The sequence below is a fragment of the Sander lucioperca genome, chromosome 2 (assembly GCF_008315115.2).
Source record: "Sander lucioperca isolate FBNREF2018 chromosome 2, SLUC_FBN_1.2, whole genome shotgun sequence".
Lineage (NCBI taxonomy): Eukaryota > Metazoa > Chordata > Actinopteri > Perciformes > Percidae > Sander > Sander lucioperca.
Window position 1 is genome coordinate 1,085,955 of NC_050174.1, and position 72,089 is coordinate 1,158,043.

Sequence of the window (72,089 nt, forward strand, 5' to 3'; positions counted from 1 at the left end):
CTAACAAGGCTCAAAATGGCGCCACACTTCCACGGTAGCATAATGAGGGTCCCTACATGTTAACCGAAGAATTGAGAACTTTGTAAGCGTACAGACAGTTTATTAAAAAGATAGATTATAAAGACAGTACCGTTCACGTATACAGGCAGGCGCATTCTTGGGAAAACAGTCACGACCAGTTCAGCTGCAGCTACGGTTGCACGCCGTTCGTCGTTAATGAACCGTCTGTACACTTACAAAGTTCTCAACTTTATCGAACACAGGAGATCAATTAGGAGACGTTTTACCCTGCCCGTTGAAAAATAACGCCAAGGGTACAGATCCAGCGCGTAAAAAGAGTGACGCCAAGAGTCCCGACCGAGCGCGTAGAAAAATGATGCCAAAGGGATACCCAGAGCGTCAAACATTGCAGCAGATGGGATTACATTAGAAAGCCCACTGCGTCTGACAGAGACGCTAAAGGAGACGTTTTGCGTCAGTAACTAACGCCAAGAGCCGCAGACCAAGCGTCGTCGGTTTGTGACACGCTGGGAGAGAGAACGCGTCGACTAAATCCACCCAGAGCACAGCAAACATCTGATTTTTTTTTTTTAAATATTCACTTCAACCACAGTGAGATCAGAATTAAAACATGGGTTGAAATTCACACAAATCAATCACATAAAAAAGGAAAAAGTTCAGTCTGCCGGTAAAAAAAAGGCAAAAACAAGGCAAAGGATTATACTGTAGCTGGTACCGCTATCTTTGATTTTTTTTTTTAATTCTCTCTCCTGAAATGTACAGGAGCGTTTGCTACAAGTGACAACAAAATCATACCTGAAATAGAAGTGAAGTCACTTTGTAAGGAATGTGGACCAGAAGTGCTATTTAATACTCACAACAAAACTGAATTTAAGACTTAACAAAAGGCCAATATTGTACTGCATCACATTTATAGGAAAAGAGATGGATATTTGGGGGGAGTGGGAGGGAGTATTGGTCCGACTACGGGTCTTCACAAATCCCTAAATTATACCATCAGTTGCTCACAACAACAATTTAATAGAACTGCCTTTTTGAATAGAGGAGAGATTTTGAAAGCGTCTGGCCCACAATTACCATCCGTTGATTGGTCCATGCTGTGGAGGATCGTTCGCTCCGTTTCAGCCCGATCGGCTCACTTATGTGCGAGGATTAATTTTGGGAAAGGGGGGGGGGGGAAGGTGTAGATGGGCTAGATAAGCTCGACGTAATTGGCTGGGAACATTCCAAAATGGCCGTCTGGGCTGAAGCCCCGCCACCAGCCCTCGTCTATCATCTCGATCCCGGTGATCATATCGTCGGGATCGAACGAGATCTCCGTGTCATCAGCTGAAGGAGAAGAAGCAGTGTCTCATGAATGTCAGCAGAGTTACAGCGTGAAATGCAGTTTCAAACATTACTCAACAACTCAATGCCTATTTTTTTCCCCTGGCATTTTAGGCCTTTATATGACAGATATTTTATACATGCATGCAAATGTTCTCTGAAAATGCAGGACTCAGTGTACCATGCAGGCAGCACTAAGATTTGTAACTAATTCTGGTTTTCGTACTCATCCCTGTAGCTCGTATGAGAGCGTTGGTTGACCTTCTTTGCACAATCGCAGGTTGGAGCATTCGTATATTTTTCTTTATTTTTTATCTTTTATCATTTCTTATGTTCTCTCCCGACTCCTAAAGTCACCACCAGTAAATCTAATCTTCGATCATACGGGCAAATTATGTATGACCGTGGATTACCACAGGATGCAGAACGTCTGCGAACCAGCTCCGCTGCGGAACGGCTGCGTGCTCCGCCGTCCGTCAATACCCACCAGGTCCGGATTTGTTGCGTAACGGCTGCGGCCAGCCGACCACGAGATCTCGCGAATTGACGTATGTTCGCGCGATATAACAGGATGTAGTTTCTATAAACAGAACCACAAAACCAACAACAGTTTGTTTCCATCCAGAGGAGTAGAGGGGGAACTACTCTGAGCTGTGTTTTCAAGGTGTAGTGCAGGGAAATATGACCTGCCGTGAGCACGGTGTATTTTATTTTGAAAATTACCCGGATGTTTTATTTTGTTTCTGTGCTCGACTTCCTATCCCGCACAATCTGAATTGTGCTGAATTGCTGCGGAGCTCTCCGGCGTCCGTCGTCTGCTCCGGAGGGCTGGGACTGACGGAGCTGGGACGGAGTCGGGACGCAGACGTTCTGCAGCCAGTGGAAATACACACATTGACTTTAATGGAAACCTAATGACTCCGTCGACGTTCCGGAGACGTTCCGCATCCAGTGGAAATTGCCGGTGACATTCCCCGAACGCAAACTGTCTTCGGTGAAAGTGCCTTTATTGTTTTTGCACCGTCATCCTGGTATAAATTGCAGAATCATCTTGATTAGACTACCTATCAACAATGACACAGTTTAAAATTAAGACAGAGGACTATTTGAGTACTAAATGCACATGTGCTGTTACTGAGTGCTGTTGAGATGATGTTAAATTGCCAACTGTCTTTTTCTATTTTCTGTTGGAACTATTATACTGCTGTCTTGGCCAGGACTCCACTGAAAAAGAGATTCTGATCTCAATGGGATTATTTCCTGGTAAAATAAAGGTTAATAGGGGGAGGAACAACATGCGGCAAAGGGCCGCAGGTTGAAACCGAACCCGCGGCCGCTGCTGCAAGGACTGAGCCTCTGTACATGGGGCGCACGCTCTACCAGCCGAGTTACCCAGGCGCCCAACTCAATGCCCATTTAAAAAACAAAAGTTCATCAGCCTATAATTCCTACTCTGCAAACCAAACAACCCTACATATACCTTTTTGGAGTTAACATAATATACGTGCAGTCCCTTGATTACACTCTCGTTATCTCCGCCAGGCGTTCGGTTGTGTGTGTGTCTGTCTCAAATACTACAGGACCCATTAGCCTCCTGTTTTGTGCACATCTATGACTGTTGCGTAAGGAGCTCTCGTGGTTGCAGTGATTCGGCGGCGCTAAGCCCCGAGAGCAGAGATAACAAGAGGGGAGGAACATCTGACGCACAATGTCAGGCTTTATCACAGCAATGTACAGCCGCTGAGGCTTTTTTTTACCGTCATTGACTGCTGACTCCTCTTCACCGGCCGGTTGGGCCACAAGTCATCAACAAGTTATCATTTACGGCAATAAAAACAAGCCTGACCTCGTCTGTGGCAGGCCACATTTTGGCCTATGTCGCGGCTTAAAAACGGACATCCATAGAAAAGTTTGCTCTCATTCTTGAACTGGAGCTTCTGCAGATTCATCCCATACCTGATATACTATAATGCACTAAAGTTAGGCACTATCTATCTTGACTGTACGGGAGCCAGGAGGGACAGTTAAGTGAGATTCAACTCTTCTTTGTTTGGGAGGAGAGAGCGAGACACACCTGGCGGAGATCTACACCTGGCGGAGATCTGCTCTCCACTGAGAGCACTTTTCTAGTTTGATTTCTTTCTTTTTTTTTACTCTAGCTGTTAAAAATGAACAGACCCTGGGGGCTCACACCTGAGCCACTAAAAACCTTATCCTAGCACCATAACTATTTAGAGGAGAGCTGCCGTTAACGGGTGCGGCTGGTATTTCTAACTGACCAAAAGGACTATTGGGTTGGTTGCTATATCAGAGGACGCAGGGTAGACGCTCGGAAGTAGGCTTGACACAGATCTGACACAGGCTAAAGTTTATTGTAACATACATTATTTGCCTAAAAGCTATTCTGTCCTCTTGACCTCCCAAAACTCTGTGAAAAATCTGCAGTAGTAGAGCATGAGTCTGCTTTTTATATGTGAAGGGGGCACGTCCAAGCTAAAACAGGGGGTTAAGTTGCTCTTTAATATTAGTGACATTTACTTTGCCTATTTACTGTTACGGTGTAGTTGTGTAGTAGAGTTTAGATTCTCTGCCCGAGCCCGAACTTGACCGATATTTTCCGCCGGGCCCTTTTTACGTTTCTTCATTCGGATCCATTTGCGATCCGTTCCAGTCTGAATAAACTAACAACGCAGTTTACATGTTTCGTCCTTGTTGCATTATTCATTAAGATAATTCTAAACAGATTTCTGTAGTTCAAATAACTCGGAAATGTAGTTGAGAACGTCAGTTATAACTTTTTTTTAATAATTTTTCGAGTTTAAATCGGGCTCGGGCTCATAATTACAGTTAATGTGTCGGGCTGGGCTCGGACACAACATGCACGGGCTTGGGTAGGGTCGCGCTTGATTTTTTCTAAGCTCTATTGTGTAGTGATAGAAAACTCACCAGCCTGGTAGTCATACAAGGCTCTGGCACAGGTGCCTCTGTCTGGTGTCTCGTCAGGTGTCACCTCGTACAAGTTGTTCTCCTCCACGGGGGGCTGGAATAAAGAGAAGTTGTGGTCCGGAATTATTTATATGACGGAAAAAAACAGTCAAAGCATTTCCTGCAAAAGGTAAATAAACGATCACCTGAGCGGGCTTTTCATAAGCCGTCTCCTGGACGTAGGAGTTGGCAGCCGGTGCCTCCTCTGAAAAGAGAGATTACCATCAGTGAGATGTGTCTGAGCAAGGCTTTCTACCTGCCAGCAGGTGGCAGCAACAGCAGCTGATCACGACAGCACAGTGTGGCTGGAGGGAATAATATGTGCTTATAACAAAAAAGAATTTTTAAAAGAAGCAGATGGGAGGGTTGGAAAGCTGACGCTTATCACTGAGGCTACATCTACACTACTATGTTTTCACTTTTTAAGCGGCGATTTGAGACAAAAACGATCTCCGTCCACACAAGAGTTTTAGCTCCAGTAGCAGAACTAATCTCCGTCCATCTTGACACGTCAGACATCATATATCACATGACCGTTCACACACACACACTGGGCATGTGCGCGCCGGTGTAAACAGGAAGCAGATTGTCTGACGTTACTCTGCGGTTGGAAATCATGGATGTAGAAGTTAAAAAATACACACAAACACTTTAGAGAAAGAACAACAACGGTGAAAAGTAAGAGCAGGGATTTATTATCTTGGAGCGAGGACGAGGTGGAACTGTTACTGAAAGGTCTGTAAACTACCTAACAGATAAGACTGACTGACGTGCGTCGTCGTTTCCAAAGGTCTCCGTTTGTGTCCGTCCAGACTACAAAGCAACCCCGGAGTTTACAAACCAAAACGGGAACAGCAGTGTTTCCAAATGTCTCCGTTTTAGGGGCTCGGAAACGCCGCAGTAGTGTGGACGCGAGGCGTAAACGTAGCAAAAGATACTGGTTTTTAAACCAAAACGTAGCAGTGTAGATGTAGCCCGAGGCTGGTGTTGTGTAATGTGAAAATGGGCCCCCACCTTCAAACTGCTCCTGGGGGGTCACCTCCTGCTCATCATACTCACAGCGGGATTGTCCATCATCCACATCAGGCTCTTTTCACCCAAAACACAAGCACAGACACGCATGTACACAGGGGAACACATTCACAAGTCCACACAGGCTGGAAACCACCAACCTCAGACATAAGGGGAATGTTGGCACGGCTCACTTGAGGAATAACAAAAACAATAATCTGGAAGTTTCTTAGGAAACAGAAAAAAAGGACATTGAATGGAAGCATGACTCATGATGAAATGTGTGTTTATAAGGAAGATGAAGATGATCGCACACAGAAACAACAATGAGAAATGAAGCATGGAGCTTTTAGTTAAGTATGAGACTGTCACCCAATACGTGTGTATGCATTCTTTGTGTGTGTGTGTGTGTGTGTGTGTGTGTGTGTGTGTGTGTGTGTGTGTGTGTTTGAGCTCACACCTGTGGCACGGACAGGAGAGGCAGAGCCTGCTGGCACAGGAGAAGCTTGGCGCTGAGGGGAGCTGGCTCGCTCACTTTCGTACACTGGCTTAGACAGAAAGGGGCTTTGCAGACGGCCTGAGCAGAGACACACATGGAACCCCCGAAACAAAAATGTAGAAAGGGACGAGAGGGAACACAAAGTGCAGACCAGTTGAGCAGAAGAAGAAAAGACACCATGATGGAGACACAGTGTTACGTACAGTATGACTGGGAGACAACAAGGCAGTCTGATGGAAGGTTAAAGCGCCGAAAAATACAGCGTTGGGAGGCAATCTCCTTTAGAAAAAACACCAGTTTGTACAAAGCTGAGAGAGAAGCTAAGAGAGCTTTGCAGTAATGCCGGAGGGGTTGTGACATTTAAAGGGTAACTTTTATTTTCAACCTCCCATGTTTCTGTGTCTAAGCGACTAATGGGAACAACAATTTGAGCAAGACCTCTGCAGTCGGCACCTGCGATACAAGCTGAAATGTAACCACTCCGGGCATTTGTGCACCGTCAATTTCCGTCCACTAAAAGTGCCGTTTTTGCCGCTGACAGACTCCGATTATTATTAAAGTGTCTGACAACATTAAGTAGAGTAAGATCCTTTTTAGTTTAACCAGAAACAGCTCTGAAATCACCATTGGCAACCTCACCAGACTCCATGTAAATAATCAGTACTTTTAGCGTGTATAGAGCCAGCATATTTCCACATGTAAATGGGTGAATTAAGGGTTAATTTCAACCAAACCAGAGTGGTGATTGTTGGAACAGTGGAAAGACGAACCAAGACGGCTTTTAATAGTTTTATTTTGATTCTGTCCACTTTGAATGAAGTGTGTTTTACGATGATAACAGTACTGTTTATTTAAATGGAGTCTGGTGGGTTTGGTGATGGGGATTTCGGGGCAACAAGAAGGTCTATCCCTGTAGGGATCCTTTCCATATTGTTGTCAGACACTTAGAATAATAATCTGAGCATGTGAGTGAAAGATTAAAAAGTGCGCAATTGCTCATTAACGTTACATTGCAGCTTGTTTTCTTGCTTAATACTGGACCGATTTCAAAAACCGTCAGTCACTTAGACACAAAAACATGTGAAAATAGGGTTCAGGTTGAAAAATACCAAAGTTACCATTTAAAGCAAACAGATTTACACGTGGAGGTCAGGGTATACGCAGGGCCGATACCTGGCTGGGGGCTGGCAGGGGCCGCAGAGGGGACGTCTGAGTCACTGGGAGTTATTCCCCTCTCTCTCTGCTTGAACATCTCTCTGGGGTTCACAGCACGCTGAGAGATGAGAGAAGCTGCCTCCTAGAAAAAAGGAAATGAATAACGCATACAATAAACATTAGATAGCCACGGGTTAATAATGCAGAGGGAAGTGCTGCTGAGAGAAGAACGACAGAACAGACAGATGTCTGATTTCCGTTAATGATCACAGAGAAAGGAGACACCGTGCAGTCAAGGCTGGAAGACGGATGGGTTACGTTAAGCTTAAAAATGGTGTACATTTGGTTAGAAAGACACAAACGCTTGTTTTCGAGATAGGCATGAAAAAAGGAAGTTTGGCCAGAGGAGAGCACTTTCGGGAAGGGGAACTCACGTTGACCTTTTCCACAGATTCACCTCTCTTGACTGCTTTCTTCTCGGCTGCCTGGTTCTCCTCCTGCTGCTCCTGATGGTGTCGATATTAATGTTGGAACTGCTGACATTAGCTACCTTCCTGACTTAAAATGTGTGCAATATCCAAACTTATTTAACTATCAACATAATTGTAGAAAAGTGGCTAACACTCAGTTAGTTCCACACCAATACACACTCATTTCAACATCTGACTCCTCGATAGGGCTGAACGATTTTTGAAAATAATCTAATTGCGATTTTTTTCCCAAATATTGCGATTCGATTATTTTTTTAAGCTCTTTGTCTTCTGTATTATTCAACAAAGACAAACAATAAATCATTTTATAGTATGAACAACACACAATTACACACTAGACAGTTAAAAAAGTAAAAATATAGTATATATACACACACGTGTATTTTTTTTACAGTGCACAGAGAGGAGCTGCCTCCAGCCCCTCCCCCTCGTGAAGTTACGTGCTGCCGTGTGTTCTTGTTCAGAGAGGCTATCGTTACGTTAGCTAGTTGCTGGTGTTCTTGTTCAGAGAGGCTATCGTTACGTTAGCTAGCTGCTGGTGTTCTTGCCGTGGGATTAACTGTACTAATAAAACTGTTGAAACACCGCGGCCGCGCTGCTGTGAAAGCTCCCCGAACGTCATTTATCAGAGTCTGGTTGTTACCCCTCTCAGTGGCAGCTCCTCCACTCATATCTTTATAACGGAGCTAACCGCTAACCGGAGCTAACCGCTAATCAGAGCTAATCGTTGCCAACCGAGCCTTCAGGTCTGCGTGTCTGTATCCATTAACTTCACGTATGGACTCGAACCAGAATAAAACCCTTCATTTTATTAAAATGGCTGTAAAAGTTTTAAACTATAACTCAGAGTTGTTTGAATGACAGAAATCAGCTCAAGGTACGGCGTAGCGTTAGCGTGCTAAGTTGATGCTTTCTCTGCGGAGTGCAGACTGATTTGCTCTCGCGAGTCATGTGACCAAATCGCAGCCTTTGCGATTAGGAAATCGCGTTTTAACATATCGCGATATTATCGCAAATGCAATTAATCGTTCAGCCCTACTCCTCGAGTCTCAGTTTACTTCCCAAACCCTTTAATTCAAAGTGTAATGTCACACTCACCACGCGTGGTTTCTCCTGGTCTTTACTCTCAGTGTCCTGCTGCTGCTGGTACTTCCTGTTCAACAAATGACCATTTAGAAGACAAGAGGAGGAAATGCAGTATAAACCCAGTGTTTCCTTTAGGATTTTTTTTAGCAGTGGGGGCAGATCTGTCGAACCCCCCCCCCCCCAGTCCCGCCGCCAAATGTTTTACGTATTGAACGGAACTGAGACTTCGCTGCAACACAAACAAATATATTTATTCACCTCTATTCACACACAATGAGGCATATCTTCATTTTGTTTTGATTGAACTGTATTTTTGAGGAACTGTAGGTCTACAAAATTAATTTTACAAGAAATTCTTCATAGGGAAACCAAAATCCAAAGTAGGCTATAGTATGAAACCATTCATAATGAAACTAATTGCATATTTGCCTCAGTGGCAAAGTTGGCAGCCTTGCTGTGTGCATTTGATTTTTCTTGGCTTTTGGAAAAATAACTCCCAGGCTTGGTTATTGCCATGCAGAGTCCATCAGGGATGGTCACAGCGTAAACATGGAGGGTATGGCATGGAGGGGGGTGTACCTGGGACGCTAGGTACACTGTTGAGCCCTCTGGAGACGTTGTGGGCTTCAATCAACGAAACGTCGATGAAGCAGGGTGCCCACCTGATGACCCCAATGACATACCTCACCCTCCTTTTCACCACTCCACACCGACTGCTACGGTCAAGAGTTTCCTACTAAAGGCATTGAAACATCTAGTTCTATTAGCTTTACTATAGGGGAATTCAGAAAGAGGTGGCCCATTAATGCTGAGTAGCATACATGCTGTAGATCAGGGGTGGCTAACCAGTCCAGCATAAAGAGCCAAAAAAAAAAAAACGCACCATAGTAAAGAGCCACACAACACATGCACGCCCGCACTACAACAGCGGCTTGCAGATCTAATGACAGTCATAATACAAAGCAGAACAGTTTTATAGGTTTCTTTCTTACCTAGACTGACTCAGTGGGAAACTTGGCAGTCTTTGTTATCCACAAGCCTTTTCAGGTCTGGCTTGTACTCAGTTGTGGCCACTCGAAGCAACTCTTTCACGTGTGTGTCGGTAAGAACAGAACGATGTTTTGACTTTACTTGTTTCAGTGTAGAAAACACTGATTCACAGACATAAGTTGCTGCAAACATTGACATTAGCTTGAGTGCAGCCTGTTTAACATTGGGATATCTGTCTGTGGGCACTGTTTTCCAGAACTCTGTGGTTCCTTCTCTCAACACAGATTTCAGTCTGTCATCCTCACAAAGTTCAATCATCTCCAACTGGGACGCTGCTTCATTTGTCACTAAAGGGGCTTTCAAACAGTCAGATTCAGCAGTGAAAGGGTTAATGAGGAAGGTGATCTGTGGCCGTTTTTCCCTCAGGTTGCAGAATCTGTCCTCAAAACTCTGCTGCAGATTTTCAACCAGTGTTGCATAGCGTGCAGTGCTCCTTTGTAAGACCTCAGCTGCTCCTCCACTTGCCTTCAACAAGGAGGGGAAATGTGTGAGCTCTCGCTTTTGAAGATGGGTCTGGAATAGCTTGAGCTTGCTGACAAATGTGAAAACACTTTGCACCAGGTCAGGCAGCATTTTTAACTTTCCTTGCAGATCTACATTCAGTTTGTTCAGATGATGCAGCATGTCGACCAGAAACCCCAAATCTGAAATCCACTGGGGGTCATGTAGCTGAGGATATTCCTTATGTTTCTCTCCCAGAAACAGCTTCACTGGGTTCAACATTTCAAAAAAGCGGGAAAGCATGTTACCTCTTGAAAGCCATCTCACAGTGCAGTGGAAAAGCAGATCACTGGGAAGATCCTCATCAAGTTCAGCTATAAGGTTTTTGAACTGTCTGTGATTGAGAGCATGAGTGCGAATAAAATTCACAATTTCTAGCACTGGTTTCATGACGTGGTCCAAGTTCAGCTTCTTAGACACCAGATGCTCTTGATGGATAATGCAGTGAAATGTCCAAAAATCCGGGAAACGGTCATCCGCTTTACACAGCCCAACAAGGCCATTTGCAGCTCCTAACATAGCTGGCGCACCGTCTGTGGCTATTGCTGTCAGTTTTGACAACTGCAAATGTGCCTTCTCAGCAACAGTCATGAGTGTCTCTTTCAAGTCAATGCCACGGGTCCTGTCTTTTAACGGCACAATGTCAAGCAGCTCTTCCTTAATTGTGCAGTCTTCTGACACAGACCGTACAAATATTGCCAACTGAGGCTTATCTTGAATGTCACAACTCTCATCCAAAGCAATGCTGAAATACAGGCATTTCTCAAGGTCCGTATGTAACTGTGTTTCAATGGAGTTGTTAATATCCGATATTCTCTGTTCAATTGTGTGCCGTGACAGCTGCAGGTCGGACACAGACCGCTTTAAATTGTCATTTTCAGGCGCGAGGATAGCAATGACATCTTTGAGACATGTCTTCACAAAGTCCCCTTCACTGTATGGCTTTTTGGCACGAGCAATGTTCCATGCTACCTGATATGATGCTAACGTGACAGTCTCTGAGTGCTTCCCGAATTTTCGAAAAAGCTGAGTCTGCTTCTCTGACTGCCGTTTCAACGTGTTTACCTTGTGCTTGCGAAGTTCACTGCCTTTGGGGAAATCCCGGGCGATGTTAGCATGGATTGAGGTGAAATGGCGCTCCAGGTTTGATGCGATACGACCGACGCGATACGAAACGCGAAAGGTTTAATATATATAAATATATACACAGTATTTTTATTTTTTTCCTTTTATTTTTTTAACCCAGAGCCCAGCCGCTCAGTTAGAGCCTCACAGGAGCAGGCAAAGAGCCGCATGCGGCTCACGAGCCGCAGGTTCGCCACCCCTGCTGTAGCTGGTCCCCCTGCGGCCTGTTCCTTAACACTACAACGGCCAGGACGGTGACCGTTTTGAAATTGATATGTATAATAACTTTGCTAAATAAAAAAATAGAATCATGCTGGTACCTGACTTTTCCTAAAATAGTCTGTATTTTAAATCTAAAATTGTTTGTATATACATTACACAAAAGGCAAAGAAAATACAATCACTTTTCCCTATTTTGGCCATACGCGGTCATATTGACCGCTCGGATTTTCGCGGTTTTGTTTTTAATCTTTTGCGTGGTTGAAGATGCATCTTGGCTGCTTAGTAATAGGCCTAATCATAGTCTCTGTCACAGCAACGTAACTAGCGGCCTCAAGTAACAAGTGTGGGCATCACCGATGGGCCGAAGGCAAAGCCAGAGTCGGTAACGTAGGCTACTACAGCGTGGAGGCACTCTGTTCTGAATCAGAAGAAAAGCACCGGGCGCTCGCTCTGTGAAAGGCGCGGTACACGTAGATGGCCGGTAGCTGTCTACGTGTTCATATAATTTTATACATGCTACAACTGGCTGGAATCATTGCACACATCCTCTCCAAGGAGTGCACCAGCTGTAAAATGTCCCGGAGGAAGTTCATGCAGCAACTGGCAAAGTAGCTGAGAGTTTATGGAGGAGAAAAGGGCAGCGGCGCACGGTCCGAACAGCGCCGCGCACCACAGCTGACACCAAAACGGAGGCAGTGCCAGGTTAGGTTAGGTTATAAATGTTCAAATAACATACTTTTAAATTGTTATTTGGCTGTGAATTACGTTGAATGAATTTCCCCCAATATGTTTCGGGACATGAATGGAGGGGAGAGCAAGAAAATAGTGGGGGAATCGCCGATCCTGCTTTTGATAGTGGAAATGAAAAGCGATTTAAAATCTAAATGGTAACAACCCTAGTGCTATTGCAAACTACTCTTAACAGTGTGCATTTCCTTCAGTGTCTACCTACTTTTGTTGGTCGATTTGGGTGGCCCTCTCCTTGTCCCTTTTGTCCCTCTGCATTGCCTCCTTGGCCTCTCTGTCTTTCCTCTCTTTCTCCATCTTCTGTCGCTCCTCGTCTGCCTTGTGCCGCTCCTCCTGCCGACGTTTCTCCTCTTCTTTCTAAAAGCCAAACAGACCGACGAGGTCAGCGTTAGATTTGGCAATTTTGCAAATGCTACGTTTTTAAAAAGCTTGCTTTTTCACAATAGTTTATCCAAGAAAACTGCAAGGCAATTAGCACCACTTTCTGGGTGTATCTGTGACAGGTATGGTGAAGAGCCAAAACTGCCGACAAAGGACAAAGTTACAACAATGCTTTCGCTGACTACGGTTACGTTGCTGATGGATAAGAAACTGCCCGTCTTGTGTTTTTAATATAGGCTTTTAAGAGAAATGGAAATGTGTGTCAAGTGTTTCAAAAAGTGCAAACTTGTGCAATATTTTGTGGAGTTCTTGCAATTTCAATGAGTCACAAACACCTTACGTAAAAATAAAAAATTTCTAGTGGGAGACATTTTTAAGCGATAATGAAGCTACTCATGACACTGTCTCAGAGGTGAATGGCATGATTTTTTGGGATCTCCATTAGCTATTCTTCCTGGAGTCAACCCAAAGCTTGTGCATCTATACATGAAAGGGATGTCATGAGAACCCGAACTATGGTACCAAAATTCTGGAAACGTGACGGTACTCGTTTTTCTACAGTACCGTAGGTACCGGGGGATGCCATTTTTCCGGACCTGACGGGGGTAGTATATGGCGTCAAGTGTTCTAGTCTGCCGCTAAATGCTGGAGAAGAAGAAAGCTGACCGACGCAGGAAAACAGAATAGCGCATCATCTCCATGCACTGCTTTACCGTATATTTACAGCAACGGCTTTCACGACAGACAACATGACATCATGACTTTGCGTAATGTGTATGTATATTATCTGTATGCATTTTGAGCTATCCGCGTGTATGTCTACTGCAACGTCACAGCGTAAACATACACGCCACTTTTTTAAACCTGATTATTGGCTAATTTCATTACACATCTGGAAGCCTGTGTGCAGGATTAAGGGGGATCTATTGGCATACATGGATTATAATATTCATAATTATGTTATCATTAGTGTATAATCACCTGAAACTGAGAATCATTGTGTTTTCAGTGTGTCCTCTTCCATGGAGCCCGCCATGTTACACTGCCATGTTTCTACAGTAGTCCAGAACAGACCAAGCAAACTCGCTTTTTTATATGTATCCTGAAGTAGAGGTGTGAATCTTCGCTGATCTTTCGATTCGATTACGATTATCAGGTCTTCGATTCGATATCTCAATGCATCACGATGCATCACGATGCGTCAAATACATTTTTCTATTAAAGCCATATAGGATATTTAATTCATAGCTTTTCAAGCTTCAAAAACAAAACGTGGCGTGTTATCTCGAGGCTACGGTTGGGTTTAGGAAACGTCACACGCGGGTTGGGTTTAGGAAAAGAATAAACGTGGAAAGTAAACGTCACACGCTGGACACGATCCCCGGTCTCCTGGGTGAAAGTCCTGTGTTTGACCCATCCTCCCCCCCAACCAACCTTCCTACGCGAATTTTTGCCCTTTCATACTACTCGCTATGGCGTCAATTGACACGCAATCGCAAGGTAATGTAAGTCAATGGACGCCAAACGGCGCTGATAAACATGCTAAAAAGCGAGTATGCGTCTTGATAACACGCCAATAATGGCATACGAATTGGCGTGTCATACATACGCCACTTCATGAGATCAGTCTGCGACAGACTACATTTTTTATTTCTATGTTTAACTTTTTAAGTTTAATTGTTTAGAGCGTTTAAACAACATATGTATCGTGACAACCCTACATACTAAAGGACCCACCATTCCTGGAGTCTACCCAAAACTTGTGCATCTATACATTGCAGTGCATACATACATTAAACAACGATCACCAAATAAAACAACATTCGATCCATCACAGAGAACAATGACAAGAAAAATAATAGAGACATAACATTCAACTCAATACAGGACCTAGTTTACATTATTCACAGACTGTAGAGATAAGAACATTAGTGCCATTAACCAACGCTGGTCGGACCAAACAAAAACACACATAATGAACTTAAAATGTTCAGGAGCCTACCTCTGCCTGAGCCCAGAAGTTGTCTTTGTTGGTCTTTTTGATTTCGGACATCGCGTTGGTCTTCTGGTAGACTGAGCCCTACGTGAAGGAAAAGTGAAGAAAAGACTATTTAATATCATTGTGTGAACATTTTACATTATAATAAAGAAAGAAAAACACAGTGGGACCCAACTACTAGAAGTGATTGTTAGCAAAAATGTCCCTAAACCTAATCCATCTCTTTGAATTCATAAGTCATTTTCATGTGCGAGGGTGTGAGTGTGTTTGAGCAGAGGGAATGGAAACGGTGTTCTTTTATGAGACAGAAAAATGTAATTGTATGTGAAGATGCAATGATAATAAAGGCATTCATGCATTCTTTCATTAGGGATGTTAATTAAAAAGGAAATTAAAAGTTGTTAACCGATCATTATCCGTTAAAAGACGAGCAGGAGCTCGGAATTACTTTCCGCAGCCTATTTTTCTTTTATCATGCCAAAAGGTTTTTAATAACACTTTTGTTTTAATAACATTGTGTCTAACTTGTTTAACTGATAATATTAAATCGATCAAAATTCTTACTGTCAGTTTAACGGTTAATTATTAACATCGCTAGTCATTCATTAACTGGATACAATTTTACATTGATCTCTCAACAGATATTCGGTTAAATTATTAACATGATGTGCCCGATTTATGTGTGCGAGTTGTTGTAAACAACTATTTAGTCTCGCTTTGCCAGTCCTTCCTTCACAGCGCTGCGGAGGAGGGTCTTTCTAATCCACACAGCATTCTGGGATGGGAGAAAAACGTGCTCTGGTTTATTGGCATTTCTTTAAACCAATCACAATCCTCTTGGCGCTAAGCTCCGGACAGAGCCACGGTGCCGCTGCAAAATAGTCTCTGGAAGGGACTTGTTTTAGTGGAACGGGTTTACGTACAAAAGTTGTTTTAGTCGTGCAACAGAAAACTCAGATTGGACAGATAGTCTAGCTAGCTGTCTGGATTTACACTAAATGAACCGTCGTCAATATAGACTAACAACTATTAGATATAAATCAAGTTAAAGTATACATTTTGTTGTTGTTGTAAAGCCTTTCTAGTAGGCCAGCATTTTCAGATTCTTCTCCTTTTGGAGAGTTTGTTTTTCAGTGGTAGAGCTGGCTTAGTGTGAATGGAAGGCTGTAACAAAAACAAACATTTCAAATGTATCCAGATTAAGGAGCCTAGTTCAGATCTAGCCCTCTTGCTTATCTTTCTAGCATTAAACATAAGCAAACAGGAGGGCATGAGGCAGGAAGTGCATGCGCTGCATACCACGGGACCCTGAGGACCGCTGTCCTGGAAGCGGCTGGGAGCTTCTTTGTGGAAGCTGTAGTTCGCCCCCGATGCTTTGGCCACCTTCTGCATGATCGCCTCGGGCTCCACGTCCTCGTCTCCTCTGGCGTTTATTGTGACATGGGCACCCTAAAACATGAAATGAAAGTTCATTTTAATACTCACACAAATAGACAAACACCGACAGTTGTTATCTTAGTCTATGAATGCACCACCCAATAGTTTTTGTGCGACACTAATCCAACAAAGCGGTTATTCCAACAATGCCTGCAGCTAGCTTTTTTCTAGCGTTTTATTTTAATTTTAGGCCCAGATCAAAGCCATCATTAACTTGCCATTTAGCACACAAATAAGGCTACATCTACACTACTACGATTTTTCAGATTTTACTACGATCTTTTGCTACGTTTACGCCTCGCGTCCACACTACTCCGGCGTTTCCGAGTCCCTAAAACGGAGACATTTGGAAACACCGCTGCCCCCCGTTTTGGTTTGTAAACTCCGGGGTTGCTTTGTAGTCTGGACGGACACAAACGGAGACTTTTGGAAACGACGACGCACGTCAGTCAGTCTTATCTGTTAGGTAGCTTACGGACCTTTCAGTAACAGTTCCACCTCGTCCTCGCTCCAAGATAATAAATCCCTGCTCTTACTTTTCACCATTGTTGTTCTTTCTCAAAAGTATTTTCAGATTTTTTAACTTCTACATCCATGATTTTTAACCGCAGAGTAACGTCAGACAATCTGCCTCCTGTTTACACCGGCACGCACATGCCCAGTGTGTGTGAACGGTCATGTGATACGTGATGTCAGATGTGTTAATATGGACGGAGATTAGTTCTGCTACTGGAGCTAAAACTCTTGTGTGGACGGAAATCGTTTTTGTCTCAAAACGCCGCTTAAAAAGTGAAAACAGTAGTGTAGATGTAGTCTGAACCTACTCTCTAAAGTTAACTTAGCTCTGGGGAGCTTATTCCCTGGAGTCCTTATGTTTTTTTCACCCAGCAGTTTTCCTCGGATTAGGGTGGCACCTAAATCATGGTTGCAGCTGTCGCCGTGGTCCTGCTCCCTGCCCTGCTACGTCCTGCAGTACCCTGCTACGTCCTGCTACGTCCTGCAGTGCCCTGCTACGTCCTGCAGTACCCTGCTACGTCCTGCTACGTCCTGCAGTACCCTGCTACGTCCTACTACGTCCTGCAGTACCCTGCTACGTCCTACTACGTCCTGCTAAGTCCTGCTAAGTCCTGCTACACCATGAACTACTACAACTACTATTTCTAGTCATAGTTCCATTATCTTTATTGTGACTATTATCGCCACTGTTCATCACACCCCCAACCGGCAACGTCAGACACCGCCTATCAGGGTCTGTCTGAGGTTTCTTCCTAAAAGGGAGTTTTTCCTCGCCACTGTCGCTCTAAATGCTTGCTCTTGGGGGGAATTACTGGAATTGTTGGGTCTTTGTAAATTACAGAGTGTGGTCTAGATCTACTCTATCTGTAAAGTGTCTTGAGATAACTATTGTTATGATTTGATACTATAAATAAAATTGAATTTAATTAAACATAAACACACTGTAATAGAAACTGAAAATGCATATCGTCACCTTCCTAAAATAATGGCCCAAGTCATTTCTTCAGGTTTTTCAGAAAACACAAAAAACTGAATATATATTAATTAATAATTTCACTCAAAAATGTTATGACAATAGATGACTACTGACATACTAATAACACTGTCTGTCAATTATGCAACATAAGAAGAATAAATGCCTTTGTGACTAAGGCAATTTTAAACCTTCAACTCTGTCAACAGTTAGTGTGTTGACATGCACAGAAACCTCATCACTTACCAATTGGGGACGAGCCCTGAATCACGGAAACAACTTCAGTGAGAGAGGGTGACCTCGAACTAGCTTAACCTTCTATGCGTCAGTGACAGTCCATTGAACCACTTCCTCAATGACTGCACACTGCTTCCTTTGCAACATGGACAAATATAACTTTAACTTCTGATATTCTATAATCATGTCTACAATAATAGAAATATCTCTTCAAGTGGTAGATTTTTGTTCTTCTTGAAGCGGCTGCCATTTTGAAAAGCCTGACTAAGGCAAAATAAAACGGCCTAAGTCACACTCTTGACATAGGCCATTATACTAAAAGGTGTAGAATCAAGTGACCTGCTCAACTGAGGATGTAGGCAATTTTACCAGCGGTGGCCAGCACCATGAGGAGATGATTTAGACAAGAAAATCATGTTTGTCAAAAAATGACATAGGCCATTATACTAAAAGGTGTAGAATCAAGTGACCTGCTCAACTGAGGATGTAGACAATTTTACCAGCGGTGGCCAGCACCATTAGGAGATGATTTAGACAAGAAAATCTTGTCAAAAAATGATTTAGGCCATTATTTTAGGAAGGGGACGATATTTAAACTAGACTCAAAAATGACTGCAGTGTTACCTTAAGAAAATTGGCCATGGAGCTGACGTGATTTGCACATATTCCTTTCCTGGCGTCCTTCACTCCCTCTCCAGTCTGAAACACAAAGAATTACTCGTCGAGTTCAAAGACGGCCACTTCAGAAAGGGGACAAACAAATGTACGATAGTTAAGTGCAGCACAAACCCAGTTGATGAGGACATATTTTGGCAGGCCAGAGTTTGGATCCTGCACCCGGCAGAAAGCGTACATCACTTTTCCACTGTTCAATTCCTCAACCAACTCCTCCAGTCCTCCGTCTGGCACATAAACATTGTGGGAAAGTCAAATGGTTACTGTGGCTGGTTGTGTAACTGCAGACATTTTTCCCCTCTTACAAATGATGGGGGCGAGAAAGCCGAGGCAAGCACTGCCTTTGTGCAAGCATTCCAGGACTGCAGCCGTATGCTGACAATGAAATCCCTGCACACATTTGATATTATATTCGTGTTGAGATTATAAAAACGTCATAACAATATCGAGTCGGTTACTCACCCCCCTTTTCTGCCAGGCGGATATCATTACTGTTTCCCTCGTAGGTGAACAAGGCCCTGTGGAAAACAACAGGATTATGGGATATTAAAATACCAGCGAAAACACATCACACAGGCAAACAGAAAAGAGTTCTGTGGGCACCAATTTTAAGCAACCATCACCCTTAAAGCCCTATTCCAACAGGACCCATTTTACAGAAGGGTACGAGATGGGGAAGGCACATTCTATCGATTTGATATATCCTGATGCCTCACCTCCTCAATATTATTATATATTGCTACAAATGTTTTTTTATCAACAAATTGCAGCAGTCAGATATATATGCACTCCCCTTTTTATTGTATCTGCTGTTAAAAAAGACCCTTCCTGAACATAGTGGAGTCTGGACGCAGCAGACAAAAGGCAGAAACAAAAGAAAGCAGTGACCCGAAAATAAACAAGTAACATCAGTAGGCAATAATCTATTATGGTCTGTCCCTGCATCGATGCAGAATCGGCCACGTCCGCATCGCGATGCTTCGATGCAATGATTAATTTCAACCCCCCTTATAGATAAGCATTGTTTTTTGGTTGGTGAGTGAAGTAAATCTACCAGCCACTTGCATATTCAAAGCTTTAGTGCGTAACTTTTTGATATTAATGAACGTCCGTTACATTCACGCCGTTGCCAAATGAGTTGCTACAAAGCTAATTAAGACCATCAGCTCCACACAACTCTCTCTGGATTTCTCAGTAGGACTATGTTCAGAAGATTGTGGCGTCCGGTTAGCCTAGAAATCTAGACGCACCCTAGCGGCAGCGAATGTAATTTGCACCCAGGGGGGGTCTAAGCAACTCTCGGTTGGCTTGCGAGCTGGAAAAACCAAACTCTAGTCAGGCCAATCACATCGTGTATAGAGTCGGTGGGCGGGCTTATGGCTGCTGCTGCTGCTGCTGCTGCTGCTGGGAACAGCGGTCTTCTGGAAGACTTGGAGTTCAGCTTTTCTTTGAGAAAAGAACAAAGAACGGCACTGAAGTCATTCTTAAAAAAGGAAGATGTGTTCAGAGTTTTGCCGACTGGTTGCTCTGGTTGGTTGGAGCTAGGGCTCTGCTCGATTGAAGAAATTCTTAATCGACTAACACTCATTCAATTGTATCTTTTAATCGATTAGTTGATTTAATCGTCAGATCTGTAAATCTGAGTTTCTCTGCAAAGAGTCATGCAAAAGCCCCACTTTAATTCTTGTGTTTACCAGAGATGTGCTCATACGTTTCTTGGAAATAAGTCATTCGGCATGAAAAAAGCATAAAACATGACTAATCGACTAAAGAATTCTTAGTTGACTAAGACCAAAACGACCGATTAGTCGACTAATCGAGTAAGAGGGAGCAGCCCTAGTTGGAGCGCTATCCTATTGCGTGCAGAGGGAATTTGAAAGACAACCGTTTATCCCGCCCCTCGAATTGAGCCCAGCCAATGGTGAAAGACAGAAAACTGTAAAATTATTTATTATAAATGAATTAATTTAAAATAAAAACTGTCAATTATTTTTTAGTGGTGCCTTTTATATTCAATTCAATGTTCAATTTGTTCAATAAAAGAAAGTTGGGAATTATTTGTTCGTTTTAAATTCAACAAGCAATTTGTTGTATTGGGGGGAGGATGCGTGGGATTTCCCCCTTTCTGGTTTACTCCCCCTCGGTCAAAGTGATCAATGCTACTTCACCAGGATACCATTATACAGGTATACCTAAAATAGAAGTCTTTTCAACTGTAGTAAAGTAAAGCGCTTTAACGTGAACGATAAAATCCAAGCGGCAGAGCTCCGGGAGCGGCTACCAGCGGCAGTTGTTCAGCCGCCACTAGGCGACTGTGAGCCGGGTACAGACACTGCCGGAGGACGGCCCTTTGAGGGGCCGTGGAACTCGAGTTAAGCCAGAAAAAAATGAGCCATCATGCGGCACTGACAGTTAAATTCAGGCACCAAAACAAGTCGAGTTGAGGAAAAAGATCGGATTTGGATTAAAACACTCCAGAGGAACAAACGAGCCAGGTTTCCCGGTTGAAGGTATTTTGTTTTCGCCGCATATAGTGAACGCCTCTCCGCTGGGCGGGTGGCTCTATATCCATGGTATTGAAAGGGGGATTTAATTATTGGATGTTGTGTTTTGTTGTGCATGATCCCCTCTGCTTTTTTCACAAATTGACAGCCTGGTTATACCCGTTTAGTTATTGCAAGTAATATTGTTATTGCATATACAGCCCGATTTTACCATCATGAGATCTGCTGAAAGAAAAAAATCACTGGACTTCTCGTGCCCCCACTGGACGACATCTTTAAGATCCGCTGCCTCCACAGAGCGCACGATATTGTGCAGGATGAGACACAGCCCTCAAACCATCTGCTTCCACCTGGCAGGCGGTATCGAGCTTTTAGAGCACACACCTCCAGGCTGCACACCAGTTTTATCCCCAGGGCCATCACAGAATTCAACAATCATGCCCCCCCCACCCCTCAGCCAGCACAGTTGCACTTTCTAGAAAGGGATTCTATGCAATGGGACTCACTGCAATATTGGGTGCCTTGATAATGGTTCTTTTATATTTCTCTTATTTTATTTATTGTGTGAGTGGAAGAGAGTATTGTTTTAGAGGCTGCACAAGCAAATTTCGTTGTATAATTCTACTGCACAATGACAATTAAAGTCTATTTTATTCTAGATGGTGCTAATTTTGAACCCTGCAAGAGAGCCATTTTCAGACTAAATATGAGGCCCGCATTGCTCCCTGGGGGATTACTCCTTGGGATTAATTAATTCGGGTCATCATTAAACACTGCAGCTTTCATCAACAGGTTTCAGCCTCAAGGCACACGCACACAGTCCTGTAACGTTAGGTAACAGTAAGAGGAAGTTCCTGGATTTTACTTACACTCTCACATATTGGCCATATTTCAACTTTAGATATCTTATCAGGAAGTGGGTGAGGTAGCTTTTTTTTTTTTTTTAATAATTTTATTCAAACTCAGTATGCATTACAGGTATTATTTTTTAAGTAACTTTTATTATTAAAGTATACAGAATTACACATAAGAGCAAAACAATTTTTTTTACAAAAAAAAGTAACAAATATGCCAGGGGTCGGCAAAAAAAACTGAAAATAAATTAATAAATTAAGTGAAAACATTAAATAGGAAGCACAAGCTTAGAGTTTTAATGGCTTTCTTTGTTTTTTGATAACGTAATTATCTTACTATATAGCACCTTTTCTCTCTTGAAAACATTAAAGTGTGGTTTAAAGTGAGTTTTATATATTGCCCATATCTTTAACTTCTGATATCTCACCAGGAAGTGGATGTTGATGTAGCTATTACACCTATTCATTCAATGTCGTGACACACAGGCTTATAGAAAGATGCTGAAAGATGATTAAAAACATGCAAATCATAGTTAGATATTGTCGCTAATGTTAAGTGCGTAGCCTGTTGGTTAGTCAGTGTAACGTTACCTAACGTTAGCTAATTAACAATGTCACTAGCTATTCAGTTAATACACGTCAGACAATACATTTAAGAAATCTAAACGGCCATGAAGCTGACTTTAGCTTAAGCTAGCTACATTATCGCTAAGTTTAATAAGTAGAAGGTCTGCTGTGGTTAACATTAAGTCCCAGGTTAAGTTTATCTAACGTTAGGTTACCGTTAACTTACTTGACTGGCTTAATGCTAGCCATCACTGAAGCTAACATAACGCCTCCTACGTAGGGCTAATACGGGCTTTTAAAAATGCGGCTTCTTACCAGTTGGTATTGGATTTTTCATCTACCACTTCTTTAAATGCAGCCGTTAATGCAGGGCCATTTTTGCTGAGGTTAACTGCCATCGTTACGCTGAGTACAGCTAGCCAGCTAGCTATCCGGGATGCGCCCTTCCTATTGGGAGGAGTGGCGACGATGCTGACTTTTAGCTGGGCTAGTTTAGCTACTGGCTACTTCTCACTTCTCAGCCACGGCGTCTTGCACATGATATACCGTGACAGTCCGGAAGCGCGGAGCTAGTTTGCGGGGTGTTTGTTATCACTCTAAACTCGGCTATGAATATTTGCAATACGATTTCCAAATAATTATTAAGAAGCATTAAATCACTTTAGGAAAGCAAGATACAATTAATAGATCGCTCCACGCGGAAATTGTGTTGTCTGCACCGCACAAGCCGCGCATGAGATTTTGTTGAATCAAACGCACCCTAGAGCAATGTTCACAGGTATGACGGTGGCGCTATTTATTAATGCTGTGTTCATGTTGTATCGGATTTATCGGAAAGATGAGTTGCCGACTGGTAAAATTCACATGAATGCCCTTAACAACTCGGAAAGTCGGCGAAATGTTTGCTACACGACTTGCCGAGTTGTCGAGCTGCCGAGAGTCATATAAAGCAGTCACATGGCGGACGAAAAGTAAATGTTAGGTCAGTGATAAGCAACTGATAAAACAAAAAAAAATAAAACTTTTAATTATTTCAAGTATTGCATATACGATGTTTACTCGCATGTCATTTGTAATATATTAGGTTGTAACCATTGCTGCACAAATGGTGACCTACATTAGTTAGAAAAGTTATTGATTAGCCTTTACCCTGACAAGTCATTTAAAGCAATATTTTAGTGGTTTTAGGAAATGTAGGCTACTGGTGTGCAGCAACAAGTCTGGGACAAAATCACTAACATACAGCTTCAAACTGGAAAAAAATACTGGAAACAGCTATCGACATCTTCATCTATCTCAAACCATAGACTGTATATTAAATATTAACAGTCTGGCTCAAACACGTCGAAATCGGAAGAACGACTTCCCAACTCGGTAAATGGGACTATCCGAGGATCACGTGAATGCAGCTTAAGAGAAACGTTTTACGGTAGTCGTTTACCTTACGGGGGAAACTAATTCTGCTGCAGTACATGTACAATATTTACACAACCTTATCTTCTGATTTAGAAGAGTACATCTGGCTATTTATTTTAAAAGCATCCGCTCATTTAATACCAACAACGCACAGCTGTTACATCATAATTAAAGACACAAAAAAATGGACTACAGACAACAGTAAACCAAGATGAGCTTTATTCATATGTTATGAGAAGGTCAATAGTTATCTTGTGTAGGCTATGTGAGGACAAGTGGACAAGTTCATGGTGGCATTTCAAGCACATATATTCCAAATTTTAAGACGCACGAAGGCTGGTCCTGCATTCAGAGAAAGCCAGGCTGAAGATTTAACAAATAAAACTGAAAAATATTGGTGCCGTTCAAGCAGGTTTCCATGTCTACGGATGAAATGGATCACCCATTTAGGGGGATACAGCCCTGATAGCAAATTTACAGTTCATGACAATGCTCTCTCTCTCTCTCTCTCTATATATATATATATATATATATATACAAAATGAGGGTTAAGGCTAAAATTTTAGTCAGAGGTGTTAGGCAGATGAATTGTAACGAAATCCCTGATATCTGGCAAATGGCTGTGAGAAGGTTCTCCAGAGTGCAAAGCATGCCAAGCTGCCTATCTAAATAAACTCTATTGAGCACAATGGACAAAGGAAGTCAACGCCGCACCACTCACATGACGAATTGAGGCTGCATTCAAATCGTACATTTGGAAGAAAACTGCTTTCAAAATAAATAAATAGCTAGATGAACAAACAAAATGCACACAAAGTGCTACAGCACACAAGCCTTTTTCAGTCGGGTGTGGCAGCAAACAGACTTTCACTGCATTTTAGAGGATATATTTTCAAAACATATTAGTGTATACTTTTTCATGACCTCCTGTTTTGATCATTTTCTCTACAGCAGCTAAAGAAAATCTATATTTAGTGCCTAAACTGTGGTGTTAATTCTACAATCGAAGCCTCTAAATACGTTCATGCTTTAGTATGGACCTTTCTGGATGAATCCACTCTATTATATGCCTCAAAGGCTAATTTATTCCCCCTTTCATAATACCAAATTATTCCCTTTGTATTGGCAGCATCAGCACATTATGAGCCATGACTGAAAGAAAAAATAATATATATTCAAAGCATTTCTCAACTACTTTATCCAACAGTCACAATGGATTATATTAAACTCAATATTACACATCACAATCTTGTTCAATGTTCAATCTGGTGACATGAGTGAAAACAAAAAGAAATTGCCCATCACCGAAGCTTTCAAAGACACGATACAAAAAGGTCACAAAATGGATCACCGAGACAAACGCTTTCACTGTCAGCGTGGATTATTAATCCCCAAACAAAAACGCACACTTTCACAGACCCGAATAATAAGATGAAGATGAAGAAATGCAGACAAACAAACGTCACATCAATTGGACGTTTAAAGCAGATTAAAATTGTCACGGCGTCTGTATTTATTCACCTCAAGTAACAGAGACGCGCGTGACTTTAAATTAAATAGGTTCTGAAAAACCGTCATGTCAGTTTAAGTTCCCATTTTGAGCACGAGTGACGAGGCCATTTCATTTTTTAGAATAACAGCAGCGTGTCCACGTTTAACAGCGTCGTTTAAACGCTGTTCACGTCCAGGTTTGCTCAAAAATAAATGGAGATGCTGATATAAAGAACTTGAGGGATATTCATTTAAAAAAACTAACTCTTAGTGATAAAATGACAGCATATGTTTTGTGCAACACAGACCGTCCGGGCCTATACGCATAAAGGACTTCAGGAGTGCTGATCTGTCTTTGATCATTTTTGCCTCTTCAGGAAGCGGGAGTGTTTTCTCAAACCCGTTAACTTAAATCAGAACTTTTTTTTTTTTAGAAGCCTGATGATATGGGGGGGACCTGGTGGGTTTCCCTCACCGTGGGGCCACTGCATGTGAAGGCTGATGATTTTGGTTAGATACCTGAGTAACTGTACTGAGGAGATGGCACACAGCTCAGCTATATGCCAAAGAAAAGAGTAGCTACGTTCATAGCTACACGACGAGAAATAAGTCAAAGAACAGCAGGATTTTGTGCAGTATGGACACCAGCCGTGGGGAGTTACTTATACAGGATAGAAGGGCAATAATAACAGCATGTGTGAGGAAAAATGGAAGTTGACATTCAACCTATAGGGCCCCAAAACAGTGACGAAGTTTACATGCACATAATATTCCAGTTTTTGCCCTTATTCCGAAAAAGACTATATTCAGACTTAGCTGTTTACACGGCTAACGAAAGGGAATATTCCACTAATCTTCCCGTTTTTTTCCAAGTTTCCTACCAGTGGCGGACTTGTGAACACAGCCTCCCTCTTTCTTTCCTTCAACCACCTTCCTGAAACCTGTTGATATCCAAGTCTTTGATGATGTTTAAAAGTAGCTGCGTTTCTCCTTCTTTTCTTTTGGCCATGCATCTTTACCAACCATTTTGTGTCCAACAACCGTAGCAACGTAGTCTAGAAATCTAGACCACCCTAGCGGCAGCAAATGTAATTTGCAGCCAGGGTTGTCTAGCAACTCTCCGTTGGCTTGCGAGCTGGAAAAAAAAACTCTAGTCAGGCCAATCACATCGTGTGTAGAGTCGGTGGGCGGGGCTTAACATAATGACGGCAGAGTTGTGACGGTTCCGCGTGAAGATGGCTGCTGCTGCTGGTGAACAGCGGTCTTTGGAATCAGCTTTTGGCCGCGACTCTGGAAGACTTGGAGTTAAGATTTTCTTTGAGAAAAGAACAAAGAACGGCCCTGAAGTCATTCTTAAAAAAGGAAGATGTGTTCAGAGTTTTGCCGACTGGTTGTAGAGCTATCCTATTGCGTGCAGAGGGAATTTGAAAGACAACCGTTTATCCCGCCCCTCGGATTGAGCCCTGCCAATGGTGAGTTCCCAGACCCAACATCTGGATGTGGGTCTGGCTTGTCAGGCTAGTAGCAACGCACAGAGCTGACCGTAGGCCGTAAACAGGCAAGAAGCCGTTAAGTGTCACAAACTGCGGGAATACCTGATTGAGACGCAGATTCTAAATGCGCTGTATGTCCAAAGAATGCTTCTAAAACCCAGATTATACCGGAAAATCACACGTCCTAATGGAAAAATGCTTTATTCTGATAAAGGTCTTATTCAAAATATCCAAAAGGAATATGCTGTTTGCATGACCCGTATCACATTCAGAATATTGTCATATTCGGAATAAAAGTGGAAAAATAGTGTGCATGTGAACATATTCAATGAGGCAAGGCTCAGCTAGCTCTTAACAGCAGCTCTCCCCTGCCCTAGAAAACCACTAAATACTGTCGCAATTTAGAAAAACGCAGGAGGTTGATAAGAGAGACCGATTCCTTCTTTACATCTTTCACATTGTTTCGGGGTGTAGAGAGACAGCGTGCGCCAACCGATCAGCTGCTGGTAATGGCACTGCACCATTTTGTGTTGAGCAGGGAACATTCTGCCTCGATTGCACATATACCGAGAAAATCAAAAATACAGAAAGGCCACTAAATAACATGGAAAATACAATAATAATAATAATAATAATAATAACAACAACAACAAGACATCCAGTGGGACACAGACAGTACCTCTGAAAATAAAAAGGGGAGAGCCAAATCTCCTAAAATCAAAATGCTATACCGCTAGGACTCATCGACAGTGAAAATGATGCGTTATGAATAGCGATGATAGTGATTCACCAAAGCAGGAGTAACAGCTTAAAGTCTGAGTGTGAAGAGTTTCCGGTATTCCATATGGGAGTGCTTTAAGGAGCCCGTGAGGTCCTGCTCAGCAGATCCATACGAGTCATGAAGGACAGCACATGGTAGCAGCTCAGCACATGGAAAGCCAGGTGGCACCGTACCTCATCGTATCGCTTCCTCCTCCAAAAAAAAGATGGGCTGTTGTCTAGTTTTTGTTGCTGTTGTCTTCTTCCTCTGTTGCTCATTTGCCTTTTTAAGTTACAAATCAAACGCGTTTCTTTTTTGTTCTCATTTGTAATTTTCATCTCCCTGGCTCTCTCTCTCTCACATCGCATACTTGTGTGTCCATTCTCTTGCTGATTTGTTGTACCTGTAAAAATAAAAGAGAAGAAAATACACATGCAAAGATTTGCAGAAAAAAAGTTTCAGGTGACTGTGAAAACAAGGAACAAAATAAGTCCGTAAGTCAGGGCTGCGTAATATATCTTTTTTATCATACTCAGAGATTTATTGTGTTAGTTGAAAGAAAATATCAGCAGAAAACTGCACTTTAAAATGTAACTGTCATTCTTTTTTTATGTTTTTAGGTACTTGTTTTATAACTAGAGGGGATTGATCATTTCAAGCAGTGACACTTAAGCTTCCTTTATGCTTCTGCGGTAAATCTACGCCGTGGCTACGTACGTAGGTACTAGAGATGTTCCGATACCAGTATCGGTATCGGCTCCGATACTGCCTAAAACTCTGGCATCGGGAAGTACTGGAGTTCATGCACCGATCCGATACCACGTAATAAAGCCCTAAAGAAAATCTACATTAAAGTAGTTTATTTATGTTCTGTTTCCGTTATAACTGACTGTCAAACTGGAGAATAAAAGAAAGTTCTGCGTTCATTGTTTGTGTTTGTTCATGTTTCACAAAGAGTTTAACCTGAGCCAGACTGACAACAAAGATAGAAGTAATATCACATCCATACAGAGATAGTAGTATACAGCTGTTATACATCATATCATCCATACAGGGATAGTAGTATACAGCTGTTATACATCATATCATCCATACAGAGATAGTAGTATACAGCTGTTATACATCATATCATCCATACAGAGATAGTAGTATACAGCTGTTATACATCATATCATCCATACAGGGATAGTAGTATACAGCTGTTATACATCATATCATCCATACAGGGATAGTAGTATACAGCTGTTATACATCATATCATCCATACAGAGATAGTAGTATACAGCTGTTATACATCATATCATCCATACAGGGATAGTAGTATACAGCTGTTAAAACACAATCAAATATATGACACACCAGTATCGGATCAGTACTCTGTATCGGCTGATACCCAAGTTCAGGTATCAGAATCGGTATCGGGAAGCAAAAAATGGTATCGGACCATCTCTAGTAGGTACGTGGAGACACGGACCTTACGCCTCTCGAAAAATGTAACTACACGTCGCTCGGCCGTGGCTTGGTAGCGTTGCATTTCCCCCCAGACTCATTTCCTGGTTCTCCTTCTCCGTAAACAACATGAAATCAAGGAGAGGGTTAACTTCTCCTGCTCCAGATTTCCCACCGTGGTCAGAAAGAACAGGGGAGACACTTTGTTTCTCTCACTGTGACTCTAGAGTCGGCATTCTAGAGTAGCGACTCCAGAGCCTTAGTCACTATTCGCTCCAAAGATAATCACCGTCACTCTCTCACTCGCTCTAACACACACACACGCACGCACACACGCAGAAATCACGCACGCAGAAATCACACTTTAGGCAGTTGAATGCACTGCCCCTCTCTTTACGTTGTTCAAATTTAGTTGATTATTTTCAAAAAGACTTTGTTATTCACACAGGCTTTTAGTTAGACAAGGGATTTTATGGCTGTCTGATTATGTGTTCTTGTTTTCCGTTGCATTCTTATGTCTTTTATTTATTGTGTTTCACATTATTGTGAAGCACTTTGTAATTTTTATCTGTGAAAAGTGCTATATAAATAAACGTTACTTACTCAATTTTCAACTTGTGCCATAAAAGAAGGTTGGGAATGATTTCCTTTCATTTGTTGTAATGCAGAACTGAGTACACTTTAATATCGCAAGTAACATCGTCGTCGCAACATTAAGCAACGTCATCGCGTATCGCATATTTTCCTCATATCGAGCAGCGCTAATAGAGAGCGAAGCTGAGAGACGCTGTAATCTCCCTCGTGTTTTACACTCACCTTTCCCTGTCAGCCTTGTATGTGTGGGCGATCTCTGGAACCAGCGGGTCGTCCGGGTTCGGGTCACAGAGAAGGGAGCAGATAGACAATAATACTGTGGAGGAATGAATCAACAGAGTATTTAGATTACACAAACAGAAAGTCACTGAGGATTTTTACATGCACACTAATATTCCACTTTTTTCCCCCCGGAATATGACAAAATCTGAATTTGATACGGGTCATGTAAACAGCATATTCTGTTTGGATTTTCAGAATAAAGGTTTTTTATTCAGAATATAGCATTTTTCTGATCAAGACGCGTGTGACTTGCCGGTATAATTCTGGTTTTAGAAGCATTCTTTGGACATGTGTACAGCTCATTCAGAATCTGCGTCTCGATCAGGGTTTTTACGGCAGTTTGTGACAGTTTTCGGCCTCTTGCCCGTTTACGGTCAGCTCTGTGCGGCTGCTACGGTTACTGTACACAAACCAACCAGCCGGGCGGCGGTAGAGATGCACGGCCGAAAGAAAAGAAGGAGAAACACAGCTACTTTTAAACATTAACAAAGACTTGGGTATCAACAGGTTTCTGGATATGAGCAGACCTTTTCAAGAAGCTGGTTGAAGGAATGAAAGAGGGACGCTGTGGTCACACGCTCCAACAAGTCCTCCACAAAAATCCTATTTTGCACGGCTGCATGTAAACGGGAATATTGGTGGAGTATTAAAGCTATAGTGCGTAGTTTCTGTCTCCCCATGAGAAACTCTAAGTAATGACAAGAACACTGTTTGTTGATTTGCACTAGCAAGCTAACCATATCTAAGTTAGTGAGCTATTATTGACATCATTTGCGGCCGCTGATTCCTTGTAACCCTGATTATCTCTTACCTTTTGATACTGTAAGTGCAGGTGACCATTGTGATCTCAGTATATCCAGACAAATACTTCCATTGCTGTTGATATTAGGGTGGTAAATTTTTGTTGTGAATGCAACCTGTTGAGAAAAAAAAAATAAATTACAGGAAATGAATGTTTGTAATTGTAAAATGCCTGTGAAGTAGGACTGCACAATATTTTGTTTCACCGTCTACATCGCGATGTGCGCACGCGCGATAATCACATCGCAGGACGTTGTGATATTGACACTAAAACTTCATTGCTGCTTGATAGAAAAGTAAACTTTCACCGTTCACCTTTTACATGATAGTGATTGTTACCGGCCGACCCTTCCCCTTAAAGACAGGTGGTCATGTGACGTAACGTTAGTCCCACAAGGTTTGTTACGGGAAGCGAGGCTCTCCGTGTGTTGAAAAGTACCATAAGCGGCAGCTGCCGCTGACACAGTGATGCACATGCTTTCTCTGGGTAGTGAAGCTACAGTAGTCAGTGTTTAATGTTTGCTGCAAAGACAAACTAAATCAGCTGATTAATGCAACGTTATCACGACATCTCCCGGCCATTTTTCACCGCAGAAAGCTGCTACCAGCCTGGCTAAAGCTAACATAGTTAGCCTAAAGCAGGGGTCTCAAACGCAATTTATCTGGGGGCCGTTCGAGGTAGAGTGTGGGTCAGGCTGGGCCACGTCAAGTATTCAACAAAAGTATTCTTTGTTTGCTTTCTTAACTAAATCTTGTTGCCTCAATAGATATTTTTTAAGACCCGGTTCTTTCTCTCATCTCCCTGGTATGTTGTATACTCCTCAGCATGTCTAGTTGAGTAATGACGTCTGATGTCATATTCCTTGTACACCGCAACTTTCTCTGTGCACATGAGACATGTAGGGGTGCCCCTGTGCTCGATAGAAAAAATATTCCGTCTCCAACTTTCACTGAAATTGCCTGAGCTCGTCGCCAACCTTTCTCTTCACGGCACGTTTTGAGAGAGACATGACTGGAACTGGGTGAAGGCAGATATTTTCCGTCACTCTGGAACACGTTTCAACCAAGTGACTAACGTTGATCCTCCCCCAGGTACTTCACGGTTGGCTAGCTTGACAACCGTTGACAACAAACGCCACAGTCACGAGACTAGCTATGGTAGCCCGTAAGTGCTAAACAAATAAAATAAAAGCGTGGCAAGCGCTGCACACGCAACGACTCAGCAAAAAGGTGCGTTTCAGAACAACGCGCGGGCTGCACTGACACTAAACTTTGATGTCAAGTAGGGGGGCCACAAAATACCAGCCCGCGGGCCTCAATTGGCCCCCGGGCAGCAAGTTTGAGACCCCTGGCCTAAAGAAACAAGGCGTCTGTCCCAATTAACGTTATGGTTCGGAGCTGTGACGCTGGAAACGTAACACTAATCTACAACAGCAGTCTGTGTCTAATATTACATCATTTACACTGATTGAGTGTTCTTGGATACAGTTGCTAGTGTGTGACATGCAGGCTCTGCATGCACAGCCAACCACCAATCACAATCAATGTTGATCAATTTATCAAACAACCAAAGCTAGGCCCCGCTAGTCGACCACAACCTGAAATTTAGAGGAAGCAACATGCATGCATTATTAATATCATTCACTTTAGCCTGGATTGATATTATATGAATACAATGGTGTCTATTCTGTCAACCAGTGTATTTCTACCTAATTTCCCTCTCCAAAATCACTTCAGAAGAGTCGTCACAGGCTAGCACTTGTGGCGTTTTTCCATCACATGGTACCTGCTTGACTCGCCTCGACTCTACTCGCCTTTTTTGGTTTTCCATTATGATAAAAAGTCCCTGCTACCTGCTAACAGGTACTTTTTTAGTATCACCTCCGTCGAGGTTCCAAGCGAGCTGAGGCGATACCAAAAGGTGACGTGAAATCCTGCAGACTCCTGATTGGTCGGAGAGAATCGTCACTAATCACTGCGTCATCATTGCTATAGCGACAGACGGGGGTGTCCTGAACAAACCCGCCATTTTTAAACAGTTTAGCCAGCGGCGTTTTTTTTTTTTTTTTTTTTTGCTGCCTCCAGCTTCTTTAGAAACTAAATGTGTCTTCTGGCAAACAGCCACATGCCGAGAATCAACAACACACACCTTCCACGTTCTGCGTGTGTGTCGCGTGAGGTCACGGCAGTTTCCTGCGGCGGCGCTATGACGACCAGCCACGCTCGCCTCACGCATGAGGCGGTACTAAATCTGCGATGGAAAATGGAGGACGGGGCACCGCGGCCGAGCCGAGCTGCTACTAAGCAGTGAGTAAGCGCCATTACTTGGTGTTTGTAAAGCATTACAGTTGAACAATGTTTACATGTTCAACAGTGGGTAGAGCAGGCACACATTTACATAGAGGTTTATGCCTCAACGCAGAAGGTCCAGGGTTCGAGTCCGACCTGTGACGATTTCCTGCATGTCTTCCCCCCTCTCTGTCCCCTTTCTCACCTAGCTGTCCTGTCCATTAAAGGCGGAAAACCCCTAAAAATCTGAAAAATAATCTAAAAAAATAAATAAAAAATGGTTCACATTAGAAAAGTTCCTTTTTCATTTTTCATTTCTATGTAGATGCACTCCCCTACAAAATCACCCCACTAGTCGAGAATGATGTATTATTTCCAAATAGAGCTATTTATGTCATCTTGTAAAAATGTGTCTTTTTTCATATTTATACACACTACCGGTCAAAGGTTTGGGATCACTTAGAAATTTCCGTTCCACTCCATTATAGTCAGAATACCAGCTGATCTGAGTGGGTGGCTGATCTTTAATACAATATCTACATTGCCCATTATCAGCAACCATTCATCCAATGTCTCAAAGGCCCATTCTGTTTACTAATCTGATGTCATTTTAAAAGGCTAACTGAGAAAACATTGGAGAACCCTTTTGCAATTATGTAAGCACATAATGTAATCTGAAAACTGCTGCCCTGGTTAAAAAAGCAATGCAACTGATCTCAGCTGGTATTCTGTCTATAATGGAGTGGAATGGAAATTTCTAAGTGACCCCAAACTTTTGACCGGTAGAGTGTGCGTGTGTGTATAGCAGGATTTTTTTTCTCTCGCAATGTCAGTTTTTTCCAATATCGTGCAGGCCTACTGTGAAGCCAATTACCTTTGCTGCAGTAAAAAATAATGAGAAGTGTGTTGTTGTACATGGTCCTCAATATGTGATGCACAACATGGACCTTTTACTCACTTTGGGAGGTTTGAAGGGGTAATCTGTCGGGAAGTGGATGGTGAGGAAAAACACTCCGCTCTGATAAGGGCTGTCACTCTATTGGGATAAAAATAGAAACAAGATAAGTTAAGACGACAGCAACTTCACTGCTTTTCGCTTCATATTTCAAATTGGGTTAAGATACAGTTTCACTTACCGGACCCATTATTGTCGCCTGCCAATGAAACACTGGGAAGAAGATTAATAAAAGATTCAAAAAATTAGAAAAGAAATGTACTGGAAGGAAGGAACTATCCCAAGCTGTAAGGGAGGTTATACATATTAATATCCCACAAGATCAAAGAATCTTCCTGCTAGGAATGATACCGGAAGGAAAAAAACTAAAATATTTACTTTGATTACATTAGCTGTAAAATGTATTAAATGTAAATTTAATACACTCCTGACAATTTATGGTAGGAAGTATTGACGGCAAAATAGGCTACAGAATATTTCGTTGTGTATTGACAGGTGCAATATTTGAAAATCAATAATTATTTATTATTTTATTATTATTTTAAATTACATTTATATCTGCATTTATGTCAAAACCTCGAGACTTTCAAACATCAACATGTCATTTATTAAATGTATTTGTGTCAAAATGACATATAAACATCTTTTCCTATTCTATTTTGCCTGGAAACGCTTGCGCGTCGTGTCCTATTTCAAGCATCCACGCGTTTTCGGCATGTTACGCAGGCAGTGTGTAAGCTCTAACCTGTTAACATGGGAGCCGAAATACAAACAGACACGCCACGCAGCTGACACGCTCACGCCACGCAGCTGACACGCTTACGCCACGCAGCTGACACGCTCACGCCACGCAGGCAGTGTGTAGCCGGCCTAAGATTTCACTTGTTTGACTTCAGACGTCACTACGTCTTCTTAGTTTATTTATTTGAAGAGATTTTCTTTCTATTTATATAGTTATTTTGATTTGGGATTTGTTTTAAATATCTATAACATCTGTTGTTTTGCACAGTTAATTTAAATAAAGGAATATTTTATATTGTCATTTGTCTGCAGCTCATTCTGTAAAAAACAAAAGAAAATCCTGAGAAAAATCGTATCATGAACTTAAAATCCTAAAACAGGTTGTGAGTTGAGTGTATCCTTATTAATAACGCATTAAGCATACACATTTGCAAACCCCTGACGCACAATGACATACTCTACTGATATAATCCTTAAAAGGTGATTTATGGGCACCTGGGTAGCTCATCTGAGGCAAGAGGCTTAAGGCCCTGACACACCAACCTGATAATCAGCCATCGGACAGTCTGGCGAGGTCAGTGACTCGAGTCTGTTCGGTGTGTTCTGTGCCGTCGTCAGTCTGAGGAGCCGCCGGCCTTCATTTGGGCCGATATGACTTGTTGAATCGGAAGGCGGGCAGTCGGACTCAATGGCCAATCTGATTGGTGGAGCGCTAACCCGGAAATGACTAACGTCTCTCAAAATCTGACGAAAATCTTTCAAACTGACCTTTGTCGATCTGAAATGAAGACAGATTCAGCAACTGCACGGCCTATTTCTCTCTTAAAATGTTTTCAGAAACACGTTTCGGTGAACTATCTTCATAAAATATGAGATCATATTCCGAACGAGCCGCCATTATGCTCCATTGTAAAATCCGGGAGCAGCCAGACCCACGTGAAGGCATCCAATCAGCTGCCGGTTTTCATTTTTTGGGTGACAATACAGATTAGCGCCACCTACTGTTATGGAGATGTATTATGTCTTGCGCACGCACAGAACGTACGCTCAAGTCGGCGTCGCTTCTGGGTGTTCCGAGGCACTTTTTGGACCAACACGGGGAGGCAGACTGCCTTTTCTGCCGAAGGTCGGCCGTCGGGTTGGTGTGTCAGAGCCTTTAGTCCTCAGCGCATCGGCTCAGGGTCTTGTCATGTCTTCCCCTTCTCTCTCCCCCCTTTCCTGTCTATTAAAGGCTAAATAAATGGCCACAAAATAAAATAAAAAAGAAGCTGATTTATACAACGCAATATGGTATTAATACGTTCAGGTATTGGCGATTTTAGACCCTTTTAGGGGGGCTGAAATCAATTTTAGTGCTTCAAGTCTCTGTTAGTGACAAGAGACAAACAATTACATGTTCAAAAGGGCTTGAAACAGGTTTAATATCCTGTGTCGCTGTCGCCATAACCCCGTCAAGGAAAGGGTTAACAGAAACATAGTGTTGGCCAATCAGAGGAGGTTGTGCCAGACTCCCGCCTTTGGCTGAGTCTCTATCTGATCTGTCAGAGGGAGAGCTACACTGTATCAGGGTCACATTCTCATTAGGGGCTGAGCCCCCTAAAGGTCTGATCCTAGAATCGCCCCTGCGTTCATACATATTTCCTAACTACTTACAATCTTCTCCGACTGGTCCGGCGGAGCACTGAGCAGGCGGGTCCCTCTGCAGGTCTGACAGCTCCTAAAGGAAAAACAATCACAAACAAATGAATGTTATTTACTGTAAACATTCAGCCATCCAGCGTTCGAAGAAGTATTCAGATCCTTTACAAAAAGCAAAAGTACTAATACCACATTGTAAAAATACTGTGTTACAAGTAAAAGTCCTACAGTGAAAATGTTAGTTAAGTAAAAGTCTGTAAGTATCATCAGGAAAATGTACTTAAAGTATTAAAAGTAAAAGTCCTCCCATTGTAGAAAGTGTAAAGGATCCAACCAGTTGTGTGTTTAATGGTCTGATCATGTCAGCTGGACTTGTAGGCCGTTATATTGTTGGCTAGTTTACTTTAGAATAAAACATATTTTATAGTTTTGTGTGCAGAAATCTTAATTTGTAAAGTAACTAAAGCTGTCAGATTAGTAGAATGTAGCTGGAAAAGGAAAGGCTCAAGTAACGTACAAGTCTCAAATGTGTACAGTACTTGAGTACATTTACTTAGTTACATCCCACCACTGGTTTGGTGCATACAATACACATATAAAAAAGGGAATAAACAATACATCAAAGTACTGCAACAATCAAAAACATATATATTAGGGTTGGGTACCGACACGCGGTGCCAATAGGCCACCGGTTCCGACGTAAACGGTAATAACGAGACCAAATAAGAACGAAAATTTCGGTTCCTCATTTCGGTGCCTGACTTTTTTATTTTTAAGAAGCATCGCTGCACAGGAGGCTACGTTACCGTTAGCTAGTAGCTGGATTAAACCCAATGGTTGAAATGCTGACAGCTAACGTTAAGCGGTGTAAAGTGTGACTGTATTTCCCTGTAGAGGATTCGAACAGCGGGACGTAACAGTCTGACTGCAGCTGCCGTTGTCGGAAAAACAACACAGACGGTGCGTTCAATGAAACTCACCAGCCTCGTGGTGCATTCAAAGTTATTGTAAAATACCCTTTTCCCATCTGGTGCTTGTTTTTGTCGTTTACCAGCAATTTACTGGTGAAATAAGTCATTGTTATAAGTTATTGTTATTACATTATTAATCAATCATTTAATTTGGACCATATGGCCTTAGCAATACACAAGCCGTTCTTTAATGTCGCCAACTGTCGTTTTGTGCTCCTTTTTTATATTTTATATTATACACATTATAAATATATTTCGGTTCAGGCACCAGTTCAGGCTCTGGTACCGTTTTAAAAGTATCGATTTAGTACCGGTAATGGAAAAAACCGACACGATACCCTAACCCTAATAAATATAGAAGACACTATAACAAACTGTCACTGTTTTAGAAAGGAAAACAAGGCTGCACGGTTTAGTACCGGGTGTGCAAAGCTATTAATCAGGGGATATACAAAACGTTCCCACATGGTTCAACAGAAATTAAGCCCGTTATTTAATATCTTTTGAAAAGGAAGCCTATCTATTCTGTTATATAAATACACACCGTGGCCTGCTTCGGTGGCCCATTTGCCTTTCCATATATGGCAACGCTGACACTAGAGTTCAATTTTGGCAACAACAGAGCAGCTGTCATTCAGCGACTAAACCGGTCTTATAATACATCCGTGGACTAAACACATCATCAGCAATACTCTTAGTGACCACCCACAATGATTCAGACAAAAATATTAAACACAAACACAACGTAGCTGTCAAAATAACGGCGCTGTTTAAGTTGTTGTCGATAGCTAACGATACCGTAGCAATGCACCAACAGGGCCAACAGTGGTTCGGTTAGCTCGTCTTTGTCTCTATATTGTTTTAAAAAGGAGCCAAAAACAAAGCAGGTAACACTACGGAAATAATACACACAAGGCAAACACATTGGTATGAGCTTCACAGACGGTACCATACTCAGAATACAATATAAGATAGCTAATGTTAGGATATGAAAGAAATCATTCACCCACCTTCTGAATTCTTTTCAACGCCATTGCATCAATGGCTATGCTATGTAGCCTGTCAGCTAACGTTAACAGTTAGCACTTCACTCATACAATTTGGCTTCTGTGGCCGCGTTCTTTCAAATCTCACTTTACGTATAATCAGGATATCGCGTCTGACATACAGCAGGCTTTGGGTTTATGGATTCAAGATCAATCTAAGCGTCAAAGTGTGTGTTAAATCTTGATCTTTCGTTCGCTTGCAACAGAACAACTGAGATATTTTTTGCTGTCTCTCCTCTCGTCTCTCTTGGTTCCAGGCAAACAGGTTTTGGTAATATCGCGAGACCGTTCGAACAAATCGTGTATTGACAATTGCAACATGATTACAACATCCATGCCAGTAGCTAGAAATAGCCTACATTTTTATTTTGTTGACAGTTTTGGCACGATCCACTTCACAACATCAAAGTTTATTATTAGTTTATTAGGGCAGATACTTGAACATTGAGATACAATGAATATTTCTACAAAACAACTGCTACTTTTTGATCAAAATTAAATGTTAGCACTTTGTTCACGTTGTTTTGAACCAAAACTCCAGAGTCGTCTCTGACATTTGCAGATTCCTATCTATTTTCTAGCTGTAGCTACCAACTCTGTCTCTTCAAGTTTGCCCCTTTAGTTTTTTAAAATTTTTTATTTAGGCTATATTTAAAGATATCAATGCATCATCCTTAACCTCAACTCTACAGCACTGACATTTGATATAGGAATGCAGTGCTGTAACAAAAGGGTAATACATGGCCTCAAACATATTCAGTATATGATTTCAACATAAAAAAAATGAGCCCAGGTGTCCACAAGATGTCACTATTTGAAAAGAGCAAAAACACACAGAGGAAAGGCATGGCTAGAATTATGTACAGCTTTGACTGCCCGGAAAACCTTTTATGCAAGATCAACAGTGTCATTTACCAAGTGAAATGCTCAAAAGTAAATTAATTCATTTACATTTTCGTTTTTGAATTCATTTGCTCAAGCTCAAAAGGGCATGACAATGGAGCAGCAGAGTACAATGGCGCCAAACACGTGTATTATTCACGCGTACATATAGGAATAAAGAAAAAGACTATGGAATTGTTCATTCAATACCAATCATTGTAAAGGCATATTCATCTGAGTCAGCTGCATGCTCCGGTTTCTGCACAGCCTTGTCTTGCAAAGCCTCATGAGCTTCCTTTTATATGTCTTAAACAAGAGTGAAAAAAGAGCTGTCATTATTTTAGTGAGTACGTATGAATGGGTCGCAGTGTTCATTCTTCTTAAATGGCTGATTCAGTGTCAGGTTGAGGATCCTATCGTCAATGTGACACTGAGAGGGACCATTTTCCTTTGGAAAGCTGAAGATTCCTTCAGATAATATCTTATTGTTTGCTCATCTATGTGCTCTCAATGACCTGCCTGTCCTCGGGGCCTGTCTGTAATCAGATTCGGCCAGCAGCAGCGGCAGAGGTAGCAGTTTTGGGTCTTGTGCAGCAGCGGCCTTGTGTTCTGAGTTTGTCTATTTGGAGAGGACATTAATCAGCATGAGGTTTTCAGACACGGTCAAGCCCACACTTTGTTGGCTTGAAGCCTCGGCTCACAAAGCCTCCCACAGTCACCACTACTGTAGCTTCCCCTGAAATCTCAAATCACATTGGTTTGCTTTCTACTGTGTACTTTAAAACCTGCAGGGTTCATAGTGGACCTTCAGTCTGGGTAGGAGCGAGGGGGCTGGCTTCTGGGGCCCCTAATGTTTTCTCCAAAGCCCGGAATCTTTTAAGTTTTTAAATACTACTGTCACGACACAATCGTTTTCCTATTGGCCGCCAGGCTGAGGTGGTTGTGTGGCTTAGGAATTAGGACAACCTCGCAGTACCTCGAGTTCAAAATCCAAAATGGCTACCCCGCGCGTCAACAGTTGTGAAAGCTGTAATTAACATGCAGTAAATAGCACTTCTGTCTTATTTGTGTCTCACTAAATCAGTCGTACACACATCCTGTCCAACTTCTATCTGTGTACATGTTGTTACTCTGTTTGTATGCACAAAAACAACATAATGCGTTGTTTACTACTGATATTGGGTGGGTGGTGATGGCGCAGTGGATATGTAACATGCCTTTGGTGTGGGAGGTCTGGGTTCAAGCAAGACACTTAACCCCTAGTTGCTCCAGAGGCGTGCGACCTCTGACATATATAGCAATTGTAAGTCGCTTTGGATGAAAGTGTCAGCTAAATGACATGTAATGTAATGGTATTGCTAACAATGGCTAACCTAGCTAGAGCTAATGAAAACAATGACAAATCTGACTTGTAAATGGAACGCGTTCATCTCGGGCGTGACGTCATTCCCAGCTCCAGAGTACAAACAGAACGCACTATTACAAAGCGGAGGTGAAGCAGACTAAGACTGAGTCGGGGGAGAAGGGGCTGGTGTTGCTGAGTTGTCAAGTATTTTTCCGGTTTCCCCATCAAGTTGTGTTAATGTTAGTCTCTCGACCCTCCCCCAAAGCGCTTTGGAGGAGGGTCTGGCTACTCCACATAGCATTCTGGGATGGGAGGAAAACGTGCTCTGGTTTATTGGCATTTCTTTAAACCAATCACAATCGTCTTGCCGCTGCAAAATAGCCTCGGAAGGAACTTGTTTTGGTGGAACATGTGTACATTTAAAAGTAGTTTTAGTCGTGCAACAGAACACTCAGATTGGACAGATAGTCTAGCTAGCTGTCTGGATTTACCCTGCAGAGATCTGAAAAAAGGTTAGCCGTAGTCCTCATAAACCGACCGAAATGTAACACAAAGGAAGCCCAAGGCAATGGATATCCGGCCTAAATTAACACTAAACGAGTCCTGTTTATTTATTAATGCTTTACAATGTCAGTTTGTGCTTAGTTTGTTAATGCTGTTCTAAAAGAAAATAATGTTAATTGTAGTAATGAAGGTCACATTAGCGGCTACATTGAAGCGATGCCAATTCAACACTACGATATCTACCACTACCCCACTACCAATCCCGGAAGTGGAACGTCAAAGATATAGACTATGTTAATGTTAATGTCCGCGTCTTGAAAGGTCTACAAATGAACTGTCAGCATTCTAAACATAACTAAGTAGTTTTTGTGCCTAAACAAACTGTGACCATTTCACAACTTTCAAGTTGAAAACCGCAATCTGTGCGTTCAAAACCATGACGGGCTTTCTCTGGTTTAGATATGGGGACAGAAAATGCTCCTGTGGGTCGCATTACAGGGTACACAAACAAATGAGAGAAGCATAACCGTGGACCCCCCTAGGTTTGGGCTGAACCCCGAATGTTTACTCCGCCCCTGCCTTTCAGTTACGGCGTGATGCTACCTTGTAAACTTTCAAAGCAATAAGGAAGCAATGTGGTGGTTTCTTTAAGGCAACATATCATTGACCTGTATGGGGACTTTCCAGCAGAAGTTGAGTTTTTAGTTACAGGACTGGTGCCCCAAGTTCCAAACTGATGTATGAGCCGAAGTGTGAGTGTGTCAGAGCCGGGATGATATGGGTGGGGGTGGCAGTTTAGTTGACCTGTCTCATGAGGAATATAGCCTATAGTGCTGTTATTCGAAACCACAGACTCAACAGACTCCAGTGATCTGTCTTCTTTGGTCACATGAATCATCAGTACAAGACATTGTATAACAGAAAACATTCCACTTATTGTGTCAATTACGCTCAAGCTGCGCCTGAGCTTAAGTTTATTCCTCTCGGTGGCACTTTTCCCATGGTTGCCATGACAAAGCACATATGCTCACTGTGTCATTTTCGAAAATTAACTTAAATGGATGTTGCTAATGTCTGAATTATCCAATAAAAGCACAGCCAATTAATGCCGAGCACAAGCTGGGCTCTCAGTTCCCAGAGGTGTCCTACCTTCGGTCAGTGTATTAGCTTTCTGAGGGCTCTCTTATGGAACAAAGATCCATTGTTCCGCACACTAAGAGATATTTGTTCACTCCTTGTATCAATGGTCTTGATTTGATTATACACTCAGGCAATATGTGCAAGCAGTGCTCATGTTTGCAGTGAAGTCAGCACTATGCACAATCAAATAATTCTTGAGCTAAGCAACTGGAAAAAGGGTCATTATGTGTGGAGCAATCAGTGTTTCATGGCTCATTTCCTTAGCTGTGATTTGATTTTGCTTGTCAGTGTTAAGGTGGCCTTTGACCTAGAACATATCTGAATTGTTCCTCAAATCTTCCTTTTGCTTTTGTGGGTATCAGTATTAGTGTTTTCTTAACTTGGATCAATACATAAAAGTCTATTATAAGAGTTTTCTGTAGCTTCTTCTCGTGTTTCAGGCATTAAAACACGCTGGTACACGACTACATGTTTCTTTTGGCTTACCGGGTTCAAATGATGCAATCATATAAACATTTATAGCTTCAAGGATGTGCTTATTAAATGGTATTATATGCTTTAACTGTGGCCGTAGAGTGCTCTGCAGGTTTTATGGGCCTAATTGCAGAGCTGGTTACGGGATGTCTCATTTACAAGCAGGGGTCCACAAAAATAATACTTCATTTTAGTGTTTTCAGAAACCAAGCCTGTTAAAAGTGGCAGGCTGAGTGATGACTTGTTTGTTTGGACTCATTTTCAACATACAGAAACTAATTTTGAAGAATGGTCCCTTTCAAAAAGCATCTTGAGGGTAGGAATAAATGACCTATATCGTCGTATGGTTTGGAGGACTTGTTGCTGCATCAGATTTAAAGTTTATTACATGTTTTGCATGTTAATATTCAGGCTTTTCTCAGGAACAATTGGTACATATAGCTACAAAAAGTAAAGCACTGTAATTCGTATTTATTTATTTCAGGTTTATTCATCAGAGACAATGCACACTAATAATACATCAAAGTAAAATGTGCCAGAATTAGCCTGGAGGCTATTTTACATCTGCTGTGCCTGGACTGGTGGTAAGAGGTCACCCTAAAAAAAGATGAAACGATTAAGAAATCAATAATACATACAGATTTGGCCCTATACAATATAATACAAAAGTTGATAATACTAATGCTAAAACACAACAACAACAACAACAACATAAAAACAAGAACAGTTGGTTAAGATCAACACACGTATACACACAGCTGAACTGTCAGACCAGATAACAAACAAGGCACAGTAGCATAGAAATACATTTTGGTCGACGTGCACGAAAACAACATTGTTGGAACAGTAGTCTCGCATTGCCAGACCGCCGCGGAGGAGGGTCTAGTCCACACAGCATTCCTGGATGGGAGAAAAACGTGCTCTGGTTTATTGGCATTTCTTTAAACCAATCACAATCGTCTTGGGCAACGGCGCCTCTGCTAAATAGCCTCTGGAAGGAACTTGTTTTGGTGGAACATGTGTAAGTTCAAAAGTAGTTTTAGTCACGCGAGAGAAAACTCAGCTTGGACAGATAGTCTAGCTAGCTGTCTGGATTTACCCTGCAGAGATCTGAGGAGCAGTTAACCACAGTCCTCAGAAACCCAAAGGCCCTGACACACCAACCCGATTATCGGCCGTCAAACAGCCTGGCGAGGTCGGTGACTGGAGTCTGTTTTCCGTGCCGCCGTCAGTCGGAGGAGCCATCGGCTTTAATTTGGGCCGATTTGACTTGTTGAATCAGCCAGTGGGCAGTCGGACTCAATGACCAATCTGATTGGTGGAGTGCTAGCCCTTGACTAGCGATTCAGTGCACTTATGTTAAAACACTTACCGGAAATGACGAGTGGGATGAGCGTGACGAACGCCTCTCAAAATCTGACGAAAATCTTTCAAACTGACCTTTGTCGATCAAAAAAACAGACAGATTCAGCAACTGCACGGCCTATTTCTCTCTTAAAATGTTTTCAGAAACACGTTTCGGTGAACTATTTTCTTAAAATACGAGATCGTAATCCGAACGAGCCGCCATTATGGTCGGCGTCGTTTTCATTTTTTGGGCGACAATACAGATTAGCGCTGCCTGCTGTTATGGAGACGTATTACATCTCGCGCACGCGCAGAACGTACTCTGAAGTGTGTTCTGAGGCACTTTTTTTTTACCTCGGGGAGCCGACTGATCAGTTCGACTGCCTTTTCTGCCGACGGTCAGCCATCGGGTTGGTGTGTCAGAGCCTTAAGGGAACAGACATCTGGCCGAAATGAGGAACATCCGGTGGAATATCTGGTCGGCCCCTGAACAATCCCGGAAATTAAACGTCTTCGATATAGACTACTGGAACAGTAACAAGCAACAGAAGATTTTCCTTACTGTACAATAGTGAAACAGACAACCACACAGGCAGAGCACAAAGAAACACAGACAAGGCAGAGCAGGAGAGATTCTACGTATTTATTGCTGTGTCTCCTGAGAGTCCGTGATCTTTTTTCTAATCTTAACTAGTTGTTTTGGTGCCTGAACTTAACTGTCGTCGCATGACACTCACTTTTTGTCAGATAAACTCAACTGTAAGGGCTGTAGTACTTGAGTCTGAGACTTTTTTTGTATACTCGTTGGTATTTGGATTCGGCCATTGGACTCGCCAAATATTGTAGTTGGTCCAGACCGAGTCTAGCACTATATGCTTTTTTTCTAAAGTAACTTCCTCCTTCAAAACAAAGCCAGTTTCAGTGAACGCACCGTCCGTGTTTTTCCGACGTCGGCATCTGCTGCGCTGCAGAGCAGACTGTTGAAATACAGTCCCACTTTACACTGTTTAACGTTAGCTGTCAGCATTTTAACCCTGTTTAATCCAGCTGCTAGCTAAAGGTAGGCTAACGTTACCTGCTGTTGAGTGGAGTGTAAAGTCAGGCACCGAAATAAGGCACCGAAATTTTCGTTCTTATTTGGTCTCGTTACTACCGTTTAGGTCGGAACCGGTGCCCTATTGGCACCGCGTTTCGCTACCCAACCCTAATCATGAGGCATCAATCATTTTCAGAACTCTTTTTTCTGTTTCCACCTTGACTGTCTCTCATTTGGACTTGGTCTTGACTTGGACTTGAACCTCTTTGTACTCAGTCTTGACTTGATCTTGACTAGTCCTGGTCTTGGACTTGTCTTGGACTGAATAAAGGTGGACTTGACTACAGCCCTGTCTCACGGTGCTCTGTAGCCGGCTCACAGTCCCCTTTTCTTGGCTAAATTTACCTGTATAGGCCGCTAAACTGTGACCGGTCGTCACATTAAAGGCTGGTGGTCGCCGTAATTGTTAGGATATCATACCAATTCATTCATTCATTCAACCTTCATTTATACTGGAGCTGCTGCACTCATTTACAATGACGTCGAGTCAGTTACAAAGACAACGAAAACGACACAGAAAAAAGAAGCGACACCATCATAAGAACACAGAAAGACACTACAACTTTCTAAAATGGAAAAACAATGTGATAAACAAAGAGAAATACAACTATGTAAAGCAATTACGATTAGAAGTTTGGAGGCCCAAAATCAGATTTCTAAAATGTCCAAAAGGCACAAGTGAGTTGATTTTAAGAAAGTTTAGTATTTTGTTCCATGAGTCAGGCACACTGAATCACTAAAAGCAGTTTAGCCGAATAGGTGTGCACAAGTTTTCGAACGATATCATACGAACCTGTTCATGAGAATGCTTTGCTACTTAATACCTCTGAATCATGAAGCAACATTCGTATTCAAATCTCCTGAAGAAAAGGTGTGCCTGGCTGTAACAAAAGTACAAAGATAACATTTAAGATATTTCCCTTTGACCGAGGTCACTAAATATTATCACACTCTGTGACTAAAAGGATACGTCTTTTCTTACATTTTTTAATCTACTTTCTTTGTCCGAGGACATTGTTTCATCCGTTGCTTTCTCTTCATTTGTGCAACAGGCTCAGGTTGCCAGATGATAAGTTTGTATTTAATCCCACTTTCTATGTGATAACAGTACCAAGGCGTTTGTTGGTGCTGCCACTGCCTGTCTGTTTCAAGGGAAATCCCTCCTTTGTCTTTCAAGGAAGCTCAGCAAAACTGGGAAAACCTGAATTTGTCATCAAAAGTCAAACAGCTGGAACGTATTTGATTACGGAGAGCCACTGCTAAACGTGTTAGTCAACACTCCAGACTATACCTATAGGCTCTGGAGACCACTCATTGCAAGAGCAGCATAGTAAAACTGTTTTCAGAGCTGTCAATCAATGTGCCAGAGCTGTGGTGCAACGCAGCGACACAGGGCGCTCTGGGGATTGGTCTTTAAGTGCTTAACCCCCCGAAGGATTACTGCTTCTTTATGACTATATGTGTGGTTTGTGCCTGTGCTCCAAATGATGCACATGTGATCAGGGTGGATCAGAGGTGACAGACACAGGGGACTGGATCTGGTCTCATTCTTTCTGCTCTCTCTCTCTCTAAGAGACACTAACATTAAAATCCTGATAATCAGAGAAGAATTCAAAAAGTAACCCGTGAATCATTTTCGGAGATGATGCATCCATAACTCATGCTCGCTGCTGTTGTAATAACAGCAATGGTTTTTTTTTGTTTTTTTTTAATTCAGAAGAACTTACTTAGTTTTTCCATTTTGTGATACTTTTTTTCAGAATCAGAAAACCCTTACAAGGAATTTGCCTTGGTGGTTGGTGCATACATAACCCTAAAGGCTGTTTTATGCTTCTATGGAGGCTCCACGCAGAGCTTTCACCGTAGCCTACGTAAGTGGCCTGATGTTGATACTTGTGCGCTGGTGTGTGCGTCAAGTGTGTGGTAGAGTGAGGGAGAAGTGAGAGAGATTAGCTTCGGAGCGAGTACCGACTCTAGAGTTATAGTGAGAGAAACAAAGTGTCTCCTCTGTTCTTTCTGACCACGGTGGGAAATCTGGAGCAGGAGAAGTTAACCCTCTCCTTGAGTTCATGTTGTTTATGGAGGAGGAGAACCAGGAAATGAGTCAGGAGGAAATGCAACGCTACCGAGCCATGGCCGAGCGACGTGTAGTTACATTTTTCGAGAGGTGCACGTCAGGCTACGGTGTAGGGTCTGGCGTAGGTTCGTATCTCCACGTACGGTTAAGAGCCCTTTCCTTTTAAAAAACTTTCCTAAGGGCGCCGGGTTAGCTCAGTTGGTAGAGCAGGCGCCCATATATAGAGGTTTACTCCTCGACGCAGTTGCCCCGGGTTCGACTCCGACCTGCGGCCCTTTGCTGCATGTCATTCCCCCCCTCTCTCTCCCCTTTCATGTCATGTCATGCCCAAAAAAATGATCGTAAAAATGTAAAAAACGGTAATATTACGGCAGGAGACTGCCCTTCCCCTGAAAATGCCCACATAGGTCGTTTGTTCAAGCAGCAATAACGACCTATATTTAAGTTTAAAGTGTTGGCGCCCTCTAGTGGCTGTAGTAGTTATAACAGGAATAGTCTCGCATTGCCAGACCTTCTTCCACAGCGCTGCGGAGGAGGGTCTGGCGAGTCCACACAGCATTCTGGGATGGGAGAAAAACATGCTCTGATTTGTTGGCATTTCTTTAAACCAATCACAATCGTCTTGAGTGGTGATTCTGATGTTTCTGGAGTGGTTTACTGGTCTGGCCCACACAAATTAGGGTTATGTGGCCCATGAACTAAAATGAGTTTGACACCCCTGCACTAAAGCTTTAAATGTTGGCACCCAAACGACTGGATTTGGATTAAAACAGTCCTTGGACACGAACAGGCGTTTCCTGGGTGAAACTCTTTTGTTTTCCCCGGGACGCAAACTCCTCACCCTGGCTTAAAAAAAGCCCTGCGTTTTAGGACACAACCCTCCACCCCGAGCTCCTCTATGCACGGATCAGACAATCTTAAAGCAGCAGCAGTCACTGTGGTGCATACAGCAAAAAATACGGGGAATACATAGGAATTACAATGCACTACTTTTCTTTCTGGTCTGGCAATGATTAGCTATATGTAAGAATGGTTGATGAGTGCAGCCTGAAATCAGCCACCTGTCGCTGGACAGGAGTTCACCGTGCAGAGCGGTTAGTGTGTGTCTGTGATTGTGCGAGTAAACGTAAGTGACTGGGCCATGGGGGGGGCCATCCATCCTGCTGCACAATAAACAGTTTGTTTCCCAGGAGCACCCCTCATGTTCCTGTTGTTGGCTCCATCGCCGCTCACTGGGAAACGTCCTGGCCTCTATTGTCCAGGGGGTCGGGGGGTCACAGGATGCTCCTAAAGGCCCAAAAGGGGAGGTAAGAGGTTGGATAGGGAGGCATGATAAAGAGCTACCCCTCCACAGCCCCCCATCTCTCCACTCACACACCCTTTAAAATTACAAAACTTTAAAAATGCTTCTTTCCCCCCCTCTCTTGTCTCACTGTCTTTCAGTCAAGATGCCAGTCATTATCAGGAGTTTCAGGAAATGAAATTAGGACAATGCTCCGACTGACTGTTGCACATTGAACATCCTGATTAGTTTTTTTTTCATGTGTAGCGCTCTGTTCCTTGCGTGCGTTCTTTGCATATCTTTAATGGAGGACTTTGCTTTCCCATACAAAAATGGTAAATTCAATCTTAGCAGCTAACAGAGGGTAAAAGGCGTATCATTAAAGGAAGAAAAAAAAGGAAGAACAGCCAAGAAAGGAGTGGTTGTATTGTACTGTTTTCACCACACAAATGTTATACTTTTACCACAGACGGAGCTTAAACCAGTGGCGATTTTAGACCCTTTTTAGGGGGGTTCAAGCCCCACTAAATTTCATCTCAGCCCCCCTAAAAATTATAATAATAAAAACTTGTTTTGTTTTTTTAATACATTTTAGTGCTTAGGGACCATTCGGTATTCATCCAACATTTTTTAGTCTGGGTGGGGGGGGGGTCACCCAACTTTTTTATTCATGAAAAGAGCAAAATTTCAAAGTGGCTTGTTTGGTGCATATTTATCCATGTAGCTCTCAGTCTCGGCCCCCTAGCAGATGGTCTGACCCCATACGCGGAGTTTGCTGGGGGGGCAGGAGGAGCACTGCCCCCCTGGTGGCTCAAACAGGTAATTGCATTGTTTAAAAAAATAGTGGAATAATTACATCTGACATGACCAGATATTTTATAAATATCTTAAATAACACAAAACGAAATGGTGATAGGTAATACATCTGATTTCATATACTGCTTTAGTAAAAAAATGATTACCTGGCTGACGATGGGAGCAGCAGGACACAAAAAACAAAAGTTACTGTTGCACTAGTCTGGACATCTTGCCGTGCCAACCTTGCAATAAAGGTTTCCTAAATGCCATGTATATACATGTGATGTCAGCTTACTAATTGATTGCGGGTTTTGCGTAGATTTGGACTTTTATACGTTTATTCTACTTTGTTTAAACGGCGAAGTGGAGAGGCCTCGTATGTGACGCTCGTATCGGCCTTGCTGGATACACCGTGACTCTGTTTGTGGATCTACTGATCGCTGTGGATTACTTTTTTTTCGTGTCATTGGATTACGGCAAAATACGGATCTTTTTTTCTCAACGTGTCTTAACGTTTTATGGTGAGTTTGGAGAAGCATCTCAACAGACTGTAGGTCCAACACTGATTGTTCACTGTTACATTTTAGTTGAATTTAAGCGTCTGTCTATTGCGTTCCAAAACAGCCGAGCCGCGATTGGATTTCATAAGGGCGAATTGTTAAATTGTTAATTGTTATTGTAAATTGTAACTTAAAAACTTTAAAAATAAACATGTTTTGGAATATAATGTTCAGCTTCGGCAGCTTTACCTATGTGCTAAAATATACAATGACGATAGTGACAAGTCCATAGCAACCAGTGTTGAATTGGTTATATCCCAGCGTCCTTTGCTGAATGGTCTCAATATTTTATTGTTTTATTTCATATGAATACTAGTTTACTAGAGGAGTAACTTAGTATCTGAAGTAATGCAGTAATGCAGGAAGTGTGCATTTAGTTTCCATGCTTATTGTGTTTCCACAACAATGTTAGTGAGTAAATCTACTGAAATGGCCACCACACCATAACAGAGGAGTGGGATGTGTAAGATGAGAATGCAGAGGTTAACTCCTGTACAGCTGAAGAAATTCATAGACAGTATATAGAGTGGACCACCAGATCCCGTGTCTCTGGACAGAAACCAGTGAAGGATATTAGAAGATCTTTTCCGGTGATGGCTGAGTGTTACTGAGCAGCCTCCAACTGAGCTTGAAGACGTAGATGTGACGTGAGCAACCTGTCTGAAAGTTGGAAGTCTTCTGGTAGCTGTGCCAAGAGAAATCTCAATCATTCCCAATCTAGCAGAGACGGAGAGCGTAGGTATATGTAAGGAGATAACATAGACACAGGCTAATTATTGATCACTAAAATGATAGTTAACATTAGTAATTAAACATAAACAGCTAATGTAAGTTGAAACTGCCTGTGAGCTTCTCCTGTACTATACGGCAATTCCTCTACTGTGAGACAGTAAGTCTCGTGGTTATGACACAATTGTTAGCCTATTTTTATAAAAACGTCTGCTACGGAGCCATAACGTGAGGTACAAGGTAATGGAGCCTTTTATACATTGTCGTGTTTCTTTAGAAATAAACAACGGACAAATAGAGTCTTTAAACTCTTCAGATGTAAAGTTATTCGCTGTCAAAGTGACGTCAAAATGAATGGGAGTCAATGGGATGCTAACGGGGGGTGAGTGCTTGTTAGCATCAAAATGGCGCCATAGGATCTACGGGTTGTTGACAGACGCTTACCCCCTTGAAGAAATTCAACCTGCCAGAGACAATGATGGTGCACTTCTACACGGCCATCATTGAGTCCATCCTCACATCGTCCATCACCATCTGGTACGCTGCTAGCACAGCCAAGGATGAGGGCAGACTGCTCCTCATGCCACTGTACCTACTCTGCTGTAGCGTTCCTTTTTACTTTTTTACTACTGTTTAACTTATTTTATTATTTAATTTACATTTATTTTTATCTTTATTAATACATACTGTGTGTATATGTTTATACTTATATTGTTTATATTCTTTTTATCCTTCTTATATTTAGAGAATGTGTGACATGCACCAACTACACTATGACAAATTCCTTGTTTGTGTAAAAAACGTACGTGGCAATAAAGCTTTTTCTGATTCTGATTCTGATTCTGATTCTGATTATCATTTAATTTGATTCTTGTAGTCCACAAAGGGACCTTTGTAGTTTTTTTCCTATGTTCAATATTTTGCATGAGGGGACAATGGAGCGGGAGATTGGTCGGAGAATCGGCGCAGCGGGTGCGGTATTACACTCAATTTATCGCACCGTTGTGACGAAAAGAGAGCTGAGCCAGAAGGCAAAGTTTTCGTTCCTACCCTCACCTATGGTCATGAAGGCTGGGTCATGACCGAAAGAACGAGATCCAGGGTACAAGCGGCCGAAATGGGTTTCCTCAGGAGGGTGGCTGGCGTCTCCCTTAGAGATAGGGTGAGAAGCTCAGTCATCCGTGAGGAGCTCGGAGTAGAGCCGCTGCTCCTTCGCGTCGAAAGGAGCCAGTTGAGGTGGTTTGGGCGTCTGGTAAGGATGCCCCCCTGGGCGCCTCCCTAGGGAGGTGGTCCAGGCACGTCCAGCTGGGAGGAGGCCTCGGGGAAGACCCAGGACTAGGTGGAGGGATTATATCTCCAACCTGGCCTGGGAACGCCTCGGGATCCCCCAGTCGGAGCTGGTTAATGTGGCTCGGGAAAGGGAAGTTTGGGGTCCTCTGCTGGAGCTGCTGCCCCCCGCGACCCGACACCGGATAAGCGGAAGAAGATGGATGGATGGATGGAATATTTTGCATGTATCCTCTGTTATAATAATAAATACATATATTCATTGTTATCCAGTGAAATTACTGATTTAACAGGGGGGGTGGTTAACACTTTTGCAAGGCACTGTATCCGTGTCACATTCTCATTAGGGGCTGAACCCCCTAAAGGTCTGATCCTAGAATCACCCCTGGCTTAAACACTGGCTGAGACTACGGAGCAGATACATACTTCTGATTGCACTGACCTTTTAAAACAGACTAGCACACAAATAGCCACGTAAATGCTGTTTGTGCAGCCCGATATAATATGTCGCCTCATAATGACAGCAGGCGTTTATGACAGTTAAACAGAGACACCAGGCTGCCATAATGAAACTTCTTGCGTCTCTCTCTCTCTCTCTCTCTCTCTCTCTCTCTCTCGAGACCACAAACACTCTGATGTGGGTTTCAGTTTGATCTCTTGTGTCTGTGTCAAACAGCATTCGAGCAATGTTTCCCAATGAAGTTCATTCTTTAAGGTTTTTGAGCAATAGCCTCATTTCTTTTTATTGCACTTGAACTGAAAAGCTTTAGGGCCTGCAGTCCCGTTGCTGCCATGTCTCTGGACCTTCACCTTCACCTTCTTTTTATGGAGCTGAGCTAACTTGGAGCTTTGAACAATATTCCAGATGCTTGTTTCCACTGCATTGTATCAGCTTATTACAAATGCATTGCTATCCACAGCACCTCGACAGCAACTGAAAAGGCTGTATATGTCCTCAAAACTTTATTTATTATCTATGTAGGCTACTACATTACATTTGATGTAGAGTATAGTGCAATGAAATGATACTGTTTCTCACATTCACAGATTAAAATAACACTAGGTATGTAACGATGCATATTGAATCAGTTAAAAATCAAAATAAATGTGTTAAATTAACAACCGCATGAGTAAAAACATGAACCACGATGCAATTTTTGCAAAAATCTACTTTTGATTTCACTTACTTGGGAAGAAAAAAATATTGTTTTATGTTGTTATTTAGGGATGTAACAATACACTCAACCCACGAGTCGATACGGTTTAACTCTTGTGTTGTCTTCTGGTCGACCATGCACTTGTTGTCCTTCTGGGTCCAAATTAACACTTTTTTTTACCTTTTTTTATATTTTTGACACATTTTCTGACGTTTTTGTCACTTTTTTTGTCACTTTTTCAATGTTTTTGTCATTTTTTCCACGTTTTCGATGCTATTTTTCACTAACACCAACATTTATTACCAATAGTTTTACACGTATTTTTTGAATTCAAAAATAGACTCCGGAACAGCTTCTTCCCCAGAGCTGTGAACATATTACAAAAATCATACACACATCCACACATACAAACATAAAAAACAAAATACATAAATAAAAATACACACATCTCTTACCCCCTCTTACCCCCTCAGTGCAATCAGACTCTATTTATTTACTCTATGCTGCTATTTGGAGAGGATTGCTCCAACAGAATTTCGTTGTATCGCATACAATTAGAGGTGCAACGATGAATCGATTAATCGATTAGTTGTCAACTAATAAATTAATCGCCAACTATTTTGATAATCGATTAATCGCTTGAGTCATTTTTTTATTAAAAAAAATAAGATTTCTCTGATTCCAGCTTGTTAAATGTGAATATCTTCTAGTCTCTTCTCTCCTCTGTGACAGTAAACTGAATATCTTTGAGTTTTGGACAAAACAAGACATCATCAGGACGTCATCTTGGGCTTTGGGAAACACTGATCCACATTTTTCATAATTTTTATAGATCAAACTAATCGATTAATCGAGAAAATAATCGACAGATTAATCGACTATGAAAATAATCGTTAGTTGCAGCCCTACATACAATGACAATAAAGATCTATCTATCTTATTAACCTGATTTTGAAATGATGAATGATTTTGACTAATATTAGAGGAACGTATGTTGGTGGAGAATCACAGACGTGTGTCAGTCAAAGTTTGGTCAGGTTTTGAAACTATTTCAATTTTTTCAAATGCTATACAATTGAATACCCACAATTCAATGAAAGTAGTAATCGAGTAGCCTACTTGCAATTGTACTTCATTTTTTGAGTAATTTGGTTAAAAAGAAACCCATATTTCTGATATAGAAGTTTTGAAAATGGGTCAAATTTGACCCGAGGAAAACATGAGGGTTAAGTTGCCCAGTGTGTTTATAAGACACCAAATAAAATCTGTTACACAAAAACTTCTTTTCTTGAAGCACAACTTAAAGTTTTTATAAGCATCCAGCCAGAAAGAAGTCATCATAAATAAAGTACATTTTTAGGGATGCAACTCACGAATCAATGCAATTCAGGATTTTAATTTTTAAGATTATTTTTTGGGCATTTTTAGGCCTTTATTGACAGGACAGCTGAAGAAACGAAAAGGGAGAGAGAGAGGGAATGACACCCAGCAAAGGGCCGCAGGTTGGAGTCAAACCTCTATATATGGGCGCCCGCTCTACCAACTGAGCTATCCGGGTGCCCACGGTGTGATTATTTTTTAACAGAATGAGCTGCAGACAAATGGCTGAAAAATACTCCTTCATTATTTCAAACGGTGCAAAACAACAGATGTGTCCTCTTATCAAAAGGGACACTGAAATTGTATTTTATCTTAAATAACAAATATTAACTAAAAAAATTATAATAAGATTTCTAAAACAAATCCCACATTAAATAACTAAATAAATAGAAAGAAATATCTTCAAATAAATAAACTAAGAAGACGTGGTGACGTCTGAAGTCTAACTAGTGAAATCTAAAGTAGATTACGCTCTAGGACGTTTAAAAACTGCATCGCCAGTCATTCATCTTTACACATTTATATCCATTTTTAAACCGATTCAAGATGCATCGTTACATCCCTACGTGTAATGGGATATTTACCTTTAAAGGTAGCAGAGTAAAAGTATTAAAAAGTACCTCAAAATTGTGCTCAAGCACAATAGTAGAATAAAAGTACCTGTTACATTCCTCTGCTGCGTGATTGTGGTTTGCCATTGTTCTTGTCGCCTTGTTGTTGTGTGTGTGAAGACTCGTAGTGTCTGATGTAAGATGAGAAGTTAATGAAGGTAACGCGAGAGACAAAAGGTGCAGCACTCGGCCATCTTCATTTTCCAACCACGTGCAATTATGAATATAAGGCTCACAGCTCGAGTTACGTGTTATGAATCTTCCTGGAGGCCCGGCCCTCACCTCGTCTTGCCCTGTCATATCGGGTTAGGAGTTACACCGGAGCGGGGGACGTGACAGCTGGAAATGATTTCAGGCTCTCCGGATAGTTTGTTTTTTTAGATGGCGCTGCAGGGAATGAGCGAGAGACACGTGTGGGTTAGCCTTTAGCTGTGGTGTGCCTCATGGTGATTAAACTGTTACTGTGAATCATATCTCTGAACACATCTGCACTGTTGCATGTTTAGTAGAGTTCCATGTTAGTATGACTGGCTGATCTGAGTTGTCCAGGTATCAACAAGTCCTCCACATCATTAGATGATTAGATTAGATTAGATTCAACTTTATTGTCATTCTGCAGAGTACAAGTACAAAGACAACGAAATGCAGTTTGCGTCCAACCAGAAGTGCAAAAGGAGCAGAAAAATGCAATGCGATATACAAAGTATAGACAGGTATAGACAGGTGGTGCATAGACAGGACAAGAAATATAGTGCAGTGTAGACAGTAGTATATCGTTGGTTTACAGAAGGTGGTTTAGAGTAAAATAAATTAAATATAAATATGTGCAGTGTATTAGCAGTTACCTTATAAGACTGGAAATCCGACGATTTGGATCGTTTGTTCCTACCTTCTCATACGACCTACAGGAGCGTTTCCCGTCCTCGTATCTAAACCAGAGAACGTAACGGTCGCTGTTTTTAACGTAAATGTCGCAATTTTAAAGCCATCTTTAACGTTGTGAAACGGTCGCAGTGTGGTCATGTTTAGGCACCAAAACTACTTAGTTAAGTTAAGAAAAAGATCGTGGTTTGGATTAAAATCAGACGTTACTTCACTTCATAAAAGTTACGCATGTGACGCTGAACGTGACGTCTGTTAAGTCAAAAAGTAATTGCAGTTTACTTTAATTTTCAAACGGGACTCAAACCCGGCTCTCCTAGGTGAAAGTCCTGTGTTTGTTTTTGCTCTTAAGGCAGATTTATAATAGTACTTAGGTTCCACGCAGAGCGTACGGCGTAGCCTACGTAAGTGGCCTACGCTGTTGTGACAGTGGTGTAGTCTACGTGATACGCAGGTATACGCAGTATACCCACTAAGAAAGCTCCAGGATTTCCATATACCCACTTATAAAATGCCCAATGACACGCAACCACTTACTTTCCATTCCATTCCATCTTTTTGATATATTTGATATATTATAAAAGGGCTGGAAAAATGGTAGGAGAGTTAAATACAGTGGATCAAGACATCCGTCTGGCAAAAATGACACAGAAAATAATGGTAATCTGACTGGTATGGTTATGGAACGTAGTGGTAGGCTAAGGCCTCCTGTGACACGAACTAAGCGGTATGCTCTCTCTTTCATACCTCAGACTATAAGACAGCACAACAAGCACTTTAAACATACATTTTTATAAATTTTGTATTGTATTTATGTATTGTATTGTATTATATTGTATTTATTTTATTGTATTAGGCGGGTATGAGCACTATAATTTCCATTTTTATGGATGAAATAAACATTGACTTTGACTTTATTTTGAATTGTCATATGTGTTCTTTTTCTTCGCATAGGCTAAATAAAGGTATTTCCACCGTAAATTGGTGCATTAAAACGTATCCAGATGCAGAAGATGAAGTTGCTGATGCTAAAAACTTCCCTGGGGGAGGACACCCAGACCCCCCACTATGATATGCCCCCCTTCACCAAAGGCAGATTCTGGCCCATATATATAAGGCCAATATATATATATATATACAGTATACCCACTACAATACATTAGACTACACCACTGCGTTGTGAGGATTTAGACTTGTGCGCAGATGTGTCTGCGTCGTTCTAGCGCATCTCTTTAAGAGAATAGCAGAGCCGCTGTGTGTGTGTGTGTGTGTGTGGTGCGTGGTTGAGTGATATAGTGACGGGGATTAGCTGTGAAACGAGTACCGACTCCGGAGATGGAGACAGAGAAACAAAGTGTCTCTCCTTTGCTTTCTGACCACGGAGAAGGAGAACCCGGAAATGAGTAGGGGGAAATGCAACATTACATTACATTACATTACATGTCATTTAGCTGACGCTTTTATCCAAAGCGACTTACAATTGCTACATATGTCAGAGGCTGCACGCCTCTGGAGCAAGTATAGGTTAAGTGTCTTGCTCAGGGACACTGGTTGATGTATCGCAGCGGGAATTGAACCCAGATCTCCCACACCAAAGGCATGTGTTATATCCACTGTGCCATCACCACCTGGTAGCAACGCTGCCAAGCCACAGCCGAGCGGACCAATCACAGTTGTTGCGGTCTGCGTCGCCACGACGTGTAGTTACATTTCTAGGGAGGTGCCCATAACGCTACGGCGTAGGGTCTGTATCTACGTGCGTACCCATGGTGTAGATTCAATGCAGAACCATAAATTAAAATCATATTTCATCACCTTACTTCTTGCTTTGTTCCCGTCATAACTACTACGGCCACGAGAGGGCGCTGTCACTACAAATGTAAATATAGGTCGTAATTGCTACTTGAACAAACGACCTATGGGAGCGTTTTTCAGGGGGAGGAAAGTCTCCCAGGTACCCCAGTTATGTGTCACTATCTGACTTAATTAGACTCCTCTCTTGCCGCGCTTTGAGCACTTTGACCTGTTGGGGATTCATTTCCTGGCCTGTTATGTTTCCAAGTCTGCAACTGGGGTTCTTCTGACATAATTTGCGTTCCCACTTCCCAATCCTTCTCAGACGGTGGGGGTGCTTTTCCTTTCTTTATGACCAAATAAATCTAACTGGTGCCAAAAAGGGGAAAAAAACGTGGGATTAAAATTCCCCTTTTTCGCTGTCTTGAGGAGCCCAGCTGCACTGCACTGTTTGTTTTCCACAGCGAAGTGCAGCTGCAGAGTCGAGCTTTATAGAGAGGTGGGCCAGAAGCAAAACAGAAATGACTTATTTTCATTGGCACGTACCTTCCCCGTTCACTGTCTGATAATTGCATTGTGGAATTAGAAAGCAAGACAACAGTCTGGTTAAGATAATCTTAATGTGGTTTAACATGCTTTCTGTTTACATGTTCATCTTCAAGGCGTTTTTTTTCTTCACACGGAGGACTTTTTTTCAACTTTGCAGTACAGCACTTTATCTCAGAGCTAAATGCTCTGTTCTCACCACAGTCTATTTGAGAATACACACTGTACTCGCAGCACTTACTGTATGATGTCGAAGCGCATGAGTGACAACGCAAACAGTGTCTGTTGCCAGACAATGATAACAACCCTGATGGTGTAAAGATGATTTAAGCGCTACAGAACAACATGTACAGTGTATTTTTTTTTTTTAGAAGCTACAGTTATTTAACAGACATACAGCAGCTATTTTAACAACCACACGAGCAGCTTTAGTCACACGAGACGGAATGAGCTGCAGAGACGAGAGCAAGAGGTGTTGATGCACTTAGAGATACCACGGGAAGAAATGTGGTGCAGCAGGTAAGACATGTCTGTGAGTAATATTATCTTGGCTGTGGCACAGTTCAGGTGATTCTCTGTGAATAACGTCCGGATGTAAATGATTGTCTCATAGGTTCATGAGAGCTCTCTCTCTCTCTCTCTTTCTCTCTCTCTCTCTCTCTCTCTCTCTCTCTCTCTCTCTCTCGGCTGAATCACTCAATATCCGCCCTAACCTTGGAGAAAAGAGGAGAGGGAGCTGCACTTTTGCTTAATTATCGGACCCATCTCATGCCATTTCTCTTGGATTTCTATTTACCTTTCTGCACAAACAGTCCTCTAAATTCATGTCTATTTTCTGTTCTTGAGAGTCAGGATGTGACTGATCAACATGACTCACTTCCCTGCAAAGAGTACACAACCAGCACAACAAAACGTGGCACATATTTTACCCTCTGAAATAATAAATGCATTCAAAGTGCACGAAAAATAGATCTGTACTTCCCAAAGAAAGCATTTACTACGTCAGAAAAAGAGCACATGTTCCCCAAATGAACACAGCCCTTACAAATGATTAATCTGACTGATATTCAAACCCAAATCATCACAGATAAAATCAACCATTTCGTTGGACATTGTTGTAAAGATCCTATTTTCTCTTATTTTGGCACTTCCTTTCCTCTCTTCCTTTTAACTTACTTCTTTTCCAGGGCCACGTTCAGCCCCGACAAAACGTAGCAATGAGTTTTTAAAAAAAACTGAAACGAGTTTACAGACACGTCTCTGCTGATTGGGTAACACCTGTGACACAGCCAATAAACGAGAGACGCACCCACCAAACCAGAGAAAACAGAACTCAAAGCAGTTGCACACCGTTTCACACTGTTCAGAGGAAACATGTATTTCAACCGGGGTCAGCCCAATGGTCCCACATTTCTAAGATTTTTCTTAAAATTAGGGTTAGGGTTATCTGATATTAACCAGATTTAGCTAAAAGCTACAGTACATTCCATCTGTAGTCCATTGCTACTGGATAATAGGTTGGGTGTTATTGGCTACCAAATTGGGAGAAAGGGGGATCAAATCTGATACAAATTTATGAAAAAGGAAATGTGGGAACAAAGGGCCTAATTTTGAAAACAATCTTAGAAATGTGGGAACTGTGGGAACATAGGGCCTAATTTTGAAAACAATCTTAGAAATGTGGGAACATAGGGCTGTGGGAACGTAGGCACGCTCCCGTTCAACCAGGAAATCGTACCAACATGGTGCACATTGTTTTGAGATTGAACGTTCCCCATGTTTCTTTAAGCTTCCAAGTCCTGGAGCACGTTCAATCTCAAAACGGTGTGCGCTGTTTTACTACGGTTTCCGGGTTGAACGACATGTTTCCTTGGAACGGTGTAAAACGGTGTGCTTTCAGGTGTGTTTTCTCTCATTTTGTTGGGTGTGTCAGAGATGTTACCCAATAAGTAGCAGTGTGTATGTAGACTTTTGGTAATACACAGTAGAGCTGTAATCGGGACTTAAAAGTTAGGCCCGACAAAGCCCGAGCCCGACAAGTACATTTTGATTGACAGCTTTTTAAAAAGCCCCAACCCGTTTACAGCCCGACATTATTCAAATGTGCGCACGCACACACACAGCTCATATGCCTTTTGTCAAGAATGAGTCATTTATACTTTTTTTAACATCATTATTCATGACTAACGGAGGCTATTGGCCACTTGGAAGTTGGAACAAAGAAATAAAATAAGTCCTCCAGAGGCCAACCTCCGTTTCACCTCCTCAGCATCATCAGCGCTAATCGAAACGCATCACCTGACCGCTCGTTTACCACGCAACCTGGAGGGCAAGCCCGAGCCCGGCCCGAGCCCGGCCCGAGCCCGGCCCGAGCCCGTGTAAAATGATAGAAATTAAGATTTGGGCAAAGATTTTCAGCTCTAATACACAGCAGCACAGCAGGGTGTTCAACGCACCACCATTTGAGTTTAAATAAACGTTTTACTATGTTTTGTTGGGGCTGAACGCCCCTTGTCACCCCTAATTACATAATTGAGTTCACCTGGTCACTTATTTAAGACTGCACTCCCTCTCAGTTACAGTAATGGAGCGGCAGCTGGTAAGATGAGTTGTTTTTGCGCTTTAATCACACGTCCGTGTTAGTTTTAACCACACAGTCTATGGTTTTAACTGACAACTTTATTGTAACCTTGTTCCCTGAAGCTTGGACTTGAGCGTGAGTTCAAATTTGTAAGTTTGTTTTGCCCATGTGTGTTTTGTTGCGCTCTTTATCATTTGCACCACCATTTAGTGGAAATAAACCTTTGTTAAGTGGACTGACGTTTCCTGGGTCATGCGTTCTAGCCGATGACCAGGGCCACGCCGATGGAGATTTCCCGCAAGATTTTAAACCAACATGGCATCGTGACTTTGCGTAAACATACACGCCACTTTCCTAAAGCCAAATGGCGTGTTATCTGTATGCATTTTGAGCTATCCGCGTGTATGTCTACGCTGCATACAGCGGATGTAAACACACACGCCACGTGGCGATGCCACGTGGCGACGCCACGAACAACGTCACACGCGTGTAGTAAAAAAAAAAAAAAAAAGGTTGGGTTTAGGGAAAGAACATTGGGAAAGGCTTTAGTAACACTAAAAAACGACAAAAACACGATGGTGACCAACGTCACACGCTTAGGAAAACAATAAACGGTTGGGTTTAGGAAAAGAACATTGGGGAAGGGTTTATTAAAAAAAAAAAAATGGTTGATAAACACCACACGTGGGACACGATCCCAGCTCTCCTGGGTGAAAGTCCTGTGTTGTACCTCTCCACGGACCTCCGTCCTTTCATACTACTCGCTACGGCGATAATTCACACGTAATGTAGGTCAATGGAGGCTAAACGGCATCGATAAACACGCTAAAAAACGATTATGCGTCTTGATAACACGCAAAAATGGCATACGAATTGGCGTGTCATACATACGCCACTTAGTGAGATCAGTCTGTTTAAACAAATGTACACACAAACACCGCTGAAAACTGTAAAAAAAAAAATGTGATGATGGCACTCAATCACAAAAACTGAACCCTCCTCCTTAACAGCTATGTCTCAAGTCTCCTCATTCCTCGTCGTGTTCAGAAATTCCTGTTAAAGTATATAGACTTTGGTAGGCACGACAAATACAATGCATACACATACAAGGCCCCCGCCTCCCGTGATTGTGCACACACTACCAGCTGTAGACATTCAACTGTGAAGCAGAAATTCTACGGAAGAGAGATTTACGCAGCAACACATAAAGATGATCGTTTCCAGACCCTGTGCATTATTTTAACTGTGTGCTGGACATGGTCATTGTATAGCTAAGGGTAAAAGACAACACTATTATAAGTAAATCCATGTGAAAAACAAAAGTCCTCATGGACTGGGAATAACTTAATCTTCTCCTGTGGATACACACGGACAAAAACCCAGCAAGGACGCTAAAAATATGCAGAAGACTTGTGGTGCAGTTTCCCAAGGCCAGAGAAAGGAAATAGACTGACAGTTTCTCCCTGACCTCTTAACTACCCCCCTGTAACCTCCTAACAACCCCCACGGGGGATCCTGTCTCTATGTGTAAAACAGACAGTCAAAAAAGCATCCTGGAAACTTTAGAGCCACGAAAACAAGGGGACATGAGGAAGTCCAATAAGCTTGTATGTAGAGGGCTCAGTCGGGAGATAATCTCGAGGCCACACAGACCCGGCGCCAAGCCTATAGAGCCCGAAAGCTCGGCGGCGCAGCAGAGCAGCGTGGTCATTGTTGTCTTTGGAAAGTAAGCAGCTTCAGTGAGACCAGTGGTGTGAAAGCCACCGCTCTTCTTGAGTGTCTGCTCCAGACCTTGTTGTTGACATACATGGCAGGTGCAGCTGCTCTTTACAACTGCATCAAGAACCCCCTACACACACACACACACACACACACACACACACACACACACACACTTACACAGCTTGGATTTTACAAGACAGGGTTATATGGACAAAGACAAATCTAACATTTTAGATTCGTCAGGGTAATACTAGTCTGGATCCACGGAAGTACATTTCCAGGAAAAAGCCTGATGTCTGTGTGTTGCCGTTCTCAAAAATGTCAAGTTTTGAAGAACATTTGGATGGTGCAACAAGTCAGACCTGCTTGGTTCTTTCAGGGAATGATTGTAAAAAATTACAAAGAATATGTTTATGGCATTTCCTCTCTAACTGAGACGTTTTGGGAGCGATTGGTGGGATTGCTGTGGACGAAGAACACACGGAGATACACTGGTAAGAGCCAATGAGGTTTAATCATGTATCAGCTAATTTAAATAGCTCACGTTACTGTATTGTGTCAACAGTTAATTTCATTTAATATTGTGGGGCGTTTCCTTTTGTGGGGTACAAATGTTCCACCAAAACAAGTTCCTTCCCGAGACTATTTTGCAGAGCCACCGTCGCTGCATCCGGAGCTTAGCGCCACCCAGGACAATTGTGATTGGATTAAAGAAATGCAAACAACCCAGAGTGTTTTTTTTTCCTCCTATCCCAGAATGTATCTGTGGTTAAGCCAGACTTTACTCCACGGCGCTGTGGAGATAAAGGTCTGGCAATGCGAGACTAGGGTTATATGGACAAAGACAAATCTACCATTTTCTTTAATATCTCTGCAACAATCAGCGAGGCACTGCTGAGTTAACACAGGACCCACAGAGATGAAAACAATGGCTGGATTCTTCTGGCTTGAAGATGGCTATGGGAAATGGCAGGGATGCCAGGGCTGATAAGTGACCGAGGGGCTCAAGTTACTTCCAGCTGTCTGCAGCCGTGCATGCCTCAGCGGAGCGTATGGTTCACGCATAATGCAAACCATTTCATTTGCGTAATGCTCATGAAGAAAAAAAATCTGGAGGACATATTAAATAAAGTCAACAGCCTCTCACTTGGGCAGGGTTTTACATCACAGCAAAGAATCTCCAATCCTCGGAGGAGCGCTGCTATGCGTCCTCAGCTGAGAAAACACAGACAGTTGAAGACTGTGACCTTGCAAGCAAAATGTTAACTGGATCAATAAAACCAGGCGATAGCAGAAAGCCTGAATGCAGCATCTGGTTAGTCTGACTCAAACTTTGTGGGCAATTATGGCAGTCACAGAGCTATGCATTGTAAATAGCGTCCATGAGGACTTGTTGGCATTGTTGGCTGTGCTTGTTTTTTTCCTTAAACCATAAAAGTCAGATTTCCATATAGACACAGCAAAATAAAGACTATTTTTGTCTTCTTGTATTTAAAATGATGGGAAATTAAAGTTAATATCAAATAAAGCCTGTAAAAGATTAATAGTACTTTAATACGGGCTGTTTTTTTGTGCTGTAAAGTAAGTTACAATGAAAACCTAGCGCCACAATGCATTAGCATCACCTCAATACCAGTGAGGGCCTCTTCCTGTCCATTTGGAAAATACTTGGAAAGTACATTTTCAAGCTGCAGCACACTCCAAAAGGAGAGTGCTTTTGGCAGGCTTTGATGTCCTCAGAAATAATGCTTCTTAAAAGCATCCTCTGCAATACAGAAAAACATGAACATGTATTTCAGTCAAGAGGTGTGAGCGAGCACTTCTTAGCAACCATGTAAATCCGCGGTGGAGGACTCAGACATGTTTGTCTTTCAAGTCTGATAATGTTGCATCCTTTGCACAAGTAGCATCACTTTTGCTAAAGGAAAAATAATCCATTCACTCATTCATGTTTAAGCCAGTCTTTAGTTTAAGCCAGTGATTCCCAACCAGGGGTACTTCGAAAGATTGTGGAGCAGCTCAACTAATTTTTAAAATAATTTATTAGCTATAACACCTGAACACATGTATTTTGAACAGGTCGCTAAAAGTAATGAATGCATCAATGGTAGAAATAAATAGCTAAAACTAATGACTTAACAGTTGAAATAGTTAGCTAAAATTCATGAATAAATGGTAGAAATAAATAACAAAGTATTGCATAAGCGGCTAAAATAGCTAAAACTACTGACTAAACAGTTTAAATAGTTAGCTAAAACTACTGACTAAACAGTTGAAATAGTTAGCTAAAAATACTGACTAAACAGTTCAAATAGTTAGCTAAAAATACTGACTAAACAGTTCAAATAGTTAGCTAAAACTACTGACTAAACAGTTTAAATAGTTAGCTAAAACTACTGACTAAACAGTTTAAATAGTTAGCTAAAACTACTGACTAAAAAGTTAGCTAAAAGTACTGACTAAACAGTTAGTTAGCTAAAACTACTGACTAAACAATTCAAATAGTTAGCTAAAACTAAACTACTGACTAAACAGCTCAAATAGTTAGCTAAAAGTAATGCATAAGCGGCTGAAATAGTTTACTTAAACTACTGAACAGTTCAGATAGTTAGCTAAAAATACTGACTAAACAGTTCAAATAGTTAGCTAAAAATACTGACTAAAACGTTAGCTAAAAGTACTGACTAAACAGTTAGTTAGCTAAAACTACTGACTAAACAATTCAAATAGTTAGCTAAAACTAAACTACTGACTAAACAACTGAAATAGTTAGCTAAAACTAAACTACTGACTAAACAATTCAAATAGTTAGCTAAAAGTAATGCATAAGCGGCTGAAATAGTTTGCTTAAACTACTGACACATTTCAAACAGTTAGCTAAAAATACTGGATAAACGAGTAATGGATAAAAGAACTGGACATAAATGGTTTAGCCTGATTCAATCTGTGTCTGACTAAATTAAATGTCAAATTCTGATTTTAATCATATAGAAATAAACCCATTTCATTAGCTGTCTTTGAGTGTTTTTTTCTTTCTGTGGATGAACTTTTTCTCGACCCTTCAGGAAAAGAATACTTAAAATGCAACAAAATACCAGCGTGAAGGAGAAAAGTCAGCGAGTAGTCTTTTATTTTCTCTTCTCTGTGCACAGTTTAGTGTTTCAGTTACACCCTTTAGGCACTAAAAACTGTCATCTAATCATATCCTCACACAGTCTTAAATGCCATATACGCCCACACCAGCCTGGAATGGAGACCTTTCTGTGGATTAAAACGGATATGAGGTTATTTTTGTGAGATCCATGATTGCATGAGGCACTCCCATCCAGACTTAGTGTGATGACTGAGGAGGTGAGTGAATATGGCACAGTGGTGATGCAAAAGAGGTGTGTAAATCCATCTGCAGTGGCTCCTGCCCTTTGGTTGAAAGGTTTTCGGTCTTTTAAATCAGTTGATCCCTCTGTGATGTCTGAAAGAAAGTTGGTACACACTTTATGTTCATATAATGGGGTCATATAGGGGGAATTTCAGGATGATTTAAAAAAATCTAGGCCTCCAGATATAATGGCTAATGGCAATTATGGAATTATGTAAAACTCTTGAATCAGTGTTTTTTTTTAATGAAAACATCCACAAGAGAATGTCCTCCCCCGAAAACGATCCCAGTGGTTGGTTGTTTAAGCAGCAATTACGACCTATATTTACGTTTATACTGACGCCATCCGCTAGTGGCCTTAGTAATTATGACGGGAGCAAAGCATGAGGTAAGGTGACAAAGTTTAAGAGCACCAAATTTAAACGTAAGGATGTAGGTTGGGGTGGTGGATGGGTCAAACAAACAGGACCTGGGGTTTCGAGTCCCGTTTAAAAATAAAAGTAAAACATTACGTTCAGCGCCATGTGCGTAACCTTCAGCAAGTGTCTGATTTTAAAGCTTTAGTGCATAACTTTTTGATATTAATGAACGTCATTAATGAGTTGATACAAAGCTAATTAACCCTTGTGTTTTCCTTGGGTCAAATTTGACCCATTTGACCCCCAACAGTATCCTGACTAAACTTTGACATGTACCAGTCTGTGATCCGCTCAACATCCTCTGCTCTTAACTATTAGTCGAAATAATTCATAATTTCTGTTTTTTTTTAACTCAAAAATTAAGCATAATGTCATATAGATTAGGTTTATTGACCATGAATTAAAAGAAATGTCGAAAAAAGTGACAAAAACTTTTAAAAAGCGCCAAAAGCATAGAAAAAAAGGTCAAAAAAACAACATTTCCAAATTGAGGCACCAATCACAACCGGTGAGGCAGGCTTTACACTGTGACGATAGCGCAGCGACGGCGAGCAGCTTTTTGTGTACATTCAACATGACGGCTACCGAAGCGCAGCAACCTGTTGATGCCGCTGTCGCTGCTACGTCACCCAGATCGTTGGTCTGATTGGTTGAGGGGCTATCCAATTGCACCCAGAGCATTTGAGCAGCGTCCGTTGGTGATGCCCCTTTGGAAATGAGCTGTGAATGAAGCTTGCCCAGACCCACTCTCATTATTAAATTGTTCAAAACGTATCTGGTTGATGGTGTGGTCCTTGCTAGTGAAAGACGTGTTCAAAACGGCGACCGTTACGTTCTCTGGTTTAGATATGAGGCTGTATGTCCTGCCCCCGCTAGGGGCGCTAATTTATGAAACGCTCCTGTGGGTCGTATTAGAGGGGAGGAACAGAAGACCCGTATCGTCAAATGGTTTGGAGGATTAGTTGACCACATCTGTTATAGTCGATTCAGATTAGTTTTGACCAATTTTTTTTTTCCATCTCACTATATTCAAACTGTACAAAAAAACCTAAATAGAGACATTGTCGAGGGCATCTGAAGTGAGATGGATGGAAGCAGCAGTCGCACACTGTGTGATCTGACGCGTTCGCCGCACACTTTAACTCGTATCATTAGAGAGCTTGTCAGGGCGGGTGTGGTCCTGGCAAGACATGTTGGACACACTGCAGCAGATCAGAGGAAAGACAAGGGAAATGCTTTAATGCCTCTGGAACAGTGAGGCGAAAACTTGACGAGGAGATGGGGAATTACTGCTGAATTAGGCACCGCTTTGATTGGAAAGTGATTGACCGATGGTTGGCAAAACATGAAAGGATGACCTTGAATTCTCCAAAGCCAGGATGGATTGGCGCACAGCATCTCTCTCTCCATCTCTCTCTCTCTCTCTCTCTCTTTCTCTCTCTCTCTCTCTCTCTCTTTCTCTCTCTTTCTCTCTCTTTCTCTCTCTCTCTCTCTCTCTTTCTCTCTCTCTCTCTCTCTCTCTCTCTCTCTCTCTCTCTCTCTCTCTCTCTTTCTCTCTCTCTCTCTGTGTCTGTCTGTCTCTGTCTCTCTCTGTCTCTCTCTGTCTCTCTCTCCATCTCTCTGTCTCTCTCTGTCTCTCTCTGTGTGTCTCTCTCTCTCTCTCTCTCTCTCTCTCTCTCTCTCTCTCTCTCTCTCTCTCACACACCCTGTCTCTTAAACACACACACATAGAATAGAATAGATCTTTATTGTCATCGTTTTCAACAACAAAACACAGTTTAGCAGCTCTCAATGTGACAGTTAAAATAACAGACAACCAGAAATATATACATTTAAATAGTAAAATAGAAAAATAACAACAAAATAGAAAAATAAATTAGTAAAATATAACAATCAAGATACTGTAAATAAACACGATGAGGTAGCACTATACACATAATATCACCTGCAAGCACACAAACAGACACTCTTATAGAAACACACACACACACACACACACACACACACACACACACGTGGAAAAGCATGCAAAATAATACAAACTTTATTTGCGGTCCACCTTTTAAATAAACAATAGTTTACAAAGTGCTTTGACAGAAGCACATATGCAAAGATTAATCGATTAATTGTCAACCAGTAGATTAATCGGCATCTATTTCGATAATCCATTAATCGGTTTCTGACATTTTAGAGACCAAACAAATCGATTAATGGAGAAAATAATCCACGATAAAAATAAACGTTGGTTGCAGCCCTGATATCCACGCATCATTGTAATAGTGAAAATATAAGTTAGGACACTTTTAAAGAACGATAAAAATGACAATGAATAAATAAAATAAAATAAACACTTGATGGGGTTAAAAAAATAAAATGATAAAATGACAACATCACATAAAAGCAAGTCTATAAGAAGTGGTTTAAAAGAAGGCACTGATTCAGCAAAGCCTTGTCTCCGATATCGACACACAGGAGTGCTCCATCTCTGCTTTTTCGCTCTCTCTCGTGAGTGAGAGGGGGGGAAGGGATGAACACACTGTCACGTACAACAAGCCAGAGTTGAGAGAGCAACTTCAAAGTAAAGCAGATGCAGGGACAGCACCCCCTGAATAAATTTTCTGGCCACCAGTCGATCTGCCCCCAGGCTAGGATTGTGGCTGCTGTTTGCATCTCTCATGACCCCTCATCAACTCCCAGTTAAAAGCAATCCCGCTCCTAAAAAAAGGTATGCAGTCGTAGAGAGACAGGAGCGATACGTAGGTACATTTAAAGGACATCAAATCCTCTCTCACGTGTTGCAGGTATGAAGAAATTATTTTCCATCAAATGCTCCATTGTCACCCGCTTTGATGAATAAATCAGCGCGAGTGAGGGGCTTCATACCAACAAACAACACAGAACAGACACCTGGAATTTATCATTGAGTAAATATGTAATAATTATGTTTTCTGGGAGAGAAAGGAGCGATACGTAGGTACATTGAACAATGTCTGTAACCCTATTATTTCAAACCTCTAATATCGACTGCTGATTTGTGTCTATCCTACTGTCTAGATTATTCCCTTATAATGCCCATATCTAATGCTGGTCTCTAGACTTCATCCTTGCACTATTGGACTTATTTGCACTATACCACCATGACACACCCTCTCATAGAGCACCTTACCATGCAGACTGAATCACAGGGTCAGTCCCTGCCCTGTCACTGCAAGCCTCTCATGCTTATACATCCCTTAGTACATTCATGTGGATTTTTTTATTTAGTATTATATCTTTTATTGCACATATTATTCATGTGGATTTGTTATTGTATCATCCTGTTTATGATGTATGTGTATGTTGTGTGTGATGTCTTTAAGCTACTGGGACCTTGGAATTTCCCCTTGGGGATCAATAAAGTATCTATCTATCTATCTATCTATCTATCTATCTATCTATCTATCTATCTATCTATCTATCTATTTATCTATATTTAAAGGACATCAAATCCTCTCTCACGTGTTGCAGGTATGAAGAAATTATTTTCCTTTGATGAATAAATAATGAATAATTTGATGAATAAATCAACGCGAGTGAGGGGCTTCATACCAACAAACAACACAGAACAGACACCTGGAATTTATCATTGAGTAGATATGTAATAATTATGTTTTCTGGGGCGCCTGGGTAGCTCAGTTGGTAGAGCGCGCACCCATATATAGAGGTTTAGTCCTCGACGCAGAGGCCGCAGGTTTCGACTCAGACCTGCGGCCCTTTGCTGCATGTCATTCCCCCTCTCTCTCCCCTTTCATGTCTAAGCTGTCCTATAAATACAGGCCTAAAATGCCCAAAAAATAATCTTTAATAAAATTACAATATTTGTTTTAAAGTATGTTTTCTAGCTGAAGCTAAAAGCAAAGAATTAACGTGCTATATTTTAATGCCTGCAACCATTTTGTAACAAATAAAGGCATCCTTTTGTTTTTCTCACACTGGATTTTTTTAAAATATATTTATCACAGAAGTGTTATATTTCACTGCGCTGCTACAGCTTACTGTGAACAACAGTCTACTCACTGCATGCCAGTGAGGCTTAATAGCATACTGCTGAAACTTGTGCGTGTGTGAGAAGTGTCAGTATTTAAGTCAAGTCAAGACATCTTTATTTATAGCCTGTGGCACGTTTAAAACAACAGAAGTTGACCCAAAGGGCTTTCCAGTCGAGGCAGATGGTCTAAGTTTTGCCTTTAAATAGATAAACCACACAAAGATAAAAGCAACAACACAAAATGTCGACTGACATGATAAAAGCAAACTCAAGTAAAGAAATAGGAAGTTAGAAGAGAAGGAAATAAAATAAACAATAGATAGAAAGCAGTATAGAGAGGCGAAGTCCCTCCTCTTCCCAACCCAATGGGACATTAATCTGGCAAACAACATGACCGGGGAAGACAAATGATATTTTGATCCCGTTTGAATTGAGCCATGAATTACACATATGATGTTTGTCGATTTAACCGATCATTTTGCAAGTCAAGAAAGTCTCAGTTTATCGTAGGTTTGTTGTAGTACCACTCAGTTTTGTGTCAAAACCGCTCAGTGAACTACATCTCTTGTCTCACACAATATACGCCACCTTGCCAGCTGCTTGTTTTGCTAGCTAGCTAGCTTAGCTCTGTTCCACAACACAGGTAACGTTATCTTACCTGGTGTGTTTTATCCAGAGTCTTTTTATCAGCCGGGAAGCTAAAGAACTGGCAAGACCCGTTGGTTTTTTGAGTAAAGTTACATCCCGGTACCAAACACAGAAGCATCGCAGCCTCAGCGAGACCGAGACATCACTTATGCGACTTTGGGCTGAGTAGTCCTTCTAGTTTATTACGTATTTTCACAGTCTTATACTTTAACAGTTTTACAACAAATTGCGACTCACTTGACTTGCAAAATTATCTTTTAGATTGACGAACATCATACGTGTAATTCATGGCTCAATTCAAACGGGATCAAAAGATAATTTGTCTTTCCCCGTTCACTACTGTGCATATTTTTTACAAAATAATGTCCCATGATGGTCCACCGGAGGGGGAGGGTCTTCGCCTCTCTATAGAGAATTAAAAATAAGTCAAGAGGGGACATGACAGAAGCCAAGCAGCCTCAAACTGAACTAAAAGCGAGTGAAAAAAGGTAGCTCTTTAAATTTGATTCAACATTTTAAATTATGGAACATGACTTAATGTGGGACAAGATGCTGTTCCAGTGCCGGGGAGCAGCAACAGAAAAAGCACAGTTTTAGAGATGTTCCTGTTCAGCAACTGCTTATGCATGTCATTATTATTTTTCTCTGTGTTGTTTTAATATTTGATTTCTTTATTAATCTTTCATAAGGCTACGGTGCATGAGCACTGCATAATTGTAATTACACCTGCCGGGACACGGTACATTACTTGTCTGATATGTGATACGATAAGGAATTTTGTGCGTAGGAAACTGTATTGTAGCTCAGTGTCAAACTACAGGGTTGCATTACAAATGTCTGTGAATCATTGGGAGAATGAATTCTCTGCATACTGTATTCCAGGGAAAAAAAACAATGATATGTAGCCCTTAGGGCAAATATTCACCTGTGTGCGCATGCAAGTGCAAACATGAGTATCTCTGTGTACGATAAACCCACAACCACCTCGTATGCAATTCAGAGAAGATGCGGTATGCAACTACAGTATGTTGCTTTTAACTGAATACAAATACCACACTGACATACATACACACAGACATACACACAGACACACACACACTAACATCCAGGAGGAGTGTGGATCTAATGAGGCCCGTG

General features: G+C 41.8%; 2 protein-coding genes across 8 annotated transcripts; both read right to left on the reverse strand.

Moving 5' to 3' along the window:
* Positions 1 to 762: 762 nt before the first annotated feature.
* dbnlb (drebrin-like b) lies at positions 763 to 22,922 on the reverse strand. Of its 7 annotated transcripts, XM_031305105.2 has the most exons (15): positions 22,678 to 22,922; positions 18,900 to 18,955; positions 18,552 to 18,664; positions 18,387 to 18,461; positions 15,899 to 16,048; positions 14,603 to 14,680; positions 12,425 to 12,576; positions 8,587 to 8,641; positions 7,432 to 7,503; positions 7,016 to 7,139; positions 5,804 to 5,920; positions 5,347 to 5,421; positions 4,479 to 4,537; positions 4,294 to 4,387; positions 763 to 1,350 (listed from the first exon to the last, which is right to left on the reverse strand). In XM_031305105.2, the coding sequence occupies exons 1-15, from the start codon at positions 22,758 to 22,760 to the stop codon at positions 1,214 to 1,216; spliced, it is 1,440 nt and encodes a 479-aa protein (XP_031160965.1). In that variant the 5' UTR covers positions 22,761 to 22,922; the 3' UTR covers positions 763 to 1,213. The 7 variants fall into 7 exon arrangements, with proteins under 7 accessions (XP_031160965.1, XP_031160966.1, XP_031160968.1 ...); XM_031305106.2 differs by lacking the exon at positions 7,432 to 7,503; XM_031305108.2 differs by lacking the exon at positions 5,804 to 5,920.
* A 4,841-nt stretch (positions 22,923 to 27,763) lies between these two features.
* On the reverse strand, positions 27,764 to 38,561 carry ube2d4 (ubiquitin-conjugating enzyme E2D 4 (putative)). Its single transcript, XM_031305152.2, has 7 exons — positions 38,253 to 38,561; positions 36,287 to 36,350; positions 34,074 to 34,105; positions 33,896 to 33,973; positions 30,659 to 30,764; positions 29,788 to 29,881; positions 27,764 to 27,925 (listed from the first exon to the last, which is right to left on the reverse strand). Exons 1-7 carry the CDS (start codon positions 38,274 to 38,276, stop codon positions 27,880 to 27,882), a joined length of 444 nt encoding a protein of 147 aa, XP_031161012.1. The 5' UTR covers positions 38,277 to 38,561; the 3' UTR covers positions 27,764 to 27,879.
* Between the last annotated feature and the right edge of the window lie 33,528 nt (positions 38,562 to 72,089).

Excerpts from the sequence above, each read along its gene's own strand:
- ube2d4 (XM_031305152.2), bottom strand. The coding sequence starts at position 38,276 with ATGGCGTTGAAAAGAATTCAGAAG. Across the intron at positions 29,882-30,658 it reads TGCACTTACAGTATCAAAAG|TATTATTGTCTATCTGCTCC; the intron begins GTAAGAGATAAT and ends ATTCCTCCACAG. Across the intron at positions 27,926-29,787 it reads TACAAGGCTGACAGGGAAAG|GTACAACAAATCAGCAAGAG; the intron begins GTGAGTGTAAAA and ends TTATTTTTACAG.
- dbnlb (XM_031305105.2), bottom strand. The coding sequence starts at position 22,760 with ATGGCAGTTAACCTCAGCAAAAATGGCCCTGCATTAACGGCTGCATTT. Across the intron at positions 16,049-18,386 it reads CCATGGCCAATTTTCTTAAG|GGTGCCCATGTCACAATAAA; the intron begins GTAACACTGCAG and ends TTCATGTTTTAG. Across the intron at positions 5,422-5,803 it reads CTCTCCTGTCCGTGCCACAG|AGCCTGATGTGGATGATGGA; the intron begins GTGTGAGCTCAA and ends TTGGGTGAAAAG.